At 39.5% G+C, this 72,089-nt stretch overlaps 1 protein-coding gene across 6 annotated transcripts; it reads left to right on the forward strand.

The window, feature by feature from the left end:
- Positions 1-11,116: 11,116 nt before the first annotated feature.
- On the forward strand, positions 11,117-49,405 carry NDUFAF6 (NADH:ubiquinone oxidoreductase complex assembly factor 6). 6 transcript variants are annotated; one of them, XR_014017719.1, is made up of 9 exons: positions 11,117-11,323; positions 17,233-17,332; positions 29,085-29,207; positions 33,989-34,045; positions 38,405-38,507; positions 40,304-40,437; positions 41,029-41,080; positions 41,491-41,592; positions 43,984-44,040. XR_014017719.1 is itself a non-coding variant. In XM_081258114.1 (9 exons), exons 1-9 carry the CDS (start codon positions 11,127-11,129, stop codon positions 48,459-48,461), a joined length of 1,002 nt encoding a protein of 333 aa, XP_081114240.1. In that variant the 5' UTR covers positions 11,117-11,126; the 3' UTR covers positions 48,462-49,405. The 6 variants fall into 6 exon arrangements, 5 of the variants coding, with proteins under 5 accessions (XP_081114240.1, XP_081114241.1, XP_081114243.1 ...); XM_081258114.1 differs by lacking the exon at positions 41,029-41,080 and adding an exon at positions 48,333-49,405; XM_081258116.1 differs by lacking the exon at positions 41,029-41,080 and adding an exon at positions 48,333-49,405 and having other exon boundaries at positions 11,274-11,323; positions 17,233-17,336.
- The last annotated feature ends 22,684 nt before the right edge of the window (positions 49,406-72,089 follow it).

A 72,089-nucleotide genomic window follows, 5' to 3' on the forward strand; every position in this document is an offset into this window, starting at 1 on the left:
ACCTGTTTGTGGAGTTCAAGGCAGACTAGAAGCTTCGCTGGGCACTGTTCTGTACAATAGCAACACCAACAATAAACCTGCTGACGCCGTTTTTACTGATCAGTTCCAGACAAGCTATTCCAGGCCACACACTCATAAACCAAGTTCTCCTTTGATGATCCTAATGTTGAAATAAAAGATGGCGGTGAGTTATACAGCACCAGCTCTCAGGAACTGCCTGAGGGCCCTCACTGCAATAATCTGATAACCGCAGAAAGCACTGAGGAGTGCCTCTCAGCCTGTGTTGTGATCCTCTGGTGCCCAAAACACTCCTTCTGAAGCTCCCACTGACTGGGGAATAGAAAACGTTAGCCCACGTCAGTACCTAGAAAGAAGTCATCAGAGAGAATGCGTGACAAACTCAAGAACACTTTGTAAACATAAAAAGAAGATTCCTACAAAGTAGGCAGGCACAGTAAAACATGGCAGGTCCAAGAGGGCAGCCACAGAGAGTTGAGGGGTGTGTCAGTCCATATTTAAGGATGCTGCTAAAGGGGATCACATGTTGACGAATATCGTTGGGAAAGTATCATATACCAAAATACCCTTAATCACCCCATAAAGACTTCACGTTCTTTAGCTCAGGAATGTGAAAAAGTACTCCCATTCCACCAGTTGCTTATGCCAAAAATCTAGGCCATCATTTATTTCTCTCTTTTCTTCATTACCTTCTCCCATTGATCAGTCTGTAAGTCAACCTCCAAATTACATATTGATCTGTCCACCTCTTTTTATCTCTGTGCCACAATCCCAGTCCAAGCCACAATAATCTCATGCCCAGACAACCTCAGGAGCCCACCTACTGGTTTCTCCATAGTCGCTTTTCCTCCCCTCCACCTCTGACTTCTGTATGGGAATGTCTTTCTAAGTATAAACAAATGGTTCTGTATTATTTAATTTATTCAGTGAATATATGCAACTTTTTTTTTTTTCGCTGTGCCACGCGGCATGTGGGATCTTAGTTCCCTGACCAGGGATCGACCCCACACCCCCTGCATTGGAAGAGTGGAGTCTTAACCACTGGAGCGCCAGGGAAGTCCTATACAACTTTTAAAATTAAAAAATTACATACAATAAAATATGCTGTAGACAGCTAAAAGTAAACAAACTGGAAAAGTATTTGACAAAAATATGATAAATACTTAAAATAGGTTTGATAGACATAATATATATAAGCTTATACACTTGAAAAGAAAAACATTAAGACCTTCAGCATTAAAATGCATAAGGAAAGTTGTACTTGGAAATAAACTTTGATTTTTAACGAAAAAATGGGTAATGATGTTAATATTAAATCACTGAAAATTAAATACAAATAGGTAGCAAACAAAAAATTTTCTATCTCACTAATTATCAGATAAGTGAAAATTAAAAGTGAGATACCACTTTTTGCCTATGAGAGTAGCAAGACTTTTTAAAAAATTTAATAAATCTATCATTTTCATCCACACTTTGTAGGAGTATATAATTTCTTTGGTAAGAATTTTGGCAATGACAGATATCTCAAAAGCTCACATTTTATTTCTAGGAATTTATCATAAGGCAATAATCACAGCTATGGGAAAAGATTCAACTAAATATAATGGCTTATCTAAGAATGATTTATAAAAACAAAAATTGGAGAAAATATAAGTTAGCTACAAATTTAACATAATTCCAATAAATATACCTTCAGAATTTTTTTAGTAGAAAAAACTGATCCAAAAAGTCAAATGAAAAAATAAACAAGAATGGCCAGGAAAACTCTGGGAAGGGATAAGAGCAATGAGGACTAATAGTACCAGATATATATGGGAACATATTTTAAGCCATCAATGGTTAAAAGAGTGTGGCACTAGAATGTTAATAGAGAGACAAATGGAAGAGTATAGACAAAAAACACATACATGACTTTACTTTGTGAAAAAGGAAGCATCTCAAATCAAAGGAGGATAAGGTGGGCTACTGAATAAATGATGGTAAGACAACTAGATAGATATAAAGAAAAAAGTTGGATCCATGCCTTTGTAACATTACTCCCTCCAAAATAAATACAGATACATACACACACACACACACACACACACACACACATATAAATTGGACCTGTAGAAGCCCTATAGAAGGAACCAAAGTACTAGAAGAAAACAAGGGAGAAAAATTATTTAAAAAAATTTAAAATCAGGAAGGCCTTTCTAATGATGACATAAAAGAAGCCATAAAAGTAAATATTGATAAGTTTGACTATATAAAAATATATTACAAAATTTCTACATGGCAAGATTCCACAAGAAAAACCAAAACCAAAATCAAACTGGGAAAAAGCTGTGATCTACCATCTTAACCATTTTTAAGCATACAGTTCTGTAGCATTAAGTATATTGACATTGTTGTGCAACCTTCGCCACCATCCGTCTCCAGAATTCTTTTCATTTTGCAAAATAAACTCTGTACCCATTAAACAGTAATGCTCCATTCCTCCCTCTGCATTCTACTTCCTACCTCTATGAATTTGACTACTCCAGGTACCTTATATAAGAGGAGTCATGTAGTATGTGTCCTTTTGTGACTGACTTATTTTACTTAACATAATGTCCTCAAGATTCATCCATGTTGTAGCATGTGTCAGAATTTCCTTCCTTCCTTTTTGAGGCTGAATAACATTCCATCGTATGTGTATACCACGTTTTTAATCCATTCATCAGTCAGTGAACATGTGGGTTGCTTGGCAATTTTGAAAAATGCTGCTCTGACTATGGATGTACAAATATCTCTTCAAGTCCTTACTTGTATATATATATATATTTTATAGGAATGCAGATGTTGGTCCTCAAGAGAGAAGTAATTTGTCTCTCTCTCTTTTTTTAAATTAATTTATTTTATTTTTGGCTGCGTTGGGTCTTTGCTGCTGTGCGCAGGCTTTCTCTAGTTGCGGCGAGCAGGGGCTACTCTGCCTTGTGGTGCGCGGGCTTTTCATAGCCGTGGCTTCTCTTGTTGTGGAGTACGGGGTCTAGGCGTGCGGGCTTCAGTAGTTGTGGCTCAGCTTTAGAGCGCAGGCTCAGTAGTTGTGGCGCACGGGCTTAGTTGCTCCGCAGCATGTGGGATCTTCTCAGACCAGGGCTCAAACCTGTGTCCCCTGCATTGGCAGACGGATGCTTAACCACTGCGCCACCAGGGAAGCCCACTTGTATATTTTTATTTTTTATTTTTATTTTTATTTTTTTGTGGTACACGGGCCTCTCACTGTTGTGGCCTCTCCCGTTGCGGAGCACAGGCTCCGGACGCGCAGGCTCAGTGGCCATGGCTCACGGGCCCAGCCGCTCCGCAGCATGTGGGATCCTCCCGGACCGGGGCACGAACCCGTGTCCCCTGCATCGGCAGGCGGACTCTCAACCACTGCGCCACCAGGGAAGCCCCCTATTTTTATATTTAAAATATTTTACACCATGGAAATTGCATTAGTACTCAACTGCGCTATAACAAACCACCCCAAAACGGGATGACTTATAACAACAGCGATTTATTAATTCTCCTGGTTCTGTGGGTTGGCTGGGTTGTCCTTCTGCTTGTTTACCTGGCCTCAGTCATGTGGTGGAATTCGACTGGGAGATCTGGTGGGCACAAAGGTCCAAATGGACTTCATTCATATGTCTGGCAGTTGGTCTTGGCTCTTGCCTGGTTTTCTTCCACGTGACCTCTTCTCCTCTAGTAGGTTAAATCAGTTTCCTTAACGGAAGACTCAGAGAAGTGTTCAAGAGGGGAAAGCAGAGGCTGCAAGGTTTCTGAAGTGCACTCACAGCGTCACTTCTGTTATCTTCCATTGGTCAAAGCAAATGTCAAAGACAGCTCATATTCTAGGGGTGGGAAACAGACTCTACCTCTTGATGAGAGTAGCTGAAAAAAATCTGTGGTCATGTTTAATCTCCCACAGGAATATATTACCTATTAAAACATGTTAAATAAAAATATTTATAAATAAATCTTAATGATATTGGAAAATTCATGTTATTATATATATATATATATATATATATATATATATTTTTTTTTTTTTTTTTTTTTTTTTTTGCGGTACACGGGCCTCTCACTGTTGTGGCCTCTCCTGTTGCAGAGCACAGGCTCTGGACGTGCAGGCTCAGCAGCCATGGCTCACGGGCCCAGCTGCTCTGCGGCATGTGGGATCTTCCCGGACTGGGGCATGAACCCGTGTCCCCTGCATCGGCAGGCGGACTCTCAACCACTGCGCCACCAGGGAAGCCCCATGTTATAATATTTTAAAAAACAGAGGGCAAACTTGTATGTGAATTAACAATTTATGTCTGTAACACCACTGTCTCCTGGCTTCCCTGCTGCCTTCTTGACTACTCTATTTTCAGTCTTTTTTTCCTGTCTCCACTAGAGATAATGGCTCAACTCAGAATGGCCTAAATAGTAAGAAATGTGGATTATTTCACGGAACAAAAAGTTCTGAGGAAGGGCAGCTCTGGTGGTTGAAAATGCATCTACTCACTAATGTCAGCAGGGATCCAGAGCCACGTCAGCATTTCAGCTTGGTCCTCAGACTAATCTTGCTCATGGCTGCAGGATGGTTGCTTCAGTCACAGGTGTCTCATTCAGAAATCCAGAGGAAGAAGAGGTATTATTTGGAAAAACTGTAAACATTTTGAAAAGTTGAGAGTGGTGCAATGACTACCCATACACCCTCCACTTAGATTCAGCAACTGATATCATTTTGCCACATGCCACAATTGCTTAATCTCTCTTCTTCCCTCTGTGATTGACATGTGTATACATATTTATATTTTGTTTCCTGTATCATTTGAAAATAAGTTGCAGATATCACAACATTCTACCCCTACATAATTCAGCCTCTATTTCCTGTAGATGTCTCCTGTAGGACCACACTATCACACTGAGGAACAATTAGTAATCCCCTGACATCTACTTAATGTCCAGTCCCAAGTTTAAATTTCCTCAGTTATCCCTAAAATGTGCTTTATAGCTTATCTTTTTCAAGCCAGAATCCAATCAAGTTTCAAACATTGCACTTGTTTATATTTCTTTGGTCCTTTTTAATTTAGAACATTCTCCCAGTTTGTTTTCTCACTGAGTTTTTCTTTTGAATTATTCTGATATGTTTCCCCACAGTATCATTTATCTTGTTCCTCTTGTATTCCTTATAAACTTCAAAATTAGATTTAGAAGCTGAATTAGATTTATGTTAAATCTTTTTGGCAAGAGTGTTTCATAAGTAGTGTATTGTACCTTATGTCTCCTTTTAGTAGTGAGGCTTTTTTCTCAGAAACCCCATAGTGGACTTTTCCATAAGTGTCCTTGGCCAGAGCGGGGAAACATGCACAGTCCTGGACCAGTCACTGGTGATGCAAGTCAAAACACTATGCTTAGGTTCATTAGCTCATTGGATGTTCCTCTGTGGACTGAGGATGGTACCCGGCTCCTCCGATAAACGCACAAAGAGGGTTCTGCCAGGTGGAAGAAGCAGGCAGTATCTTTTTCCTGACACCTTCTGTGTTCTGTTGGTGCCATCTTCACCACATGTCTGATATCCACCCACTTTTCTCCATCTCCACTACTACACCTGTGCAAGTCACCAACAGCTCTGGCCCAGTTTGCAGCCATGAACTCCTAACCCACCTCCCTACTTCAAATCTCTTCTCCAAATAGTCATCAGAGTTGTCTTTTAAAATCTAAGTCCCATTATGTCAATCCCCTGCTTTAATTCCTTAAGTGGCTTCCCAGGGCACTTAAAATAAAATCCTCCAATCTCAATCTAGCTTACAAAACGTCACATCACCATCTGAGACCTCTCCGGTCTCAGATGGTCCACCCTCCTGCACACTCAGTAAGTGCCAGCTACGCAGGCTTTCACTCTGTTCTTTGAGTGTGCTGAACCCTTTACTGATTCAGGACTTCTGTACATGCAGCTCCCTCTTGTGAGACACTACCCCACCCTCACCCGCTTTGCCTGGCAGTATTATACAGCAGTTGTTACAGGCTCAATTATGTCCCCCTGCAAATTCATATGTTGAAGTCCTAACTTCCAGTACCTCAGAATATGACTGTTATTTAGAGAGAGTATCTTGAACGAGGTAATTCAAGGTAAAATGAGATCACTAGGGTGTGTCCTAATCTGACTGGCATACTCATAAAAGATGAGATGAGGGCACAGACACACCCAGAGGGAAGACCATGTGAAGATAGAGGAAGAAGGCGGCCATCTACAAGCCGAGGAGAGAGGCCTCAGAAGAAATCAACTCTGCTAACACTGTGATCTTGGACCAGAATTGTGAGAAAATAAATTTCTGTTGTTTAAGCCACCCATTTGTGGTATTTTACTAGGCAGCCCTAGCAAACTAACACAGTAGTTAAGCAGGTGAGCTCTGGAGCAGGCTTCCTAGGTGTAAATCCTGTCTCTGTCAATTACTAGCAAATTATTTAAACTTTTCACGCCTTAGTTTCCTTTTCTGTAAAATGGGGATGATAACAATGGTACCAGTAGAGTGACAACCATCTAGTTTGCCCCAGACCAAGGGGTTTCCTAGGATGCAGGACTTTCAGTGCTAAAACCAGAACAGTCACCCTAAACTGAATATGGCTGTTGTGAGACTGAATGAATATCTACAAGAATGCCTAGTACATGGTAAGCACCCAATAAGTAACAGGTATTGTTACTATTACTATGAATTTTATTTCAGATCTCAGCTTAACTGTCACTTTCTCAGAGATACTTTTCCTGACCCCATAATCTGGATTAGGACTCCCTGTTAAATTCTTTCATAGTATCTGGTTCTTTTTTGTTAGTGGTTCCCCAGTATTCATTCCTCTCATTTTCAATAATAACAGGGCCCTTGATTTCTAACTGGGCACATGGTGGCCTGGAATAAAGACTATTTCCAGCTTCCACCGTAGTAAACTAAATTCTGACCAATGGGATATGAGCAGATGTGGTACGTGCAAATTCAGGGTTGTGCCCTTGAAGCAGAGGGTTCTTAACTCAAGGAAGCTGTGGACAGAATTCACAGGGGTCTGTGACCTTGAATAGGAAAAAAAAAAACAAACTACATCTGTTTTTACTAACTGCTAACTAAAATTTAGCATTGGCTTCAATTATGAATATAGGCAACAAAGCACAAAAGTATTGGGAGTAACTGTGATCTTGTCACCAAATGAAATCACAAATAGTTTTTCAATATTGTTTATGTTCATCACCACTATGAAACTTGAAATTAGACTCACTGCTAAATCTTATTATTTAACGCTTAAAGAAGCACATATATGCCACGGCACAAAAGTGGTTAAGGAACTCCTGTCTGAAAGAGAAGGGCATCTTGCCCCTTCCCCTTTCACTCTCGCTGCTGGCTGGCATGTGGAACTAGCAATGGGCCATCTTGGACATGCAGGTGAGAATTACACCTCTTCAGGTGATAGAACAACCAGACTGGAAGAGCCTATGTCTCTGGGACCCTGGAATCTCCATGCAACCCCAGATTGCTTACACCCAAAATGCTACTTCAAAGAATAATGTCTACTTTGTTTATAGAAGTGTTATTTTGTGTCTTTATTTGAGCAGCTGAACCTATTTCCTTACTAATACAACAGGAGTTATCATATTTTGTAATTATATATTGATTTGTGATGATTTGTGTTTGTTTAAATGTCTTTACCACTAAAGAATAAGTTCTTTGAGGACATGGAGCATAGGTATTTGTTCACTCTGGAATCCTGGCAACTGGTACAGTGTCGGCACAGAGTAGATTCTTAATAAATGTTTCAAAATGAATGAAATAATAGCATAAGAAAATGTGTATGAGCACGTTAGTCTAATCAAATGACATTGTACAGGCAGTATGTAAAAACAAGCAAAAAGCCTATGCATAGAAAAAAGGTTGGAAGAAAATACAAAATGTGAATAGTAACTGTTTGAATTATAGGTTTTAGCATGATGTTTTCCTACTTTTGCCTATATTTTCCAAATTTCCTTTAATGAGATTGAAGAAAAAGAAAACATTTATATAATAAAAAACATATAACAAAACAAAATGGACCGAGGAGAAGTTAGTTGATCCCTGAGGGCCATGGAGAAGTTGGAGGAGGTGTGTGGAGTATTCTTGTCTGGGGAGATTTAACCAGCTGTGGTCTGGTGCAGACCCTCTCAGACCCTTTAGGTACTCAAGGTGTCATATAAAAGCCAACAGGCCAGCCTGACTCTTAACATAAAGAATGAAACTCACTTCTTAACAGAGGCCATGGAAAAAAAAAAGAGGTGGAGCAATATTCTGGAACAATAACGCATAGCTCTTTACAATGTAGCAACAACCATAGGACAATCTTTATTGGGCTAAAGCTTGGAAATAGATTTTATTATACTTCATTCACAATTACACAGATGAATCAGTTATAGTCACCATGAAGAGAGTCATAAACTCAAAGATGACAGAGTAAGCAACTGCCACAGCTAAAGGCCAAGTTAACAGATTGTGCTTCTGTGGGCATTTATCTCTTAATGTTAATTTTTTGGTTAAGCACTGAGCTTCTGCCTTGATTATAACCTTGATTGAAGAAAAGTGCACGCATAATTCAAATATACTGATTTTAATACCAAGAGATTACACTAAGGAAATATTTTCATGTATTCATAATTCTAAAAAAATTAACTTCAAGATTGGCAAATAATAGATATTCAATAAATGTTAGTTGGTGACAGTGTGTTATCCATAGAATAATTTTAAAGTTTCTTAATTTTTCCTCTATTGCCATTAATGGAAATTCTGCCTTCAAGTTTAAATATCTAAAGGCTCATAACATCTTTAGTATGCATTTATGATTATGTGAATTATTAGAAATGGCTATATTTTTTGATATAGGTTGACTGGCCTGGAGACAAGAAAACAAATGAAACAGGTCCATCAGAAAGATGTGAAATTGGGTACGGGAAATAAAACAAAAGAGAAGTTAATAATAGCCAATGATAAATGTTAAGAAATACTTTTTAACAAAACTGTATAGTCATTATCTCATACAGATATAAAGTCAACACATGTTAAAAATTTCATTTAACTTGTTAATTAGTGGGGGAACCAGTAAGATTTTGCAACCAATTCAAAGAAGGATTAAAAAAAAAGTATTCAAACTGCTAGACATCTATAGGCAGTCAGGAATGCTTAAGTAAATCTGCTTAATAGATATGAAACTGGCAAAAATAGATAATATCCATAGAACAATAATCAACTGAATCTCCTACGGATATAATTTGCATAAGTTATGGACAAGAATTATTTGCATTATTGTCAATATTCTGCAACTTACAGAATTGTAAAATAGTTCAAAGACATTGAAAGGCACAAAACCCCCATAAAATCAGATAAACTGGACAATGTCTAACTTTCCATTAAGACACCCAACAATCTTTTTGGTCCCTTTATTTATTTATTTTTTTGCGGTACGCGGGCCTCTCCCTGTTGTGGCCTCTCCCGTTGCGGAGCACAGGCTCTGGACGCGCAGGCCCAGTGGCCATGGCTCACGGGCCCAGCTGCTCCACGGCATGTGGGACCCTCCCGGACCAGGGCACGAACCCGTGTCCCCTAGCATCGGTAGGCGGACTCCCAACCACTGAGCCACCAGGGAAGCCCTCGTTTTGGTCCCTTTAAACAGCCTTTCTTCATGTTTTCCCTACACAGATGACTTGTTTTGAGTGCTATTTATGGGCCAGGCATTGCCCTAGATGCCTTGAAGATATTAACTCATTTAATTCTCACAAGAACTTTATGAGGCAGGTTCTATTACTATTACCATTTCATAGGGGAGGGATCTGAAGCACAAGAAAAGGTAAGTCTGTCACCCGAGGTCACAGTGATAGTAGGAGGTAGAACCAGGATCTGAATCCAGGTAGTTTTGCACAAGTTATGCTGCCATGGATGTGAGTATATGAAGAAAAACGAATTGACAGGACCTGACAAGTTAGATAACACTAGATACAGAAGCAGGAAGAGGTAATGGTGACTCCAAAGTGTTTCCCCTGGTTGTGAGAAGGGGGACACTGTCCAGATAAAAAGACTAAGAAGAGGAGTTAGTTTAATTTGGTTTTTAGACATATACTTTGAAGTAATGGCAATATGTGGAGATGGAAAAGTCCAGCTAGGCAGGAGACCAGAACTAGAGATGTAGATAAATGACTTTTTTAAATTGAGCAGGTTTATTAAACTTTGGTATCAGAAACACTAGTGTGTGTCTGTCAGAACTAAAGGACAGAAGCCCAGAGAGAAAAGAGAATATTATGCAGGAGGGACTGAGGTCCTGCATAGGCTGAAGAGGGCCAGTGTCAGGGAGTAAAACCAAAGCAGGGTGAATTGGCTGGAGTTCTTAGGTTCAGACAACAGAGTACTCTCCCATAGGTTTAAGGAGAAACATTAAAATGGAGTCACAAATGCAGATAGCTAGGGTTGAGGCTGAAAGGTAAAAAGAGGCTACTATCGTGTTGAAGCTTTATCCAATACGCAGTAAAACTGGTCAAGCAGGGAGGGGCCATGATCAGAGGCACCCTTTGGAAAGAACAAGTGTGGCTGCAGCGCGAAAAATCTGGTCAAATCTGGAGGCAGGAGGTGTTACTGGGATCCAGATGTAGGCAGCTGCTGGCTTGGACCAAGTCAGGTCGTGGCAACTAGACCCAACTATAATATTTGAGGGGCCTGATGGTAAGAGTGCCAAAGGAGGCTCATATACCATGTGAATAAAGGTTTAAAAGTTATAAATCAACCTAGTAAACTGTCAAATTATTCTCTTTCCTACTGCCTCGATAAGTATCAATACATCTTCAGAAGGACCTGGAAGGAAGGGGGAGAGCCCGGGCGAGATCCCTCGAATTTAGGCGGGGCCTTTCTGGAACCTATAAGGCCGAGGAGCGCGGCGGCGGCGCAGATGCAGGGGACCACAGCGACACCTGTCTCATCTCCGACTGGCGCCCAGCGGCCTCCTTCCCGCCGCTAAGAGGTGCGCAGGCAGAGCTGCCGGGGGCGTGGCGGGGCGTGGCGAGGCGAGGCGTGTCCGCGCGTTAACAGCGCGGGGTCGAAGGGCACGGCTGCGTCCCTGTCATGGCGGCCTCCACGCTGGTGTCGTCGTGGGCCCCGCTACGGCCCGGCGTCCCCGGGCTGTGCCGCTGCCGGCCGCCCAGGGGCCTGTGGGCGCACGCATGGCGGCTCCCGGAGCCCGCGGGGTCCGGGCGGAGCGTGGCCGCGGTCAGCGGACCTGGCGCCTCGGGCACTGACCGCTACTGCTTGGAGCTGCTACGGTGAGCGAGCCGGACTGCCCCCGGCCGGGAGGTTGGGGAGCAGGCCGAAAGGGACCCTGGTGGGCGCGGCGGGCCTCGGGGCGGACCTGCACCCTCCCTGTGTCCCTCAGCGTGTGAGCTCGGGTGTATGGGGGAGTGAGGCAACAGGAGCTTTCACACTGGTCACAAATTTGTGGCAAAATTCCTCCGTCTCGGGCTTCCCTGGTGGCGCAGTGGTTGAGAGTCTGCCTGCTAATGCAGGGGACACGGGTTCGAGCCCTGGTCTAGGGGGATTCCACATGCCGCGGAGCAACTAGGCCCGTGAGCCACAACTACTGAGCTTGCGCGTCTGGAGCCTGTGCTCCACAACCAGAGAGGCCGCGATAGTGAGAGGCCCGCGCACCGCGATGAGGAGTGGCGCCCGCTTGCCACAGCTAGAGAAAGCCCTCGCACAGAAATGAAGATCCAACACAGCCCTAAATTAAAAAAAAAAACAAAAAAACAAAAAAAACAAACTCCTTCGTCTGTCACCTTGCCTGAGCCTTAACTTTTACCTAATTAAACGCTTTGCATGAATAGCTTTTTAAAATTTGAAAGATGGCTAGTAACTAATTTTAATTAAGCAGTAGTTAACTTTGAGTTCTTCCTATGTGTCAGGCAGTATGCAAAGTAGTTTACAAGTAAATTATCTAATTTTCGTTACAAAGTATGAGGGAACAGTTGTAGACCTACCACTTACAGTTATGTGGATTAGAGCATTTAGAACAATGCCTGGCACAAAGCAGGGGTACAGTGAGTACGGTATACACTTTATTATCTCATCTAGCAGACATGGAAATGAAGGTTTAGAGAGATTCTGGAATTCACCTGAGTTCAGTGGAATCTAAGCCTCATAAAGTCAGTTATTCTGGTAACACGCGAAAGGTATAGCACATAGGAGTCGCTGTTAATCATTTGTGGGATAAATTGGATGAATTAGGTTACCTGGTACATGTGGGCAGGGGCCTGACTTGGAATCTAGGCCTGACTTAAGGAGTGAATGGCTTACCACCACCATCCCCGGCCCCGCCCCCGCTGCCCTTTTGCTGCTCTTAATTCGTAACAGTGGCAAAAAGTCTCAAAGTACCTGGTCTCAAGGACTTCTGAGAAGTGCTAGAATAGTTAAACTATCTTGAATTTGATTGGGCTAGTATATCCAATTTTTTTGAATTCCATTGTAGCAAAATGTAGCATAACGACAACATTCCCATGCATTTCAGTATTTTGTTTCGTTTTTAATCACTTTTAAAAATAGTGTTCCTACCCCACCTTATTTACTTGTTGATTGCTTATAGGAGAAACAAGGTAGCATTAGTGGAAATCAGGTCATTAAGAATTGTAAAAGCCAAAAAGATTATATTCATATAGAGTGTGTGTGTGTGTGTGTGTGTGTACGTGTACGTGTGTACAGGCTCCGGACGCGCAGGCTCAGCGGCCATGGCTCACGAGCCCAGCTGCCCCCCGGCATGTGGGATCTTCCCAGACGGGGGCACGAAACCGTGTCCCCTGCATCAGCAGGCGGACTCTCAACCACTGCGCCACCAGGGAAGCCCCGTCTTATATATTTTTAAGTTATCATTTTTTGATGATAAGACATTTAAGTTACCAAAACGTATACCATCCATATCCACTTGTTCAGTGCAATTTTCCTTTGACGCCAGTGGTGTCCTAACTTTCCTATCCAGGGTTGAATCACTCTTACTAATTTCTTATATATTCTTCTAGAAATAGTCTGTGGATATCACATAACAGCTTTTCTCAAATATATATTTATAAATGGCCAGACACTTAATCTGTCCATATTGGTATTTAAGTGGAATGGAGGCTGTTGACTCTAGTGATTTATCGAAAAGCAGGCAGCAGGCAGACCTTATCTGAGTTTATTAATCCTAGCCCTGTCACTTGGGAAAGTTAATTACTTTAAGATTCAGCTATTTCATCATTTGTAGATTTCTACTTCTACTTTATAACATGGTTTTGAGGATTAAATTACATGGTGTATATAAAAATGCTGGTACATAACAAATGCTCAATAAATAGTTTAAAATAAAAACAAAATGAACTTGAAAGGAAGATTAGAACTTTTAGCTTCTAATTGTCCATTAATCTTTGCAAGATTTGGCCTCCGAAATTGTGTGTGCAAGGTTGTTTTGGACATGTATCTTATGCAAGGCCTCCAAATATCAGACAGGATACTAGGCTACAATTTGATTAGCCAGCCGAGGATCTTCTAGGAATCAAGGTTCCTGGGAAAATCTCAAGCCTAACTTACATAGGCTTCTTGGGGTTTGGTTTGAGGAGCACCGCCTCAGGCCTTGGGATTAGTGTTATAATAAGATGAGGAGGTGGCAGTGGTGATATCTGGAAGTGCAGTTCTCCAGCCTCACTGAGGAACCACTTCTTTTGTGCTTCAGTGGCACAGGTCCGTGGAATTAGCATAGCAGTCCTAGCAGTAGATATGCTTACTTCTCATATGTCTGTCTCTCCCTGCTAGACTGAAGTCTATACCTATCTTCAGTGTCTAGCGCAGTGCCTGGCACGTGCTAGGCACTGAATAAATGTTTGAATGAATGAATGAATGAAAGGTTATTGACCCGGCTGCTGTATAAAGCCATCTTAGCATAGCATTTCGCATTATCTGGAACAGTTCTTAGGTAACTGGACCTTGGTTAGCTGCGTATAGGTTATCCTTGTATACCAGTAATCAACGTTGATAACAATGATCCTGATTGATGAAGAAATGGTTATATAGTATATCCTATTTAATGTAAAGAAGTGGGTAATATTGTTTAGAAAAATTTCCAAAGTATCTTAAAAATTGTTAACAGGGTAAACCATTAGCTGTGTAGAATATCTTATTTCCCAAAGACTGTTACCGTTCTGTTATGTCTTCATTTTTCATTTTCGTGTAAGAAACTTGAAGTACTTCACATGTTATTATTATTTTTTTTATTTTTTATTTTATTTATTTTTTATTTTTAATTTTTTTATTAGTTTCTGCTTTATAACAAAGTGAATCAGTCATACATATACATCTGTTCCCGCATCCCTTCCCTCATGCATCTCCCTCCCTCCCACCCTCCCCATCCCACCCCTCCAGGCGGTCACAAAGCACCGAGCTGATCTCCCTGTGTTCTGCGGCTGCTTCCCACTATCTATCTACCTTACGTTTGGTAGTGTATATATGTCCATGCCTCTCTTTCGCTTTGTCACAGCTTACCCTTCCCCCTCCCCTCACATGTTATTTTTAAGGAGATATGAAACAGAATATCAAGCCTCATTTTTCAAGTTTCTGTCAATAACTAGTTGAATAATGGAAATTAAGATTGTAGTTTGATTCCTATTCAGTGTTTTCTTACTGTCTCATATTAACTTTCACGTGTTTTAAACACTTTTGAAGTTTAGAGACTGTTTATAATAAAATAAAATTTAGAAATGTTTATATCTGTATATATTTAGCTTATACTTATAAGCTATAAAGCTTTGTCTGAACTCTCCATATTGTAGCTGAAACCGCATATGGTGAGATTTTTTAGTAGAGCTGTCTTGTGATAACAAGGTTACTGCTATCTGTTCATGATTTCTTCCGTTTGTTTATGTGGAAGTTGGGGGAATTGTGAAGGTTTAAGTTCTCTGTTAGCCACACGACGAAGTGTGAACCAATTGAAAAGTGGGAGTAGTCTGAATTTCAAACCTAAACTCCATGGAATGAGGTTGGACCCATTTTATACTGAGTACTGTTTTATAGGAAATACTGTTAAATTAAGGTTCCAGTGTATTACAGTGAAAGTAGCCTTGTCAATAGGCAGTCTGGTAAGCACTTCATATTTATTTATGTAGGTATGTATGTATGGCTGCGCTGGGTCTTCGTTGCTGCGCACAGGCTTTTCTCTAGTTGTGGTGAGCGGGGGCTCCTCTTCGTTGTGGTGCGCAGGCATCTCATTGCAGTGGTCTCTCTTGTTGCGGAGCACGGGCTGGAGGCACACGGGCTTCAGTAGTTGTGCCACATGGGCTTTAGTAGCTGTGGCTCATGGGCTCCAGAGCGCAGGCTCAGTAGTGGTGGCGCACGGGCTTAGTTGCTCCACGGCATGTGGGATCTTCCCGGACCAGGGCCCGAGCCCGTGTCCCCTGCATTGGCAGGCAGATTATTAACCACGGTGCCACCAGGGAAGCCCTGGTAAGCACTTTATACTTAAGTCATCCTAGAATGAATATAGTAAGGATTATATTTTTTTAACTTTTCATTTTAAAGTAATTTCAAATTCACATAAAAGCTACAGAAATAGTACACAGAGCTCCAATGTACTCTTCACCCAGATTCCCTCACTGTTAACGTTTTGAACCACTTGAGAATAAGATGTAGATGCCCCATTACCCCCCTTATTATTTTGGTGTGTGTTTTTAATACACAAAGATTCTCTCCCATATAACCATAGTATAACCATCAAAATCAGGATATTAAAATTGATCCACTATTACCATCTAATCCACAGACTCCATTGACATTTTGCTAATTAGTCTGTTATGTCTTCTGTATATCCAGGATCACATGCTACATTTAGTTGTCACGTGTCTTTAGTCTTCTCCAATCTGGAACAGTTTCTCAGTCTTTCCTTATCTTTCATGAACTTGACTTTTTTTTTTTTTTAAGAGAACAGGACAGGCTACTTTGTAGACTTTCAGTTTGGGTTTATTTAATGTTTACTCATGATTTACACAATTTTTGCAGGAATATTACAGAAGTTATGCTGTGCTTTTCTCAGTATCATGTCAGAAAGCACATGGTGTTGATTTATCCTATTACTGTGGAGTGAACTTTTTGTTACTTGGTTCTCAAGTGTCTTTCAGGTTTCTCCCTTGTAAATTAATAAGAATGTTAGCAAATAATTGTGAGGAGATACTTTAATACTATGTAAATATTCTTTTTCTATCAAACTTTCACCTGTTTAACATTTTCAGACATTTATTGATATTTGCTTCAATCAGTTTTTACTTTGATAGTTATCAGGTGGTGATTGTAAAAATTCACTCATGTCTTCTAGGTTTATCAGTTGGCATTGTACTGGTTGTCAAATTTTTCCTTCTCTTTGCATTTATTCATTCATTTATATTGGTATGAGCTGATGGGGTCCTGTTACAATCTTACTGTCATTATTTTTTTGATGCTCAAATTGTCCCAGACTTGGCCAATAGAACTTCATCAAGCCAATTTCTTTGTCCTTTTAACAAGTCACTCCATTCTTTGAACATTTGTTTACTTTCTGCTCAAGAAGATGTTTCAGGCTTATTTGGTATTTTCCTTCCACCAGCCCTGGAGACAGTCACTCCTTCAAGGAGCCTTAGTTTCTTTCAGTGGAGAAATCAAGGTGTGTTCACTGATACTGCGGGTATGGGGGCGGATATCATTGTTTCTAGGCTTTGTCAGCAGATGCTGTAGGGAAATAGAAGTAACTGTGAGTGTGTGCGCATACACACAGGCGCACCCTCCCACCCCACCCCCCATATTGTTCTCTCTCTGTCTTATGTATATATTTATCTATGCATTCAAAACCATGAGTTCATACCAATACTTGCTGGCACTGTTTTCTTGATTTCTACATCTGTAACTCATTTGAATTCTTACTAAAACCAAAGTGATTCTGAAACAGTTAAAATTATATATATATATTATATAAGTCAAAATAAATTAATAGAGATTGATTATTCATTTTAACTGGTCTGGGATTGGAAGCAGATAAATTTTTTATAATTGTAGAGAAACATATAAAATATAGGGAACTTGGGGGCTATTTTGAGTTGAAGCCTTGTTTTCGGTTCATTTTGGTCAGTATTTTTTTGTGTGCAGTTTGGAAAGTGAAAAGTAATTATCTTTTTTTGCTTATTTATTATAGGAAACGAGATTATGAAGGCTATTTATGCTCCCTGCTACTCCCTGCAGAATCCAGAAGCTCTGCTTTTGCACTGAGAGCTTTCAATGTGGAACTGGCTCAGGCTGGTATTAAAATACCTTAAAAATTATTTGTAAAAATAGTGATGTAATATGTTTAATGCTGAACAATAAATAAATATAGTAGTAATTTATATGTTAGATGTGTTTAAGGTTTCTGCTGGTGATTTCTTTCTCCTGCTTAACAGTTCAATTCCAAGAATAAAACTAGCTAATGAACTTAATGTTTTTGGAAAGACCATCCTGGAATTTGTTTTTTTAAGGATATTATAAAACTATGCAATTAACATTGCACATTTGTCTGTTAATTGAATAGGTTAATCAGAGTATTACTGCTTATTCTTTACATTTGCATAATTTACATGTATATAGCAGTTCCTCAAAGCACTTTTTAAATTGAGTTTTTAGCTTTAAAGTGAAATGGAAATTGAAGCAATTATAGCAAACCCAGACCTTATATCATACTAACTCACTTTTTTCTAAAGAATTACAAACAAGGGAGCGACTCTTCTTTTTCTTATACTGGAAAGAATGTGTGCTGATATAAGATAAATTGAAATGGAGAATGTAAATGAGGGAGTTGAGATAGAATTGCGTTGATCTTCTCAGTAAATGAAATGGAGAGGTTAGTTATTGAGAGTGAGGAAGCACGGGAGGGTTTGGAGTCTTCAAGAGTATAAGTTTTGACACAGCCTCTCTGGTGAATATGATAGGACGTGAAGTAGGAACACATGAAAGGATGTGAGTATAGTACTGAGGCATAATTGTGGTTAAACACTATAAATCTGCAGAGAGTAATAGAGTCTGGCTGTTTGTCCTCGGTGTATTTCTAGAAGTCATGGGTCTATATTTTTTTACTTCATCCTTTTTCAGGTATAAACTATACTTCAGCATCTTAAGTCAGTCATAATTTAACAATAAATAGTACCCAATGTGATCTTCCATTATAACTTTAAAATAATTAAAATTCCATTTTTAATAAATAAATCTTCCATATTTTCCCTGATTCTCTGTCACCTTATAGGAATGTCTTGCCTTTTTTTTTTTAATTTAAATAAATTCAACTGTGCAGGTAGCCTCGCACCTGTGTGCCGCTCCAGGCAGTGTCCACCTGGCTGCCTCTTGGTCCCACTGCCCTGCACAAGATGCCACTTCCATCTCCCGATGGCTGTCTGTCTTACTGCTTTTTTGTACACACAGTCTTGTTCATTCATTCATTCAACAAGTATTGTCCAAAATATGCTAGGCACTATTTTAGGTACTGGGTTATAGCATTGAATAAAACATACAAAGTCCCTGTATTCAAGGAACAAGTAAATACTGTACAGAAAAATTAAGGAGGTTAGGGAAGGCTAGGTATAGCAGGGGTTCCTGTTTTAAGTAGGGTGATCAGGAAAAACCTCACTGAGACGGTGGCATTTTAGCAAAGATTTGAAGGAGGCAAGGGAGTGAGATACGTGGCTGAAGAGTCTTCTAGACAGAAGGAGCAGCAAGTGCAAAGGCCCTGAGATGTAAGTGTGCCTGACGTGTTCAAAGACAAGAAGGCCAGTGTGGCACAACAGAGAAAGGAGGGAGAGTGTGGGAGGAGATTAGGTTAGAGGTATCTGGGCCAGAAAAGTAAGGTCTTGGAGACCACTTCAATCACTTTGGCATTTACTCTGAGTGAGATGGAAAACCATTGGAAGGTTCTGAGCAGAGAAAGACATCACATCTTTGTCATGTTTCTAAAGGATTACCCTTAAAAAAATTTTTTTTATTAAAGTATAGTTGATTTACAATATTAGTTTAATGTGTACAACCATGGTTCAATATTTTTGAGAGATTATACTCCATTTAAAGTTATTACAAAGTATTGGTTGTATTCCCTGTGCTGTACAATATATCCTTGTATCTTATTTATTTTATACATAGTAGTTTGTACTTCTTAATTCCTTATCCCTGTCTTGTCTCTCCCCTCATCCCTCTTCCCACTGGTAGCCACTACTTTGTTCTCTATATCTGTGAGTCTGCTTCTCTTTTTTTGTTGTTGTTATGTTTATTCATTTGTGTTATTTTTTAGATTCTACATACAAGTGATAATGTACATTATTTTTGATTAATTTGGATATATATCCAGGATTGGAGTTGCTGAATCATTTGGTAGTTCAATTTTTAGTTTTTTGAGGAACTTCCATACTGCTTTCACAGTGGGTACACCAATTTACATTCCCACCAACAGTGTACTAGAACTCCCTTTTCTCCACATCCATGCCAACATTTCTTAATTTGTGGTCTTTTCCATGACAGCTATTCTGACAGATGTGAGGTAATATCTCATTGTGGTTTTGATGTGCATTTCCCTGATGCTTAGTGCTGTTCAGCATTTTTGCATGTACCTCTTGGCCATCTGTATATCTTCTTTGGAAAAGTGTCTATTCAGGTCATCTGCCCATTTTTTAATTGCACTGTTTGTTTTTTTGATATTGAGTTGTATGAGCTGTTTATATATTTTGGATATTAACCCCTCAACAGACATACCATTTGCAAATATTTGCAAATATTTTCTCCCATTCAGTAGGTAGTCTTTCCACTTTGTTGATGGTTTCTTTTGCTGTGCAAAAGCTTTTAAGTTTAATTAGGCCCCGTTTGTTTATTTTTGCCTTTGTTTCTTTGCCTGAGGAGAAAGATCCAAAAAAATATTGCTATGACATAGGTCAGAGGGTGATCTGCCTATTTTTTAGGAGTTTTATGGTGTCCAGTCTTACATTTAGGTCTTTAATCCATTTTGAGTTTATTTTCATATATAGTATGAGAAAATGTTCTAATTTCATTCTTTTACATGTAGCTGTCCAGTTTTCTCAGCACCACTTACTGAAGAGATTGTCTTTCCCCATTGTATATTTTTGCCTCTTTTGTCAAAGATTAATTGACCATAAATGCATGGGTTTATTTCTGGGCTCTGTATTCTGTTCCACTGATCTATGTGTCTGTTTTAATGCCAGTACCATACTGTCTTGATCACTATACCTTTGTAGTATAGTCTGAAATCAAGGAGTGTGGTATCTCCAGCTTTATGCTTTTTTATCAAGATTGCTTCAGCTGTTCAGGGTCTTTTGTGGTTCCATATAAATTTTAGGATTATGTGTTCTAGTTCTGTGAAAAATGTCATGGGTATTTTTATAGGAATTACATTAAATCTGTAGATTGCTTTGGGTAGTATTGACATTTTAACAATATTAATTCTTCCAATTCATGGACATAGGATATCTCTCCATTTCTTTGTATTATCTTCAGTTTTCTTCATCAGTGTTTTTTAGTTTTCAGAGTATAGGTCTCTCACCTCCTTGGTTAAATTTATTCCTAGGATTTTATTCTTTCTGATGTGATTTTAAACGGGATTTTTTTTGGCTTTTTCTTTCCTGTAGTTCATTATTGGTGTATTAAAAAGGCAAAAAATTTCTGTATATTAATTTTATATCCTGTAACTTTATTGACTTCATTTCTTAGTTCTAATAGTTTTTTGGTGGAGACTTTAGGGTTTTCTTTATATAGTATCATGTCATCTGCAAATAGTGACAGTTTTACTTCTTACCTTCCAATTTAAATGCCTTTTATTTCTTTTTCTTGTCTAATTGCTGTGGCTAGGACTTTCAATACCATATTAAATAGAAGTGGCGAGAGTGGTTATCCTTGTCTTGTTCCTGATTTTAGAGAAGAAACTTCTCACCATTGAGTATGATGTTAGCTATGGGGTTGTCATAATTGGCCTTTATTATGTTGAGATGTTTCCTCTATACCAACTTTGATGAGAGTTTTTATCATGAATGCATGAATGTTGAATTTTGTCAGATGTTTTTTTCTGTGTCTATTGAGATAATCATGTGATTTTTATCCTTTGTTTTATTAATATGGTGTATCACATTAATTGATTTGTGGATATTGAACCATCCTTTCATCATTTTAGTAAATCCCACTTGGCCATGGTGTATGATCCTTTTTACATATTGTTGAATTTGGTTTGCTAATATTTTGTTGAAGATTTTTACATCTACATTCAATAGAGATATTGACCTATAATTTTCTTTTTCTGTGGTGTCTTTGTCTAGTTTTGGTTTCAGGGTAATGGTGGCCTCATAACTGGGAATCTTCCCTCCTCTTCAGTACTTTGGAGTAGTTTGAGAAGGATAGGTATTAGTTCCTCTTTGTGTATTTGGTTGAATTCCCCTGTGAAGCTGTCCAGTCCTGGACTTTGGTTTGCTGGGAGTTTTTTGGTTACTGATTCAATTTCATTACTAGTGATCTGTCTGTTCAGATTATCTATTTCTTTTGGTCTAGTTTCAGAAGATTGTAGTTTCTAGGAATTTATCCATTTCTTCTAGATTGTCCAATTTATTGGCATGTAACTGTTCATAGTTTTCCCTTTTGATTTTTTTGTATCTGTGATATCAGTTGTAATTTCTTCTCTTTTATTTCTTACTTTGTTTATTTGGGTTCTCTCTCTTTTTCTTAATGAGCTTGGCTAAGGGCTTATCAATTTTGTTTATCTTTTCAAAAAACCAGCTCTTGGTTTCATTGAACTTTTTTCTTTTTTTTTTTTCTTGGTCTCTATTTTATTTGTTTCTGCTCTGATCTTTATTATTTCTTTCCTTCTGCTGACTTTGGGCTTTGTTCTTCTTTTTCTAATTCCTTTAGATGGTAGGTTAGGTTGTTTATTTGAGATTTTTCTTGTTTCTTGAGATGGGGCTGTATCACTATAAACTTTCCTTTTAGAACTTCTTTGCTGTGTGTCCTATAGATTTTGGAAAGTTGTGCTTTTATTTTCATTTGTCCTGAGGTATTTTCTGATTTCCTCTTTGATTTCTTCATTGACCCATTGGTTTTTTAGTCTCCATGTGTTAGTGTTTTTCCCATTTTTCTTCCTGTGATAGATCTCTAGTTTCATACTATTGTGGTCAGAAAAGATGCTTGATATAATTTCTATCCTCTTAAATTTTTTCCGACTTGTTTTGTGGCCTAGCATGTGATCTGTTCTAGAGAATGTTCCATGTGCACTTGAAAAGAATTTGTATTCTGTTTTTGTATGGAATGTCCTGTAGATATCTATTAATTCTAACTGGTCTGATGTGTCATTTAAGGCCATTGTTTACTCATTGATTTTCTTTCTGGATTGTCTGTCCTTTGATGTAAGTGGGGTGTTAAAGTCTTCTACTATTACTGTGTTTTTGTCAGCTTCTCACTTTATGTCTGTTGATATTTGCTTTATGTATTTAGATGTTCCTATATTACGTGCATATATGATAATGAATGTTATATCCTCTTGCTGTATTGGTTCCTTTATCATTATACAATGCTCTTCTTTTTCTTTTATTATAGCCTTTGTTTTAAAGTCTATTTTGTCTGATATGCGTATTGCTACTCCTGATTTCTTGTCATTTCTGTTTGCATGAAATATCTTTTTCCATTCCCTCACTTTCACTCTGTGTGTGTCTTTATCCCTGAAGTGAGTCTGTTGTAGGCAGCATGTTGAAGGGTCTTGTTTTTTTATCCAGTCAGCCACCCTGTGTCTTTTGACATTTAAAGTAATTGTAGTCCACTGACATTTAAAGTAATTATTGATAGGTATGTACTTATTGCCATTTTATTACTTGTTTTCCAATTGTTTTTGTAGTTCTTCTCTGTTAATTTCTTCTTCATTTTGTTTCTTCCATTGTGGTTATATGATTTTCTTTTGTAGTATGCTTGCGTTCGTTTCTTACTGGTTTTCGTGTATCTATTGTAGGTTTTTGATTTGTGGTTACCATGGGGTTCATATACATTGACCAATAATTATATCTACGTGACTTAAACTGATAGTCTTTTAAGTTAAAATGCATTCTAAAAGATCTACGTTTTTTTACTCCCCTCCCTCATACTTTGTGTTTTTTATGTCATATTTTACATCTTCATGTCTGTCTCTTTACTGTTTATTGTAGTTATGGTTGCTTTTACAGTTTTTTTTTTGCTTTATAATCTGCATACTGGCTTTAATATTTAAGTGGTTGATCCACAGCCTTTACTATATGATTTGTCTTTACTAGTGGGATTTTTTTTTTCCCTATAAATTCTTACTTCTTGTAGCCTTTTCTTTTCCACTTAAAGAAGACCATTTAATACTTCTTGTAAGGTTGGTTTACTAATGATAAACTTTTAGTTTTTTCCTTATCTGAGAAGTTCTTTATCTCTCTTTCAGTTCTGAAAGATAACCTTCCTGGGCAGAGTATCCTAGGTTGTAGGTTTTTTCCTTTCAGCTGTTTAAGTATATCATGCCACTCACTCCCTTATGGCGTGCAAAGCTTCTGCAGAAAAATCAGCTGATAGCCTTAGGGGGATTCCCTTGTATGTTTTTCTGCTGTTCTCTCTTTCTCTCTCTTTTTTTTTTTTTCTCTTGCTGCCTCTAAGATTCTCTTTAACTTTTGCCATTTTAATTATGATGTGTCCTGGTGTGGGTCTCTTTGTGTTCATCTTGCTTGGGACTCTCTGTGCTTCCTGTACCTGGAAATCTGTTTCCTTCTTCAGCTTCAAGAAGTTTTCAGCCATAATTTCATCAAATACATTTTCTACCCCTTTCTCACTCTTCTTCTGGAATCCTTATAATGTGAATGTTAGTACACTTGATGTTGGCTCAGAGGTCCCTTAAACTATCCTCATTTTTAAAAATTTGTTTTTCTTTTTGCTGTTCTGATTGGGTGATTTCCATTATTCTTTCTTCCAGATCACTTATGTGTTCTTCTCTATCACCTAGTCTGCTGTTCATTCCTTCTAGTGCATTTTTCATTTCATTTATTGTATTTTTCATCTCTGACTGGTTCTTTTTAATATTTTCTAGTTCCTTGTTAAAATTCTCAGTGTGTTCATTTATTCTTTTCTCAAATTTAGTTAGCATTCTTTTTACTATTGCTTTGAATACTTTATGTGGTAAATTATTTATGTCTGTTTCATTAGGGTTTTTTTCAGGGTTTTTTCTTGTTCTTCCAATTGAAACATATTCCTTTGTCTTTTCATATTGTTTAACTTTCTCTGTCTCTATGAGTTAGGTGATAAGATTGGTTACCTGTCCCAATCTTGAAGGGGTGTCCTTGGGTGGGACTGCCCCTATGCAGTCTGCTTGTGCCCAGTCTCTTTGGTGGGAGAGCTGGATCTGAAGTGAGCATAGGTCATGTCTTCTCCTGGGTTGTGCTGGCAGCTACCACTTTGGTGGGAGGTAGGGCTATAGATGAAGGGGCTATAGCCAGAGCCAGGTGTGAGCTGGGGCTTTTCCTTTGCTCTTCCAGTGGTAGTCACCATCCTGTCTGGGTAGGGTCTGGCGCCCAAGGTGCTGGAGCACAAGCCCTGAGGATTGATCTGAGCTGGTTCCCATCCTTCTAAGCATGTGCACTTCTCTAGCAATGGCACCTCAGTCCTAGTCGAGAGCAAGAGGGGCTGGAACAGGCGCCTGGTGTAGGCTGGGGTGCATGCTGGAATGGTCTGGGAAGCCAGTCAGAGCCCCAGGCAGTTTTCAGCCTGCAGCCTGATGTGCATGCTGTTAATGGCTGCCTTCACCCTAGTCAGGCAGAGTCAGGTCCAAGCTGGCTTCCTTTTCTTTAAGTGTGTGCACTCCCCTTAGCAATGACAGCCTTCACCCTAGTGGAGAGCAGTGCTGGAGCAGGAGAGGCTGGAGCAGGCAGCTGGTCAGAGCCGCAGGCAGTTTTCAGTCCGCAGCCTCCATGCTATTCCCGGGAATAAGTAAGTGTGTGCACACTTTTCACAAGCAGAGTCTTGGTTTCTTACAGCCCTCTAGTAAGTCCCACTGGTTTTCAAACCAGCTAAGGGTAATTGTGTTACCAGTGTCAGACCCTTGGGCTGGGGTGCCTGATGTGTGGCTCAAACCCCTTGCCTCCCAGGGTGGTTCCCTGAGCCTGTGTGTGATATCCCCCTCCTCTTCTGTGTCCCCTGCTAAGGGCCTGGGTCCCAACCTAACTGGTTCTCCTCCCTTCCTCCCTGACTCCATGTGCGTCTTTCTTGACAGCCTTGGTTGTAGAAGAGCCTTTTTGCCAGTTTCCAGGTTGATTTCAGCGATGTAGATGTATTTTTGATGTGTTCATGGGGGCAGGTGGGCTCAGTGTCCTCCTACTCTGCCTTCTTGATCTCCCTCCTAAAAGGATTAACTCTTTTTAAAAAATGTATTTATTTATTTTTTCTTTTCCATTATGGTTTATTACAAGATACTGAATATAGTTCCCTGTGCTATACAGTAGGACCTTGTTGTTTATCCATTCTGTATATAATAGTTTGCATCTGCTAATCCCAAACTCCCAATCCATCCCTCCCTCTTGGTAACCACCAGTCTGTTCTCTATGTCTGTGAGTTTGTTTCTGTTTCATAGATAAGTTCATTTGTATCATATTTTAGATTCCACAAATAAATGATATCACTTTGGTAAGTAGTAGTTGTCTTTTTTCTGACTTACTTTATTTAGTATGATAATCTCTAGGTCCATCTGTATAGCTGCAAATGGCATTGTTTCATTCTTTTTTATGGCTGAGTAATATTCCATTGTGTGTGTATATATATGTATATATATGTGTGTAGATATATATATATATATATATATATATATATATATATGCCACATCTTCTTTAAAGGATTATTCTTGATGCTGTATTGAGAATAGACCATATGCCATGGGATCTGAACACTAAGCATTGCTAAGAGACCCACCCAGCACCAAGACCATTAAAAAAAAAAAAACAACTTTTTATTTGGAAATAATTTCACACACACCAAAGTAAGAGTAGTACAAATACCCATATACCCTTTTGTTAATATTTTGCCCTATTTGCTTTATCATATTGTGCCCCTCTCCCCTTCTCCCTCTCTCTCTGTCTCTGTGTATACACACACACACAAATATGCACACACGTACATGCACTGTTTTTCTTATGAATCATTTTACAGTAACTTGACTACACCATGGCCCTTATCCCTGTAAACTTGAGCTGCATTTCATTACCATAAGAATATTCTCTTACATAACAGTTATCAGTTTGAGTAAATTTGAGATTGATACAGTTCACTTATTTAATCTACCTTCTGGTTTCCAGTTTTGTCAGATGATTTCAATGATGTCCTTTATGGCATTTTTTTAACCCTTCTGTACAGGATGCAATCTAGGATAATGTACTGCATTTAGTTTTCATGTCTCTTTGGCCTCCTTTAATCTGGAACATTTCCACAGCCTTTCTTTGTCTTCTATTACATTGACATTTTAAAAACAATATTGTTCCTTTTCAAAAATTGAATATTTCTCATTTGGAGTTTATTTTTTGTCATGATTATATTTATATATATCTAGTCTAATGCTTAACTACCTAAATGGTATATGTCCTTCTCAGGGAATCACAAGGAGGCATTACATGTCTGTATGCCTCTTATTGGCGATACCAATTTTGGTCACTAGTCAAGATGTTAACATTTTTTTCCTTGTTAAATATGAGGAGACATTTTAAGACCATGGTCCTCATCAAAATTTACTTCATATATGGCAAATAGGTATATGAAAAAATGTGCTCAACATCACTAATATCAGAGAAGTGCAAATCAGAACCACAGTGACATATCCCCTCACACCTATTAGGATAGCTGTTATCAAAGAGACAAGAAATAACAAGTGCTGTAGAGTGTGTGGAGAAAAGGGAGCCCTTGTGCACTGTTGGTGGGAGTGTAAATAGGTGCAGCCATTGTGGAAAATAGCATGGAGGTGCCTCAAAAAACTAAAACTAGAACTACCATATAATCCAGTAATTTCATTTCTGGGTATTTATCCAAAGGAAATGAAAATATTAACTTGAAAAGATACATGCACCCCCTTGTTCATTGCAACATTATTTACAATAACCAAGACATGGAAGCCACCTAAGTGTCCATTGGTGGATGACTGGATAAAGATATGGTATTATCTACACAATGTAATATTACTTAGACATAAAAAAGAAGGAAATCTTGCCATTTGTGACAACACAGATGGACCTTGAGGGCTTTATGCTAAGTGAAATAAGTTAGAGAAAGGCAAATACCATATGATCTCACGTATATGTGGAATCTAAAACAAAAACAAAAGCAAAACAACCCCCCCCCCAAACTCATAGATACAGAGAACAGATTGCTGGTTGTCAGAGGCAGTGGGTGGGAGATGGGTGAAATGGGTGAGCGTGGTCAAAAGGTAGAAACTTCCAGTTATAAGTAAATAAGTCATGGGAATGTAATGTACAGCTAATACTGTATTATGTGTTTGAAAGTTGCTAATAGAGTAGATCTTGAAAGTTCTCAACATACACAAATTCCTAATTATGTGTGGTGATAGATATTAACTAGACCTATGGTGATCATTTCACTATATACATACATATACAAATCATGTTGTACACTTGAAACTAAGATACTGTTATATGTCAGCTATAGCTCAATTAAAAATAAAAAATTTACCTCCTAGATTTAGCATGCATTGGTGATTCTTGCTTGACCCAGCGCCATTCTTAATCAGTAGTAAGTGAGGGAGAGAGTCTAATAATCTTCTTTTAAAAAGTTACTTAGTGAATAAATGAGTTTATTTAAATGTACCACAATAAATTTCACTTTTTGTGGTGTACAGTCCTATAGGTTTTGAGAACTGCTTAGAGTCATGTATTTACCACCAGAGTCGTGATACAGAGCAATTCCATCAGCCCTTATGTGTCCCTTTGTAGTCAACTCCTCCCCTCTCCCACAATCTTTTACATATCCTTCTGGTTCCATTATAAGAGCTGTGAGTATGCAGAGCATGGGATAAACTTCTACCTTTTTGAGCCATAATTTCTGTGTTTGTAAAATGGGCGTATTCGTAAGGACCCTGTGAGTTTGTTGTGAGGATTGTGATCAGATAACCTCTGCTACAGTACCTGGTACTTGTTGACATTTGATAAATAAATATTAGTTCCTTCTCTGCTTCCTCTAAAAAGCCTCTGGTTCTATTTCCTAGGTTTATCTTCAGACTCAAAAATATTTTTGCTATCACTAACCCAGTGAGGATTGTTTTTCTTCTTTTCCACTTATTATTGAAAAACTTTGTTTTGGAAAACTTCAGTCTTATACAGCATGAAGTATATTCATATGTAGAGAGAGAAGCATAATGAACCCCCATATACCTCATCACCCACCTCCAACTGTTACTAATTCATGGCCAATCTTGTTTTCTCATCTTTACTCCCCACCCCCCTCATCCCCACCTCCAGGTTATTTTGAAGTAAGTCTCAAATTTTTCCATCTGCAGATATTTCAGTTTGCATCAAAAGAACTCACTTAAAAAAATAACCACAATACCATTATTATATATTAAAAATTTAACAATAATTTCTTAATATCATTAAACATCTGGTGTTCAGATTTTCCTAGTTGTCTCTGTCTCTTTAAATTAGGATTCAAATAGGTCTACATGTGACTGGTTGATCTCTTTCTTAAATTTCTTTTAAACGAAATGATCCCCCTCCCTCTCTTTGTTTTTTCTTGCAATTTTTTTTCTAGAAGAATTGCTCCTATTTTTGAATGCAGACCTTGAAAATATTTTTGAATAAGCACCGAATAATTTGTAGCTTTTACTTAGGAAACTTATAATGATGATAATTTAAATGATACATAACTTCAAGGAAAAATTAAATGTAGAGAAACTTAATTTTTGGCTGAATTATATGATTATGCAGTTACAAATGCTGGTTTTTGAGACTGTGAACAGTGCATTTATTAAAGTTTTTAAACACTATTTACAGGTTAAGGACTCTGTCTCTGAGAAAACAATTGGACTGATGAGAATGCAGTTTTGGAAAAAAACTGTGGATGATATATACTGTGACAGTCCACCACGTCAGCCTGTGGCCATTGAACTATGGAAGGTAAAAAAAAACAACCCCCCAAAAAGACCCCTACTTTTCATTTGTAAGAATGTTATTTGAGCATACTTTTTGTTACATACAATTTGGATAGTGTCAATGGGGAATCTATCCTGAAAATAATTTTAGGCTCATGTAACGTTCAGATATATGTTAGATTTGACAGAATTTAAAATCATCCACGAATCATTTGCACACATCTTCAGTGTATTTCTTTATTAAAGGAAGGAGGAGAAATCTGGTCTCTTTATGTTATAAGTTATTTTCCACATATTTGATTGCAGAATTTAAATCCTACAAATTTTGAAGCAGTGGCAGGTACATTTTCTGTCTGACTGCCCAGCAGCTCCTTATTCCAGTGCTTTAATCCGTACTCTGGGCAGTAGAAAATCACTCATTGATCTTTTGTGACAGGAGATGTGCTCTCATCGTTGTCCAGACACAAATCTAAAATTGCCTTGTCCAGTTTGATAGAATTGCATATTTGTTGATGAATTTTAGGTGTCCGATAATGGAAACCTATGGGCTAGGGTATTATTTGTAAACTAGATGTATTTAGTAATTAGTTTTACGTTAAAGCTGTATGGATTCCTCATTCACAAACAGCCATGCACAGTTTAGAAATATGCTGAACTATGAACAGAGAAAGGGAATTAGGTACCTTTCATCACTGATCTGTGTCCCCATTGTAATATGATGAATGCCAAAAGATAGTTTCCGTCACAGGAGCCACTGACAGACCTGACGGTGGTACGCCTCTTCTCAGGTCTGCGCCCCAGCAGAGGCAGGCCCCATTTGTGGGCCCCAGATTGACTTCACAGAGCCTCAGTGAGGATGGAAAGCCAGGCCCCTCCACTGGGGACTGAGAAGAAAGAGTTGATGGGAAGCTTGTGAGTATTAGATTAGTTGTTTACCTTTATTCATCCCACTTCAAGAATCTCATCCTGGGTGACTCAGTTTAGAAAAAAGTTTCTCTAAAAATCCAGAAACTCTTATTTATTTTATATACAAACCTGACTGCATTAGAGATTTATGCTAAGACTTGCACTGAAGATTCTGACCTTTGTCAGGAAATAATGTGAAAGGTCAGAGATTTCTTTAACACAAATTTATCTTGCCTTCGCTTCTCTTAAAAAAATTCTGGAAAACATATCTGAATTACACAATGTTTATGTGTATGCCAATTTGTCCAGTTTTAATAGCTGTTTAAATTCTGTTGATTAATGTTGACCAGCTTTCTTTTTTTTTTAATTTATTAATTTATTTTTGGCTGCATTGGGTCTCTGTTGCTGTGCACGGGCTTCCTCTAGTTGTGGTGAGCGGGGGCTACTTTTTGTTGCGGTGCGTGGGCTTTTCATTGCAGTGGCTTCTCTTGTTGCGGAGCACAGGCTCTAGGTGCATGGGCTCAGTAGTTGTGGCTCGCGGGCTCTAGAGCACAGGCTCAGTAGTTGTGGCACATGGGCTTAGTTGCTCTGCAGTATGTGGGATTTTCCTGGACCAGGGATTGAATCCATCTCCCTTGCATTGGTAGGCGGATTCTTAACCACTGTGCCACTGGCTGGAAGTCCCTGACCAGCTTTCTGATATGACAGGTATTGAAGGTTAATATGAGTTTTTGAAAGAAGCAGGTAGTGTTCAGACCAGTTGTCCTGATTGCATATTCCCTACCCCTCCCCATTCTGTTAGAACATACCCTTATTGCACCACTGTCCAGTCAAACTTTCAGTTGATTCTTTGCAGAGTTTCAGGTTCTTTAGAAGATTAAATAGGGAAACAGTGACATGTTGTCCAAAGAGTACATTCTTGCCACGCTGTTTCATTGGTGCCTTTAGGGTACAAAATAGTTGAATATCTATAATTTCTAATATTTATAGCCAAGGTTTTTGTTCTATTTGGCTTCTATTTCAAAGTTTTCATAGTTTTGTTCAGCAGGTTTTCAGCTTCTTATAAATATTTATTTTTTATCTTGATCTCCGATTTCCTTCAGAATCAGACAAGAGAGCTATATTTTGTGGTCAAGGAACTGCAGCTGTTATAGCGTCAGTCTTGAGTAAATAGGAGTCTGACTTTTCAGTGGTTAAGTATTCATTGAGTACATTTCTGTGCCAGGAATGGTGCTTGATGATGTGGTTACAAAGATCAAACAAGTCCTGCCCTACTCAGACATGTGCCAAATAAAACAAGAGCAGGACTCTAATGACTGAGGTATCCCAGGCTGATTCCTGGGACTGGGGAGAGAGGCCTGTAGAGAGTCCTGCTATGTAATTGTAATAATGCTGAGAGCACTTGGAAACCAACTCCATGTAGCCCTTTTAGCTTCTGTTAAGTTCCTGTAGGGCAAAGTGGACTCCGTTCTCCCCAGATCCACCCTTTGTCACATAAATGTGTACGGATGAGCATGTCAGCCTTTACATTTTAGTATCAGTGACATCTTAGAGTCTCAGTTGAAGCGTAGGATATATTCCTAAGACTTTGTTTCACTACTATATTTATTTATTGTGAAAATATACTTAGTGTTGACTTGGTAAGAAAACAATGTTTTAAAAACTTATTTGGAAATAACTTCAAAATTCCAGGAAGGTTACAAAATTAAAAATAGTATAAGAACATTTCTACATCCTTTACCTAGATTTACCTGTTGTTAACGTTTCATCCCATTTGTTAATCATTCTGCGTGCTCACTCAAGTGTATGTGTGCTAGCATGCTCTCTCTGTATATATTTTCACACTCATAAGTGTTTTAAATCATTTGAGTATAAGTTACATACATCATGTCCCTTTGTCCCTAAATACTTTAGTATTTCCTAATAGACACATTCTCTTATATAACCAGAATAGTTACTGACTTTAGTTAATTTAACTTTGATATAACACTTTTCATCTAATTTTCCATTCATATTTCAATTTTTTTTTTTTTGGCGGTACGCGGGCCTCTCACTGTTGTGGCCTCTCCCGTTGCGGAGCACAGGCTCCGGATGCGCAGGCTCAGCAGCCATGGCTCACGGGCCCAGCCGCTCCGCGGCATGTGGGATCTTTCCGGACCGGGACACAAACCCGTGTCCCCTGCATCGGCAGGCGGTCTCTCAACCACTGCGCCACCAGGGAAGCCCTCATATTCCAATTTTGTCACTTGACCCAATAATATCCACTAATGTATTTTTCCCCTGCAGTGTAGGATCCAGTCAGGTATTTTTTTTGTTATGTCTTTTTAGCTTACTTTAATCTGGAACATTTCCATAGCTTTTCTTTGTTTTCTATGACATTGATATTTTTGAAGAATGTAGTCCCTTCTTTCTTTCTTTTTTTTTTTTGGTAGTAGAACATTCCTCATTTTGGATTTGTCTGATGTGTTCTCATGATTAAATGATTCAGGTTATGCATTCTTGGCCAGAGTACTGCATAGGTGATGTATTCTCAGGGTATCACATCCAGAGACACATTTTGTCCATCTGTCCTTTATTGGCATTGTTCATTTTCGTTAACAGTCAAGATGTTGCCTGGTTTCCCCAATGTGTAATCTACTGTATAATTATAGTTCCCCTTGTAACTAATCAACTTTAAGACAATGCAAACACACTGTTCCTCATCAACTTCTTGTGAAATTTCTTGCATTCATTGATGGTTCTTGTCTTATCCAGTCTTTACTATTACGATTGCAGAATGATAATTTCGCAACTCTGATGCTCTGTTCACATTTACCACTTGACACTCTACTATAAGCAAATGCTCTCGCTCTCCTATGTTATTTATTTGTTTATTAATTATTGTATAAACTCATGAATTCCTGTTTTTTTTCAGTAGTTTATAACTTATTACTATACTTAATTATTTTGGTGTTCAAACAGTCCCAGATTTGGACAGTGGGAGTCCCTTCAAACTGGCCTCTGTGTCCTGACATGCCTCCCATTGTTTTTTTCAGCACTTTCTATTTTCTGGCACAATAAAATAGTCTAGAATCATCTTGAATCTCCCTTGCTCCAGCTCTGGAATCACCCATTTTCTAGACTCTTGTTTCCTTTGTGGGGAGTGGTTTTAGAGGCCAAGATCTGAGCACTAGGTGTTCTCTTTCCTACTAGAGTGTCTTTACTTGTAAGATAACACTGTACCCTGCAGATGGTTTTCTTTGGAGCTTTATTACTGTTTTCTTTTTGGAAAGTGTTTATTTACATTAAATAGAGTCTTCATTTTTATGGAAAAAAGTTTGTGTGTAATAAGTAAGCATAGAAGTTGGGACATATCACATAGCAGAGAAGCTCCGCTCTGCTTAATTCTTGTTTCGTTTTTGTTTTGAAAGTGGAATCACTGAATTACCAATAATATAAGAAAATAAGGACAAATTAGTGGAAAAGTTTTGGATATATTATCCTTACTTGGAAATGTTTTGAAATGTTTTCCAGGGACATTCTCTTTTTTTCCTAGTTCTTTAACATAGCTATCTATCTGGTGATGCGTTATTACAAATGCTCCCTTACCTAGTTTTTTTTGGGGTTTTTTTTGCGGTACGCGGGCCTCTCACCATTGTGGCCTCTCCTGTTGCAGAGCACAGGCTCTGGACGCGCAGGCTCAGCGGCCATGGCTCATGGGCCTAGCTGCTCCATGGCATGTGGGATCTTCCCGGACCGGGGCACGAACCCGTGTCCCCTGCATGGGCAGGCGGACTCTCAACCACTGTGCCACCAGGGGAGCCCCCTTACCTAGTTTTGTATTTGGTTTGTTTATGTTATTCAGGTCTACAGAAGTCATTTCCAGTACTTTCTAAAACTTACAACTCTTGTTTTTTTTAGGCTGTCAAAAGACATAATCTGACTAAAAGATGGCTTATGAAAATCATTGATGAAAGAGTAAGTTGAAATTGCTCAAGTCTTAAGTTTTCTCTTCCTTTTTAATCCTTAAGCTAATCTTCAGGGAGGAAATGTTTTAGTATGTGTATTAATATTTGGAGGAAGGAAACTTTTAGAGAACTGTACTAAACATTTTATCCATTCTCTATCACTGCACGCCACCCACCTCAGCCGCCCACCCCCGTACCTAGAGACAGGCAAAGACAGGCACCCGGGCAGAGGCATGCATGTGCACACCACACTCTACTAGTTTGTTTTTTTAAAACAGAAAGTTTTTAAAACAGAAATTTTCAGGCTTATATAAAAGTAGAGAGAATAGTGTAATATACTTCCATGTGTCTGTCACCCAGCTTTATTTATTTATTTATTTATTTATTTATTTTTTAAAAATTATACTCCCTTGATTACTATAGCTTTATAATTGGGTTTTATTTATTTATTAATTTATTATTTATTTTTTAAATTTTATTTCTTTATTTTTGCTGTGTTGGGTCTTCGTTTCTGTGCGAGGGCTTTCTCTAGTTGTGGCGAGCGGGGGCCACTCTTCATCGCGGTGTGCGGGCCTCTCACTATCGTGGCCTCTCTTGTTGCGGAGCACAGGCTCCAGACACGCAGGCTCAGTAGTTGTGGCTCACGGGCCTAGTTGCTCCGTGGCATGTGGGATCCTCCCAGACCAGGGCTCGAACCCGTGTCCCCTGCATTAGCAGGCAGACTCTCAACCACTGCGCCACCAGGGAAGCCCCTACCCAGCTTTAATAGTTATAAATACATGTCCAATGTTATTTCATCTATATTCTACCAACTTCCCTCCCTAAACCCTATTAGATTATTTTAAAGTAAACCCCAGACATGTTATTATTTGATCTGTACGTATACATGTATCTTGAAAGGATAAAAACTTATATAAAACAGATAATCAGCAAGAACCTACAGTATAGCACAGGAAACTCTACTCAATATTCTGTAATAACCTAAAGTGGGAAAACTGTCTGAAAATAGATGTATGTATATGTATAACTGAATCACTTTGCTGTATGCCTGAAACTAAACACAACATTGTAAATCAACTATACTCCAATATAAAATAAAAATTTTAAAAAAGAGAAAAAAACTTGTATAAAACATAACTATAATATGATTTAAAAAGTATGGATAATTCCTTAATATCATCAAAACTTGAGTAGTTGTACACATATCATTATGCATAGCCAGTGCTTGGATCTCTGTCCAAATAGAGGGAATAAGGAAAGTTCAACAGTTCTAGCAAATGGAATCTTATACTGAGTTCTTAGAACTAAGTTCTAGTTCTAACCAAGCATGCGAATTGCTTGATGACCTGGGCTGATTTGTGTACTCTTTCTGACACATTGTTGGCTGAGTGTCCTTGTTGGCCTGATATCTATCACATATTGTTGTCCTGAAAATGTAAGTTTACTTAGTTTATTTGGATACAGTCTATTAATAACCATAGGCTATAGTAGTAATAATATGAGCAAAAATGAGATAATGACTTTAACATGTAAAAAATTGCTCAGTTGGCCTATAGAATTAATTAGTACTAAGAAAATGTATTTTTAGGTGTCTTCAGTTTTCATGAGGTAAAGAAAATTTGAGAACTCAAGACAGAGATAATGGAAAATCTCTCTTTTTTTCTTAATGAAAAAATAGCAGTTTTTCCATTGTTTAATGGAAAATAACATTTGGCTTTTGTATGGAGGGATATTTAAAAGTAAAGGACTGGGATCAATCTCCCTGCATTGATCTAAAAATTCAGTATAATCCTTATAAAAATTCCAGCTGCCTTTTTTGGAGAAATTGACAAGCTGATCCTAAAATTCATATGAAAATGCAAGGGACCCAGAATTATCAAAAGAATCTTGAAAAAGAAGAACAAAGTTGGAGGACTCACATTTCGCAATTTTGAGACTTAACTACAAAGTTACAGTAATCAAACTGTGTAGTATTGACCTGCCATAGACGTATAGATCAATATATACTGATCATATAGATCCTATATATTGGCATGGAATAGAATTGAGAGTCCAGAAGTAAACCTATATATTGATAGTCAGCTGATTTTTGACAAGGGCATGAAGATAATTCAGTGGGGGAAAGAATAACCTTTTCAACAAGCAATGCTGGGACAACTGGATATCCACATGCAAAAGAATGAATTTGAACTCCTACCTCATACCATGTACAAAAACTAACTCAAAATGGATCAAAGACCTAAATGTAAGAGTTAAAGCTGTAAAAGTCTTAGGAGAAAACCTAGGCATAAATCTTTTTAACTTTCTCTTGGGCAGTGACTTCTTAGATATGAGACCAAAAGCACAAGCAATAAAAAAAAAAATAGATAATTGGACTTCATCAAAAGTAAAAACTTCAAGAAAGCAAAAAGACAATCCACAGAATGGGAGAAAATATTTACCAGTTATATATATGATAAGGGACTAGTATCTAGAATATATAAAGAACTCTTATAATTCAACAGTAAAAAGACAAATAACCCAACTTAAACATGGGCAAAGGATCTGAGTAAACATTTCTCCAAGGAAGATATACAGATGAGTAATAAGCACCTTAAAAGATGCTCAACATCTTTTCATGAGGGAAATGGAAATCAAAACCACAATGAGATACCACTTCATACCAATTAGGATGGCTATAATAAAAAGAATGAACAATAATGAGTGTTGGTGAGGATGTGGAGAAATTGGAACCCTTCATACAATGCTGATGGAAATGTAAAATGGTGCAGCTGCTTTGGAAAAACTGTTTGGCAGTTCTTCAGAAAGTTAAACATAGAGTTATCATAGACCTAGCAATTTCACTCCTAGGTTGGTATGAGAAATGAAAACGTATCCACACAAAACTTGTGCACAAATGTTCATTCACAATAGTCCAAAAGTGGGAACAACTCATAGTTGAATGAATAAACAAAATGTGTGTATCCATACGATGGAATATTATTCATATTTTCTTCAATTAAAAGGAATGAGATACTAAAAGATGTGCCAACATGGATGAACCTTGAAAACATGCTAATTGAAAGAAGCCAGATAGAAAAAGCCACTTATTGTATCATTGCATTTTTATAAAATGTTTACAGCAGACAAATCCATGGAGACAAAAGGTTAGAGGTTTGTCAGGAGATAAGGAAAGGGAGAACTGGGAAGTGACTGCTTAATAGATACAGGATTCTTTCTGAGGTGATGCAGAGAAAACATTCTGGAATTAGTGGTGATAGTTGCACAACTTTGTGAATATACTACAACCACTGAATTGTATACTTCAAAAGGGTAAATGTTATGGTATATGAATTATGTCCCAATTTGTTTTTAAATGTAATGGAGCTGGAGCATATTTTTTCCCCTGGGATTCATTGCTGGTGCCAGTTTCTCCTGACTGTAAAAAAGGAGAAAGGGGTGGAGGAATAATATTACCTTGGCCATCACGTCTTTGTAAATGTATTATTATAGAAGTTGCTAGACGTTCTAAGATTTACATTTTTCTGTTTCTTGAATATAGTGTGTTCTGGTAATCAACCGTTAGTTTATTGAGCATAGTTTCTTTTGTGGGGAATGAGCTGCAGGGCCTGGTTGTGATCACCTTTTTTTTTTTTTTTTTTTTTTTTTTTTGCGGTACGCGGGCATCTCACCGTTGTGGCCTCTCCCGCTGCGGAGCACAGGCTCCGGACGCGCAGGCTCAGCGGCCATGGCTCACGGGCCCAGCCGCTCCGCGGCACGCGGGATCCTCCCGGACCGGGGCACGAACCCGCGCCCCCTGCACCGGCAGGCGGACTCCCAACCACTGCGCCACCAGGGAAGCCCCTGTGATCGCCTTTTTTTTCCTAGGCACCTTTTTCTTATTAAGAGCATGGGCTTAATGGTCAAAATATGTGGGTTTGAATCTTTTCCCCACCACTAATTCGCTGTGCAACCTTGGGCGTATTCCTTAACTTGTTGGTAACTCAGTTTCTTCATCTGTGAAATGAAAAAAGTATTAATTTCTTTTGGGAGTTGTTAGGATTAAGGAGATAATGTTTGAAGTACTTAAGTAGGACCTCAGTTGTCAGTTTCTCATGATATCTCAGGCTTTAGAAGGAAGTAAAAATTAAGCCAACCCCATGTCCGTGATGATTTGTGCATTGAGATTATTCCTGAGGTATTATTTTGAGGGGTGATTTGTAAGTACTGAACATGTAGGACTTTAATATTTTAATCTTATTTTATTGTGTAATAATTTATACGAAAAGTTTTTATTCTTTATTACTCAGTTCTTGAGGGCAAAAAAATTGTGCCTTTTAAAAATAAAATATTGACAATTCGTCAAGCAAATAAAGCATTTTGTTTGTAGGAAAAAAATTTGGATGACAAAGCATATCGTAACATCCAGGAACTGGAAAATTATGCTGAAAACACACAGAGCTCTCTTCTTTATCTAACACTAGAAATACTGGGTAAGTTTTTTTTTTATTTTACACTTCTCTTTTTTAAAGAAAACACCTTTTTCTGTTTAAAATTGAAGTGTAGTTGGTTTACAATATTGTGTTACTTACAGGTGTACAGGAAAGTGTCAATTTGTGTTAATTTCAGGTGTACGGGAAAGTGATTCAGTTATACGTATATATATGTATTTCAGATTCTTTTCCATTATAGTTATTAGAAGATAATATAGTTCCCTGTGCTACACAGTAAATCCTTGTTGTTTATCTATTTTACGTGTAGTGGTGTGTTATCTGTTAATCCCGTTCTCCTAATTTATCCCCCACCCCTTCTTTCCCCTTTGGTAACCATAAGTTTGTTTTCTAAGTCTGTGAGTCTGTTTCTGTTTTGTAAATAAGTTCATTTGTATTATTTTTTAGATTCCACATATAAGTGATATTATATAATATTTGTCTTTATCTGATTTACTTCACTCAGAATGATAATCTCTAGGTCCATCCACGTTCCTGCAGATGGTAATATTTCATTCTTTTTTATGGCTGAGTCATATTCCATTGTGTGTATGTGTGTGTATACACACACACACACACACACACACACATGCTCCATATTTTCTTTATTGACTCTTCTATTGAGGGACACTTAGGTTGCTTCCATGTCTTGGCTATTGTAAATAGCACTACTGTGAACATTGGAGTGCATGTATCTTTTCGAATTAGTTTTCATCTTTTCCAGATATATATGCCCAGGAGTGGGATTGCTGGATCATGTGGTAACTCTATTTTTGGTTTTTTAAGGAACCTGCATACTGTTAAGAAAACACCTTTTAGACTTCACTCTTTCATAATTTGACAGTCTAACCAGTTTAACACTGAAGTTTTTCTTTGCACCATCTAGAAAGGAATAGCTTTTTTGTTGTTGTTTTTTTGAGTAAGAAGGGGAATATAATATATACCTTTCTCTGGAATGGAATGTAGACTAATCACAATACCCAGGCTCTCATAAAAGGACTTTAGCTACCTCATGAGAATGCTGTAATTAATAATGTGGTAATTGCAGATGATTCTATTTTTTTATGCATCTCCTACAATTTGGAAGGCCTGTGGCCTGACTCCTTCCTTCTCTGACAATAATACTTCCCCATGTTTAAAAACAAAAGGTAGAAGAAATAAAACTGTGTATCTAAAAGTTTTTATGAGATTTGTCTTAAAAAAAAAAACAATGCCATTTAGATGGTATTTTTCCTACTTTGATTTTGTTCTGAGTTGGTGAGGTCTTATTGTAATGAGGAAATTATTTGGGACAAGGACAATATCATGCATTTGAAGAAGGTAATATGTCTTTATGTCACCCTAAAAGAATAACCCAGGTCCCTACCAAATTTCCTGGGCCTGTTCTGCCTGCACATTCAGTGACATGTTTGCCAACACAATGAAAGGAGGGAGCAAAGAGCAGAATGTTTGTTAAACATATACTTGAAATGAGGTCATATGGAAATTGCACTGAGGAGAAGAAATGCAAGACTTGCAGTGTTTTTCCACGATAGCTAATTAACATTCCAAATGTGCTCTTGGTGTGCTGTACTCTGAGGAAAACTCTTTTATTTAAAAGTTGAAGTTCAGAAACCTGTTTATGGTAAATGGTCAGCTTGTCTTTGTGCCCAGTTTTGCTCTCAGAAATCCTGTTTTTCAGATATAAAACATGGGAGAAACACCTTTTACATGTTTAGGTCATTTCACTATGCTGCTTCTGTTGACATGTTATGCATTTAAAGAGAAAAGAGCAGCCCAGTTGATTTCTAAAATCATAGGTGTAAAGGATCTTCATGCAGATCATGCCGCAAGTCACATTGGAAAAGCACAAGGCATTGTAACTTGCTTGAGAGCAACGCCGTATCATGGTAGTAGAAGAAGAGTATTCCTTCCCATGGATATTTGTATGCTGGTAAGGCCGTTGTTTGTACCCTCTAATTATTTACCTCAAGAATATGGGGAGGGACGTCCTGTCTTTGTTCTTTGCTTAGTCTATTCAAGTGACCGTTTTGAAACACATGCTTATTGCTTTTTTGCTCCAGAGTTATCAAGTCAGAATTTTATCAGTCAGGCATTTTAGGTCTGTGGTGGAGCTATAAGTAAGAAGGTTCAGAGAACCTCACTTGGTGTACTTACATGTTGATGCCTTACTCCCTTTCAAGCAATTACAGTAAATATTCCTAGTGGTCACCTTAGCCTGTTCTTTATTTTATTTTAAAGGAGGAACTAATCCATTAAAAAGAATACTGTTTATGAGAACTTTTGTTTTCTGGAGGAGGTTCATTATTATCTTTTCTATTAAAGCTTCTTATCTGTTTGTTTCTTGCTTTATTTTGTTTCACCTACAACTGTCATTATTTAGCATCTTGTTGCATATTCTTCCAGGAGAGAGAGTGTCTGTGTGTGTGTCTATATATGCACTCACATACATATAGATATATTTTAAAAAACAAAGTAGGGGACTTCCCTCGTCCAGTGGTTAAGAATCCGCCTTCCAATGCAGGGGACGCGGGTTCGATCCCTCGTTGGAGAACTAAGATCCCACATGCCACGGGGTAACTAAGCCTGCATGCTCTAGGGCCCAAGCGCTGTACCTACTGAGCCTGTGTGTTCTGGAGCCCCTGCGCCGCAACTAGAAAGCTCTCACGCTGCAACTGCTGAGCCTGTGCACCGCAACTAGAGAGAAGCACGCACACTGCAATGAAAGAGCCTGCATGCCACATATGCCGCAACTAAGACCCGGTGCAGCCAAACAAAGAAACAAACAAATAAATAAATAAATATTAAAAAAAAAAAAAGAAAAGAAAACTGACATCGTGCAAGCTGCACGGTGTGGCCAAAAAATACAAAAACCAAGAAAACAAAATAGGCATTTTACTGTGTATACTGTTCTATCACCAGTTTTCTTGAGCTAGTTTTAATTGTGCTTTTTGAATCCTGATGTAGTGTACATTTTCCCACACAGCATGGTGTTTCACAAGAGGATTTTCTACGGAAGAGCCAAGATAAAAATGTGAGAGATGTGGTATATGACATGGCCAGCCAGGCACACTTGCATCTAAAGCATGTAAGTAGCCTCTGTTTGCCAAATCATTTAGGAAACTATCATTTCTAGCTGTGGCTACTCCTAGAGCATGGTTGTAGTGTTCTCTCTCTGGCAGTCCATATCCATCGGTCACTGAAATCCCAGTAGATTTATCTCAGGGATTATTATAAACTTTTTCTACTTTTAAAAAATCTCCTTCTCCCTCTCAGCTGCCTCAGTTAGGCTCCTCTCTGATCCGTCCACTCACTATTTCTCTCTCAGGGGACAGTGTGCCTTTCTGCCTTGTCAAGGCTGATGCCTCTTCTACTCTTCCAGGACCTTGCATCGTCAGCAGTTCCCAGCTGGTATTTTCAGTTGGCCTTTCTGATAACTTGCCCCTTTTATCTTCTGGTTTGTTGCTACTGCCTTCTGAAGTTACAGGCAGCCCACTGGACCCTTCTGTTTCTTATTTTCCCCTCCCAATTAACCTTTTTTGCATAAGTGTTGTACATTCATTTTACCTCAAGGCCCTCACCACCATGGCACCATTCACCATACTATAATTTGGCTTTCATCCTGTTTACTCTAATAATAATCTCTAGTATATAATCTCCTTACTGCCACATTTAAAGAAGTGTCTGATTTGTTGCATGCTTAAACCTTCTTAGTAGCTTTACTCTAAATGCTTCCAAGATATGAGCGAAGGTAACTTACCTAGGTTGCTCAGTCAAAATAGTTTCTGAAACTAAAATTTACATGTAAGTTATTAAAGCCCAGAAAGTACAAACAAGTGATTATCATATTTAATATAACTTAAATATATTAAATATAAAATATATATAAAGCTATAATATTAAAACTTAAAACTAAGCTATAATAAGTCATTAAAATATAGAGTGATTTAGAGAGGGTAGATGTTTTCCATGTATATGTATGTATGTGAATGTCTATATATATATACATATATACACACATATAACAGAGGAAGAATCAACTAGACTTGATAACTGATTGGACTGTAGCAGAATCAGGAAGCAGGAAAGTCGAAGGCTGCATGGAGTTCAAATATAGATGGTGATGGTGCCAGTCAGAGACTACAATAAAAATGCAATGGTGTGCTGGGTGCTGATCGGTAGCTGCTGGACATCATTGAATGTAAGGGGATTAGAGGGCATTTAGGGAGGTGGGCTAAAATGCAGACTGTAGGATTGTGACTTTAAGAGGAGGTCAGAACTGGAGATACAGACTGGGGAGTCATCCAGGTGGAAGGCTTATGTTTAAAGCTCTGAGCGTGGCTTTGCTGTTGTCCAAGGAGAATATACACTTAAACAATAAGACCAAAGGCAGAGCCTTGAGCCCACCTCCATTTCTCAGGTAGGAGGAGGAAGGGCCATTTAATAGGAAGAAGGAGAAGGAAAGGATGATCAAAAGAAGTGGAAGGTCTTCCCTGGTGGCGCAGTGGTTGAGAGTCCGCCTGCCGATGCAGGGCACGCGGGTTCGTGCCCCGGTCCGGGAGGATCCCACATGCCGCGGAGCGGCTGGGCCCGTGAGCCATGGCCGCTGAGCCTGCGCATCCAGAGCCTGTGCTCCACAACGGGAGAGGCCACGGCAGTGAGAGGCCTGCATGCCGCAAAAAAAAAAAAAAAAAAAAAGAAAAGAAGTGGGAGAACTCAGAGTCAGTGTCTTGGAAACCTAGGGAGGAGCAAGTTCCAAGAATGGGGAATACTGAAGTTTTGCATTTCTTGGAGAGATTGAGAGAAAAGATAGGTATGATGATTAGTAAATTGTGGATGATGTTGAAGAGAGCAATTGTAGTAGATGGGGTAAGTGAGTCAGGAATAAGAAGCAGTATCTGACAATATAAACAAAGACCTTTAGACAGAAGTGGGCTTGGTGAGGGCTGGATGATCAGCCTGAGTGGATCAGGGCTCTGTAGTCCAGAGTAGTAGGGTGTTAGGTTGGATAGATGAGGTTAGATCCAAGATGAATAGTTGGGACATGATCCATCAGGGAGTTAAGTTAAAGGTGGATTCAACCAACCAAGGATCGTGTAGTGCTGTAGTATTTACTGTTGAAAACAATCTGCGTGTAAGTGAACCCATGTTATTCTAGGGTCACCTGTATGTCTTCATTTACCCCTTACCACAGAGCTGGGGGGGTCAAAGTTATAAGGCAGTTAGAAATGCCAAAACCAAATGTAAGAAAGAAGAGAGAATTCTTAATATAGTACCTTTTCCTGATTCCTTTAGGTTTGGTAAATTAATCTCAACCGGCAGGAGATGAGAACTGTTTTCTTGCTTTCGAGAGCGTTCCTAGCAGTGCTGATTTAAACTGCTGGTGTTGCTTTGTGTTCACTTTCAGAGGGAGAGTGTTTATTTCCAGAAATATTTATATTTCAAACCAGTTTCCTTTTGTCTTCCTTTTTTAAAAAAGGCTAGGTCCTTCCACAGAAGTGTTCCTGTGAAAGCATTTCCTGCTTTCCTTCAAACAGTAAGTAGATTAACAGAGAAGGTTGTTTAATTAATGAAACAGATGTGTATAATTTTTTTTCTATTTTATAAGGTTCCCAGTGCAGTTCTTTAGTTTGGAGTCTTTGTTTTGTTTTCCTCCCTATGGTATGTTTTGTTAGTTACATTCTGCTTTTGGTGAAGGTCATGCCTCTGTTCCCCAGAGGCAGGTGAGTGGAATTGTCATTAGCACTGGCTGCAGCCAGACTGCATCGGTTTGAATCTGCTTTGCCACTTACTAGCTGTGGAACAAGTTCCTTAATCACTATGTACCTCAGTTTATTTATAGGTAAGATGGGAATCATAGGAGAAACCACCTCATAGGAGTGTTAGGCTACTTATAGCCACATAAGTATGACTTAATAGTCTTATTATTTTTTTTGTCCTTAGTGACCATATTGTAGCACTGGTTCCCGAAAGTGGTTCACAGACCAGTGCTGAGCTGGCTGCATCAGAATAATCTGGAAGCCTTCTTCAAAAATACAGATTCCTGGGGTCTTCTTACTAAACAAGACTCTTGAGGTTGGGGAGGGGAGCATTTCTAAGAGGATCTGTGATTTTTAAAAATTCCCCAGGTGATTCTGATGTGTAGCCTGGTTCAGGAACCACTGTGGTAAAATACATAAAGAAATGAGAATAGCTTCCGGTTAGTAGCACCTACTGTGGGACGGGTTCTGAGCTAGGTCACTGCGTACATTATTCCTAGGTGTGGTTTACTTCATTTTATAGATAGCAACCAAGGTTCAAAGATTTGTGATGTTTGAAAGTGGGAAATTCACGCATGTTCTCCAGTACCAAACATACCTTCTACAGTTTCCCCGAAAATATATTTTCATTTCTATCCTTTCACATCTTCTTTCCTGGGTCTCAGATCTGAGTGTTTGAAATCATTTTCTTTCTTTCCTGGGTTTGCTTATTATAAAGGTAGCACGTTAATGTTTTACATGTTCACATAAGGGGAGGCAAAAGAAATTAGAGTGCTCGCACAGTTCTGTCCTTTCCAGAGATCATGTCTGTTCATCTTTCTGGACTTGTTCTGTTCATGTACCTGTAGATGTAGTTTTTGTGTCAGTGAGGTGTCGAGCACCTCTTTCTGTGTCACCACCATTTTTAATGGTTATTTATTTGGTTTTTCGGTGATGTACTATCATCTCTTTTGTCTCTTTTTTTTCTTCTATTTTTTTCTTTTCTTTTCTTTTCTTTTCTTTTTTTTTGTGGCTGCACCATACAGCACGCAGGACCCTAGTTCCCCAACCAGGGATCAAATCCACACCCCATGCCGTGGAAGTGTGGAGTCCCAACCACTGGACCTCTGGGAAGTACCCCATCACCTGTCTTGACTTACAAGCTCTAAGAAAGTTCAAGACTTTGTCTGTTTTGTTCACTTTTGTGAAATAGGTTGTTCTCAGCTCTGCTTGTCCATTAGAATCACTTGGGGAACTTTTAAAGCAAAACAAAGCAATATTGGGCCCGTCCCCAAACCAGTTAAATCATATCAAAGAGGTTGGATCTAGCACTGGTACTTCTTAAAAGTTCCCCCAGTAATCATGAAGTGCAGCTAGGCCTAAGAACCCCTATCTTAGGCTAGTGGTGTGGACCCCGGGCCAGCAATATATGCCTCAGATATTGTTAGAAATGTAGATCTTGGGATCCACCACAGACCTAATGGATCAGAAACTCTAGGGGCTGGAGCCCAGCTCTGTTTCCGTCCTGTGCCAGGAGAAAGTGGAGGGACTACATGGCAGTTTCCGAGGAGCTGCTTCTACCCTACACCCTCAGTCCAGCTGGGGCACATCTCTTCTCATTTGTTTTATATATGGCGCATCTGTTAATTATTTTGTTCAAAGAAGGTTTTGCTGTTTAAAAATGATTTGAAAATGACTAGTCTAGGGTAGAGTATGTTGTGCTCTATAGATGAGGTTTTAAGAAGCTATATTCAGAAATAGTAACATCTTTGAGAATTTCACGATGAATTTGTTACTTTGAACAATTTATTTACCATTAACCATGAACCAAATCCTAATTTGTGAATGCCCAGTTGAGCTCTAATTTTCAGGTCATGTTTCATCTGTATTTTAATGGAATTTTCTCCTAATTATAAAAGCATTACATTCTCATAATAGAGATTTGGACAATATAAAAAGAATATTAGAAGAAAATAACAATCACCTACAATTCCCAGACCCAGAGATAAATGCTGTTTACACTGTTCTTTCTTTTAATTGAAGTTCTGTGTATATTTAAAGTTACACTTTATATGGCAGTGTCCTATTTATCAAACATTTAACCACATCATTAGAAATATTTATTAATAATATTTGATGGCTGTATAATACTCCCTCATGTGCTTGTATCTTAATTTCATTAACTATTCTTTATAATTGGATATTATAAAACTATTAAAATGAACATAATAAAGTTCTTAGAGATGGAAAGTTAATAACAGCATATGAATTGATTTTAAAAGAAAGCAGCTTACAGAACATTATAACATGAGCCCTTTTTTCCAAAAATAAAAGAGAACATGTGAAAGTACACTAAAATATCTTCAGAGTTTTTTCTCTTAACGTGTTTTTTATTTGATATCTACAAATGAATATATATGTATGCATGTATTATAAAGCATAACATAATGAACACCCATGAACTCACCACTTAATCCAGGAACTAGAATGTCACCATTAAATTGCACTCATGTGTTTTCCCAATCTCATCCCCTTGCCTCTCCTCTGCCTTCCCCCTCCAAGTAGCTATCCTGAATTTTGTATTTATTATTATCTTGCTTTTATTCTAGAAAAGCGTTTCCCTATTTTATGTATTCCTAACCAAAATGTTGCTTTTTTTTTTGGACTGCATTGGGTCTTCGTTGCTGCGCGTGGGCTTTCCCTAGTTGCGTAGAGCAGGGGCTACTCTTTGTTGCGGTGCACGGGCTTCTCATTGCGGTGGCTTCTCTTGTTGCGGAGCACGGGCTCTAGGCATGCGAGCTTCAGTAGTTGTGGCACGTGGACTCAGTAGTTGTGGCTTGCGGGCTCTAGAGCACAGGCTCAGTAGTGACACATGGGCTTAGTTGACCTGTGGCATGTGGGATCTTCCCACACCAGGGATCGAACTGTGTCCCCTGCATTGGCAGGCGGATTCTTAACCACTGCGCCACCAGGGAAGTTCCTTAGGTTTTTTTTTTTTTTTTTTGAGCTGTATAAAAATTGATCATTTTCTGTTTATGTCTTCTGGGTTACACACACACACAGTGTTTCTAAGATTTATCCATATTATTGCATCTAACTACATTTATTTCATGGCAGCTTAATATTTCATTGTGTGAACATTAATTTTTTTGTCAAAGAACTTCTGGATTGTTTCCAGTTTTTTTGCATCTGTGTACATTAATGCACATGTTTGTTGCTGTACATATATATAAGTGCAGGGTTTCAAAAGTAGAGAATGAATTTGTTTGTATGTACACTCATTCGTTTATAGTGTATAGAAGTCTGGGAGAACACACAATCCTTTGGACAAACATGCTCTCTGTGGGTCACACAGGTTGCGCCGCAGAACTCTAGGGGGAGCTGTGTACGTGGGCTGAGAAGGCGGTGGGGCCGCTTCACACTGTGCAGGGCAAAAGTAGGTGGCTTCTCTGTTTAATAAAAATTTACAAATTAATAAGATTGAAAAGCATAAGGAGCACTGCCCATCATCAGTGTTTTCCCTCCTGGCCCCCGGTCCCAGAGAAATCTTTGTCAAGTTTTGTGTGATGGGGGGAGCATGGTGTGACGTTCATAGGGACCTGTGATTGTTCTCCCTGGTTGCAAATTGTTTTCCAGCAAGAACATGGACACCCTTTAAACTTTTTCACAAAATAATTTTTTCAAGAAACAACTTGAGCTCCCCCTCATGGCACTGTGTGTTTCTGTGTGTGTAGCGGGGGGTGGGTTCATTTTCCTCAAATGCAACGCCCCTTTTTATTCTACAGAATCTAGTAATAAGGCCTGGCAAATAATTTCTCTTTCACATTTTGACCAGAACACTAAATTATGATCAGAATTGGCTTGATGTTTCTAGTACTAGATCTGTGACATAGTTTTACTGGCTTCATAGAAAACTTCGTAGAAGATGTCTTTATTCTCTCTCTCTTTTAAAATTTGCATTTACATTCTTAGTATGTAGAAGACCATCTCAGGAAAACTAAAATAGCCTTAATACCTGCTGGGTTTGTTTTTGTTTCTTTTAGAGACTTAATCATTCTGTGATCTAGTGACCATTATTCTCTTTTTTCAGGTTGCTCTGGAGGACTATTTAAAGAAAATTCAACAAGTGGATTTTGATATATTCCACCCATCTTTACAGCAGAAGAATACTTTACTTCCATTATCTTTGTATATTCAGTCATGGAGAAAAAGATATTAAAATAATTTCATGGCACTGATATTTACTTTTATTAGTTTTACCAAAGTGTACTAGTTTAGGGTTCTTGTTTACAAACAACAGGAACTGTTTACATAAGGAGAAAATTCACTTATTGGATGAGTGTGTAGGTCACAGAATTAATGAGAAGTTGCTGTGGGGCCGTGATTCCCAGATTCTGCTGCAGGCACCGCCCTTGTCACAGCAGCCCAGACAGTGTCTGCTGTGCCATCCCTTCAGAGTCCGAGCCCCTGGAGGGAGTATCGTTTTAGCTATGCTTAGGCTGCAGGCCATGCTTCAGCCACCAGAGGGCAGGGGGAAGCACGTCTCCTCCCATCCTCACCCTTAGGGAAGAATGGGGAAGGGGCTCAGGAAGTACTAGGTAGGTTTATTCCTAGATATTTTATTCTTTTTGTTGCAATGGTAAATGGGAGTGTTTTCTTGATTTCACTTTCAGATTTTTCATCATTAGTGTATAGGAATGCCAGAGATTTCTGTGCATTAATTTTGTATCCTGCTACTTTACCAAATTCATCGATTAGCTCTAGTAGTTTTCTGGTAGCATCTTTAGGATTCTCTATGTATAGTATCATGTCATCTGCAAACAGTGACAGCTTTACTTCTTCTTTTCTGATTTGGATTCCTTTTATTTCCTTTTCTTCTCTGATTGCTGTCGCTAAAACTTCCAAAACTATGTTGAATAAGAGTGGTGAGAGTGGGCAACCTTGTTTTTTTCCTGATCTTAGTGGAAATGGTTTCAGTTTTTCACCACTGAGGACGATGTTGGCTGTGGGTTTGTCATATATGGCCTTTATTATGTTGAGGAAAGTTCCCTCTATGCCTACTTTCTGCAGGATTTTTATCATAAATGGGTGTTGAATTTTGTCGAAAGCTTTCTCTGCATCTATTGAGATGATCATATGGTTTTTCTCCTTCAATTTGTTAATATGGTGTATCACGTTGATTGATTTGTGTATATTGAAGAATCCTTGCATTCCTGGAATAAACCCCACTTGATCATGGTGTATGATCCTTTTAATGGGCTGTTGGATTCTGTTTGCTAGTATTTTGTTGAGGATTTTTGCATATATGTTCATCAAACAATAAATGCTGGAGAGGGTGTGGAGGAAAGGGAACACTCTTGCACTGCGGGTGGGAATGTGAATTGGTACAGCCACTATGGAGAACAGTATGGAGGTTCCTTAAAAAACTACAAATAGAACTACCATATGACCCAGCAATCCCACTACTGGGCATATACCCTGAGAAAACCATAATTCAAAAGAGTCATGTACCAAAATGTTCACTGCAGCTCTATTTACAATAGCCAGGACATGGAAGCAACCTAAGTGTCCATCATCGGATGAATGGATAAAGAAGATGTGGCACATATATACAATGGAATATTACTCAGCCATAAAAAGAAACGAAATTGAGCTATTTGTAATGAGGTGGATAGACCTAGAGTCTGTCACACGGAGTGAAGTAAGTCACAAAGAGAAAGACAAATACCGTGTGCTAACACATATATATGGAATATAAGAAAAAAAAATGTCATGAAGAACCTAGGGGTAAGACAGGAATAAAGACACAGACCTACTAGAGAATGGACTTGAGGATATGAGGAGCGGGAAGGGTAAGCTGTGACAAAGCGAGAGAGAGGCATGGACATATATACATTACCAAAGGTAAGGTAGATTTCTAGTGGGAAGCAGCAGCATAGCACAGGGAGATCAGCTTGGTGCCTTGTGATGGCCTGGAGGGGTGGGATAGGGAGGGTGGGAGGGAGGGAGACACAAGAGGGAAGAGATATGGGAACATATATATATGTATAACTGATTCACTTTGTTGTGGAGCAGAAACTAACACACCATTGTAAAGCAATTATACTCTAATAGAGATGTTAAAAAAAAAAAGTAGGTTTGCATGCTGAGCAGCCAAAACCCAGGCGTCCAAGACAGCTGGGAAATGCATTTATTTAGGGATCATGAAGAGTGAAGTTTAATATTTGAGGAGTGTCAGTAGCTATGTTGAGGGCCTTATATCTCTAACATTTATTCTTTACCACCCTGTGAAAATTTGTCCATGATGATAAAATAACTTCTTTCAAGAGCTCGAACCCTAATTTGACTTTAGATGTGGCTGATTTGAAGGCTCTTACTTTTTTGTTTAGCCTTTTGCTTCACTCTCTATTACTGAGCATTATCATCATGAACAAAACTGTATTAACAAAATGTGTATTAATGTAGGGCTTCCCTGGTGGCGCAGTGGTTGAGAGTCCGTCTGCCGATGCAGGGGACACGGGTTCGTGCCCTGGTCCGGGAAGATCCCACGTGCCGCGGAGCGGCTGGGCCCGTGAGCCATGGCCACTGAGTCTGCGCGTCTGGAGCCTGTGCTCCGCAACAGGAGAGGCCACAGCAGTGAGAGGCCCGCGTCCGCAAAAAAAAAAAAAAAAAAAAAAAAAAAAAAATGTATTAATGTAAATTAAATTAACAAAATTGTATTGAACATTCATTAAGGGGATGCTACATTTCTTTAAAAAACTACTATACTAGTCGAGCTTCCCACTAAAAAGCTCTGTGCTGTATGTATACTTTCCAGTGTCCTCATCTGATCTTCAAAACTGAAACAAGGAACATTTTTGGTAATTAAAAAATTTTTGATTGTAACATACGTACTAATTGCAAAAACCAAAATTGTTTACATTGCTGGTAGTTGGCAGATCTGGACTCTGAATGAGGCTCTGACTCCTAAAACCAGAAGTATGCCCTAGTTTCCTTTTCCTTTCTTTTTAGTGGTCATGTTTCCTGCCCACTCCCACCTCTGTTGTACCATTTCTCTGTGCCATCTCAGGCCTTTGGTTTCAGCTATGAATTAGTGCCTACTTCAATTGTGAATTAATGATGGCTTAAAGTATTACAGTTTTGCAAATAAAATTCAAATGGAGAGCTGCTTGAGGGCAAGAATACATTGTTTTATTCATCTTGGGATTCCCCCAGCACCTCGTATGGCTTCTGATTTAGAGCAAATGGAGATTAATAAATGTATAAATGAATGAACATACAATGCTGTTGTTTATGTTAGTGTACTTTTGGTTTATACTGATGCTGAAAGAATATCCTCTTATTTAATCCTGTGGCTTTAGAGAGCTTAAAGCTTATCTAAAAGAGGAAAATACAGGGAAGTGGGACACATTTCCTCTTGGGATTCTGAATGGTCCAGAGATGAAAAGTTCCTTAGAGATAGTCTTCATTAGTAAGAATTGTCTGTGGGTCTTACCAGGTTAAATCTGGCAGCAATCAATCACTAAGCATCTTAGTTCCTATCTAAGAAGGGTTAAAAAGAGGGGTTTAAACACTCAGCTGGATTACTGGATTTTTTACTGGCTCGGAAGCCAATTTACTTTAAATAATTTCAAAATACTTTCTAAGCCATTTGAAATTTGATGCTTAGAGAGTTGGATGAACTGACGTTTCCAGTCTCCTAGAGATTAAGATAGGGTCTTATTCGGTGACATTTACTGTACTATTAATTTCCTGGCATAAAAGATACTCCCGTAGATGGTGCCAACATTGTTTTTCATTTTTCAGATCTCTTTTTTAGAGCATTTAAAGGAGTCACATACATTTTCAAACCATTTAAGATGTATTTTGATATTGAATAGGTAGCAACAGATAACAAATGTTAAGTATTCATCTCAATGTAGGTAAAGTTGCTTATCATAAAGTGCATTTGAGTAGTTCCAGATCAGCTGGCATTATTTTTTCTATTCTTGTGGTTAAACCTCTCCTTTTGATGAAATTAAATTACTCTTGAGAAATACAACAGCAGTTAACAGCACAAACTTGGACAGGTGATGTGCTCTTGTGCTCCTAAGCTTTAATATTCACAGAGCAGTAGGTCTTTATTTTCCAAAGGATAAAACTGCCTCAGTTCAAGGTCACACAGCCATTAGAACTAGAGCTGGATGCCAAACCCACATTAGTTCAATGCCAAAGCCCACAACCCATATATTTTTACTATTCTTGAGATTGTAAAATAAACAGCCAAGTTTAAAAGCTCAAGGGCACAACTTTTTTCCAGAAATAAGTGTTAACTGCATAAATTTCAGGTACAAATTAGGTTAAGAAGTATAATTACTACATAAGTTCCAACTACAAATTAGAGAAATAAGTAGACAACTGAAATAGATATTAAGTGTTGGTCACTGGGTATATATAGGAAGGACACGTAACCACTTCGGAGGTCAAAGTTTTCTCAGAGGAGGGGGCGTGTGAGGAGTTTCAGGAAGGTCGGGTAGGGAGCAGGGTTTGGGAAGGGGGTGCAGGTGTTGTGGGGAGGTCCTGGCTGAGGAAGCAGTAGGAACAAAGGCCAGGAGGCCGAACCAATAGCCTCTCTAAGACTTCATTTTTTGGCTTCAACTTACCTAAGTAAAAATATAATGTAACGTCCAGAGTTCTTAGGAAAGTTTGTGAATCAAATGTGGCTACATCCCCTGGTCTAGTGAAACATTTTGACTTAAGATCACAGACTTGGGAGTTTATATTTTGCCTGTTTCACCAAATGCCTAGGTGTCCGTGGATTTGTTTTAGCTCATATAAATAGGACTTCCTTGAAGACATGGCCTGATCCATTGCCTTGTCCAGAAGGATCCACAGAGTTGTAAACATTATGCTGACAATTATTGAAAACAAAACAAAACATTGTCCTACTGTTTGGAGGATTAATAATCCACATACACCCAGAATTAGGAAGGATGTCAGAGGTAGACTGGAGGGAACGGAGAGGAGATGGGGAGTCATCGTGAAAATACCTTAAATAACACTGAACTCTACCTGCTTTCTCCTATAATGAACATGTATTTCTTGGAGTATAACTGCAAAGTTCTTTCTAAAGAATTAGGATCTTCAAATGAGAAAGATGGTGGTAAGCAAGAAATGTAATGAAATTTATGGAAAGGTGAACAGATAGATGGTCAAATTTTTACATCATGTCTGTTTATACCAATCAAAAAAGTTTGATCAACAACAAAAAAGGAATAATATTTGGCACATTTTAAAATATGTAAATCATTTTGTAGTTTAAGCTGAATAAAGGAATTTTGAAAGTTTAGATACAGAGCAGTATAGTGCTATGAAGTACTTCTTTTAAGAGTGTGGGCTGTGAAGGAGCCTGACTGGGTTCAGTTCCCAGTTTCACCACCCTAATAGATGTGTGACCTCAGCAAGTTATGAGAACCCTCCCGTGCCTAAGTTGTGCCTTTGTAAAATGGGCAAAATCATAACATCAACCTACACAGTTTCTGTGAGGAGTAAGTTAATACTTGCAAAGTGCCTAGAAGAGGGACCTACACGTAGTAAACATTAAACGACATTGTTAATCTTAGTATACAGAGCTCACAAACCGGCAGCCTGAACCAAATCAGGCCTGCAGGCATATTCTGTTATTCGGGCATGGCATTTGAAAAAGTGAGTAATTGAATGCCTTTAGATAGGACCAGGTACTCTCCATTTGGCTACAGGTCTCAGCATGAGCTATTATCTCACACCCAACCTGATTCATAAATTCGTGTTACCTGCTTACTCTGTAAGCACTCGAGTTTGCAAGCAGTAGTTTAGGAGAATTTGTGGATGATGGATTAATAAGTGATCACCAACTGGAGGCTGGTTTCACTAAGCATAGCTATGCTTTCTCCCTGCAAGCCAACTGTATTTTAACTATTGTTTACACATCTGTCCCTCACTCAGCCAAAGTTCTTTTGAGTGCAAGATAATGTTCTATTCATCTTTGTGTCCCCAGAACCTATCATAGATCCTCATGCTACTCCATAAACCTTTATGGTCTGAATGAACATACCAGAGTATAAGGTGGGGTAGTGGGATCCGAGGAAATGGGTTGGGGCTGATATGTTCAGGACAAACTGGAAGTTCATGTCAAAGATGTGGTGGGCAGGGCTTCCCTGGTGGCACAGTGGTTAAGAATCCGCCTGCCAATGCAGGGGACAAGGGTTTGAGCCCTCGTCCGGGAAGATCCCACATGCCATGGAGCAACTAAGCCCGTGCGCCACAACTACTGAGCCTATGTGCCACAACTACTGAAGCCCGTGCCCCTAGAGCCCACGCTCTGCAACAAAGAGAAGCCACTGCAATGAGAAGCACATGCACCGCAACAAAGAGTAGCCCCCATTTGTCGCAACTACAGAAAGCCCGTGAGCAGCAGCGAAGACCCAGTGCAACCAAAAAAAAAAAAAAAAATGAGTAGACAGTGTATATGGTGTTCAAGCAACTATTATCAGGTACAGTTGGAAAGCAGGGCGTGAGGAAAGAAAAGTAAGGCTGGAAAGTAAATCATAGACATATTAAGGTGTTTGGATTTGAAGCATGGCATGAGATTTGGAAATAAATCACAGATGGTCCATAATACATATATTTTGTGTATATGCTTATGAATATTGTTTATGTTATTTCTAGTGTAATCATATCTTTGATAAGCGTACCTTTTGAATCAGATATGAGATAGAATATTTTTATTCTTATTTGATAAGTCTGTGGGTTGACTTTTTATTACCCTGTACAAATACTGTTTTCCTTTGAGTTACCCTTCTCTCATTAAACAAATCCTGCCTTGGTGTTCTGTGTGTTTTCCTTTTTAGTTTTAATCACGATTAATCTTCCCAGCTGCTTAGTTATATAATAATAACCTGTGTGTTTAAACACAGGCCTACAGATTGAATTTCTCGGAGAGCAAGTTTTAGAGCTTTTTAAAACCACAAGATCTCTTTTACGGGTCCTACAAAGATTTTTTAGGACTCAACGTTAATGATTTGAGAAGCTATTTTACTATATCTTACATTTGTTTCTTGCTGCAGTGGTTTTATCCTATGTTAATCTTCTAAGTGGACTAATAAGCTGAGAAAGTTCTCAGGCAATGTAAAGACACCTCCTCCGCTCCTTTCTTATAAGCTATTCCATGTGGTCGTTAGAATTAGATCTGTTTGAGTCTTGGTTAGGGAGAGTGTATAATTCTCTCTTTACTAAGAGATCATTTTCTAAAATGTATTTATTTTCTTTTTACACAAGTAACTTACATGTGCTCATTGCAGAAATCTTGGGGAAAAAATAAACACAAAAGCATAAAGGAAAACCTTTTTAAAATCAACTATAATTTTACCAGGTAAGAAATAACCACCATTAACGTTTTAGTCTATGTCCTTCCAATTTTTTCCTTGGCACACATATAATACACAAAATTGGTATATTTTGTGTAGTTTTTTTAGTCTGCATTTTAGCTTAATAATACAATTTGAAAAAGATCATATTGGGAAAATATTCTTAATTTTTATTCTAAGAACATTAATTTGTGGGAATATGTTATCTTTCTTATTTTGCAATTGTAATCCAAATATAGCTAAGGCCTCCAGCCTTCTGAATTCAAACCTTCCTTTAATAACTAAATAAAGTCATTTAAGCCACCATTCCATGTAATGTTCTGTGAAAAGCCAGCATAATAGCCTTTGTCAATATTTATAAGGATTTCCTGGGTAGAATGGAACACACGATTTATGTACTTACATCACTTCTCAGAATAGTTTACTTTGTCTTTGTCTTATTATGGATGAATCTTTTCATATATGTAAAAGCCATTTGATTATCCTTTGATTTAATTCTTTATATTCTTTGCCTACTTGAAGATTATAAAAAAATCTTTTCTCCCATGATTTCTTTTAGTATTTTTTGTGTTTTGATTTCTTACATGGAATGAATTTGAAGCAAGATGTGAGGTATAGATCCACGTGAACCAGTATCATCAGCCATCTTAGGCATATATTCAATTTCCATCTGTATTTGAATCTGAAGTGTATTTTAAATACATTAGAGGAGGTCACTTCTTGAAGAAATGTTCTCATAACTCCCTTTTATTAAAAATAAAAGACTCTTTGAGAAGTGAGTGGTCACACTTGATCATTTTTCATAAATCTTTTTTTTTAAATTGCCGTGTGTCCAAAATGGCATATTCTGGAGCATCAATCAAACTTCAGTCCACCCCATCAGCTTTCTCTTTCACTGTCTTGGTTTCCTTTTTTTTCCCCTCCTCAAACAGTGAAGAGGCAACAGAAGAGAGGAGGAGAATAAACTAGAAGCCTGTAAACCACACTGCAAGTTAGCATGCCTCTGAACAAAAACTTGAAATAGAGTTCTAAATCATCTTGACACTTTTCTTTTTAAATTTTTTTTCTCTTGGCTTTGGACAGATATGAAGTAAAACAAGATTTCCATTTTGTTTTCTGATTGGTTAGCTCAGATGTCAACCATAATAAACAAGAGAAGTGGGCACTTGTACTCGACCAAGGAATATGAGGCAGACTAATAATTTAGCCCGTCCAAACTCATATTCATTTCAATAAATTTTCGAGATTAATTTAGTGTGGATGGTGCTGGTGAGGACTATTTTCCCGACTTTTTCTGTGGACGTGGGACAAATTCACATCTACTGGTTATGTGAGGAATTGCTTGTGGGACCTGAGTTAATGGAAACGCATTTCTGAGTTATTCTAGTGATGTCCTATATGCACTGATGCCCCACACAGCTGCTCAGCTCACCTTGTAAACTTGCTGTGGGGAGCTAGTTCTTATTCTCTCTGACTTTTTCATGTCTGTGCCTGTAAGTGAGAGTGAGAGAGGATGGATGAGCAATAGAGGAATTTATGCTGTGTTGCCTGAACATCAGAGGGAAAATTAAGCCACTGTGTGCCTTGGAGTATGGGCTCTGACGGACCAATCCAGCTGGGTCCTGGTGAAAAACTGGAGGTCAAAGATACCTATTTTGCTCCCACCAGAAAAGATTTACTGCAACTAATTTACTGCAAGATTTATTGCAACTAATCCCCCCCCCCCAGTGCAGCTGCACTGGTCCAGGCTCATAGAATGTTCCTAGAAAATGCATCGAGCTGGATGGAGAAACAGGAGGGAAAAGGAAATTGGGGCAGGCGTGGCTCTGAGGGATGGCTGCTTTGCTGAAAGTCCACTCTCCTGTCTTATCCACAGAGCAGTCCATAGGCCACTGGGAGGCCTGAGCTTGGTTCTGCAGTTGCCCAGAGCTCCTAGATGTGGAGAACTTATTATCTGGGGCAAAGGGCATCTCTTGTCCGTGGTAAATTTTCTCCCACTATTAAAGAAAAAAAAAATCACTTGGCTCTTCCTTCATCTTTTTCCCTCTTTGTTCAAGGGGGAAAGGGGAAGGGTCCTTTTTGCTTTGTGTGTGTGTGTGTGTGTGTGTCTTGAGTTTTAAATTTTTTAATCTTGATGCAGACTCCCTAGATGGGAACTTTTTTCAATGACATTTCTGTGATGTAACTGCTTAGATATTTAGTAGTGATTTAAATCACTATTGAGGTTGACATGATACTTTCTGTTTGGAGTTTTATCTCTCCTGAACGAAGGAAACCACACTAGGGAGTAGAGAATGCAATTAAATGCTAAGTGTGACCCTAGCCTGGGGCAGGCCTTTTCATTCTTCCTGGGTGAACATCAGCGATTTCTTTTGCTACTGTAGTCACTACTTCATGCACATTAGTGAGCACATTGATGGTTCCAACTACTCATTGTCTACACCTGGAATGAGTTGTGCAATGGGTTTTGTTTAAAAAAAAATCATCGGCAGTCATTCAGCAAACTAGCTGCCCTGTTAGGGTGGGAAAGCAAAGATGTCTGTGATGCCAGGGTCCAGTAGAGAGCTGTAAACAAATAAGCAAAATAAAGCATCACCGGATCCATGATAGAGGTAAATACATAGACGGTATATAGGGATCCGAAGAACAGTGTTAAACTCTATTGTAAGGAGAAGATACTAGAAAAGAATTTCTTAGAGGAAATGATGCTTAAATGGAACGTTTGTAGTAAACTAGGTATTCACCAGGGGGATTAGGGTTTGAAGAGGTGTTTGTGGCGGATGGAACCGTGTGACTATAGCGTATATCCACCATCTGCTGTCTTATGAACCAGCATCTCTCATTTCCTGAAATTATTTAAGCTGGAGCTGGGGAAACAGACACACAGATGGCAAGAGATGTGAGTCTCAAGAACCACTGGTGGCCATGTTTTCAGCCACGTGGAAATCTGAGAAATGAAATTCCTATTTAGAAAGAAGTAGAAATAAAGGAAAGAGTGGAAGAGAAAGTCCTAAAGACATCTAATTCATGGTTCCATTGTACCTGATTTCCACTGGCACCTCTTGTCCTGCCAACAGTTGAGTTTTATGGGCCTTCCAGGAAGTTCCTCCCTTTCACTTAAGCAAGTTTGATTTGAATTTCTGTCACTCATAACCAGAGCAGTCTGGTCAGTTGAGGGGCTGAGAGCTTGAAGAAATGAAATGTATGTGCATATATCCTTTGCTGAATAACAGGCTCAAATTTCATCTTGCTGCTCTGTGACAATAGTGATCAAATGTGTGCTTATGAGTTTATGTTTGTGTGCCCAGAGAAGGTAAATGACAAACTTTCATCAGAGCCACTGTACATGTGCTTTAACGTAGGAAACTGCCTATAGAAGTGGAATGTAAACAGTACTATTCAGTTAGAAGAGAGAATTTAGGCTAAAATTGGGGAGCTTCCAATAAAACAATATTTTGGCCAACCTTTTGCGAAAACATCTGGGAATGTGAAAGTATCTTCTCTGTAAATCCAGATTTTCATAACTTTTGTTTATTTAAAGTGAGTGCCTCCCCTGCCTTAATTTACTGTGCCCCATCTGGGCAAGAAAGAAAGAAGTTAGTGGTGATGGCAGATGCAGTCAACATCATTCCCAATGAACATGAAAGAAATTTCATTTGAAATCTTTGCTTTTGATAAAATAACTCCAAAAAACCCCAGTATTTATATCTAGATATTTAAAGTATCAATAGATCTGATTAGTGGATTTTTTAAAGTGTGAAATTTGGATATAATCCTATCTTTGCATATTTTCTATGAGCAATTGAAAAGAATATGTATTCTGCTCTTGTTAGGTGAAGTGTTTTATAAATGTCAGTTAGATCCTGTTGCTTGATGATCTGTATTCTTGCTGACTCTATGTCTAGTTGTTCTATCAATAGTTGAGAGAGGGATGTTGAATTCTCCAACTATAATTGTGTATTTGTCTATTTCTTCTTTTAATTCTATCAGGTTTTGCTTCATGTGGTTTGTAACTCTTAATCGTTTGGTGCCTCCATCATATTTAATATTGATATGTCTCCTTGGTGGATTAATCCTTCTGTCATTATGTCATGTCCCTCTGAATCTCTGGTAAATTTCTTTGCTCTAAAGTGTTCTTTATTGATATTATTATAGCCACTCTGGCTTTCTTTTGATTAATATTTGGATGATATGTCTTTTTCTATCCTTTTACTTTCAACCTACATATATAGTCATATTTAAGTGAGTTTCTTGTAGACAACATTCGATTGGGTCATATTTTCTAATCCATTTTGCCAATTTCTGTCTTTTAGTTGGTATATTTATTTTTTATTTTATTTTATTTTTTAAAATGTTTATTTATTTATTTGGTTGTACTGGGTCTTAGTTGTGGCAGGAGGGCTCCTTAGTTGCAGCTCGAGGGCTCCTTAGTTGTGGCTCCCTGGCTCCTTAGTTGTGGCATGTGAACTCTTAGTTGTGGCATGCATGTGGGATCTAGTTCCCTGACCAGGGATTGAACCCAGGCCCCCTGCATTGGAAGCGTGGAGTCTTAATCACTGTGCCACCAGGGAAGTCTCTCAGTTGGTACATTTGGATCATTTATGTTTAATGTAATTATTGATATTAGAATTTAAATCTGCCATTTTATTTTCTGTTTGTTCTATTTCTTATTTTTCTGTTTTATTTTTCTTGCTTTTTTATGGATTACTTGAACTTTTTTTGAATTATGTTTTATTTATCTATACTGTTTTAATTTTAATTTCATAATTACATTAATCTGTACATTTTCCTATGGCTATAGTGTTTTTGAGTGTATCTCTTTGTAGCTTTTTTAGTAGTTGCTCCAGGTATTACTTTACATATGCATAATTTATTACAATCTAATGGTGTCAATATGTTATCAGTTCAAGTCAAGTGTAGAAACCTTATCTCCCTTTACATTTCTTTGCCTTCCCCTGCTTCTAATTGTCTTAAATATTTCCTCTACATAGAAGAACATCATACGGTGTTTTAATTTTTGTTTCAATGTTCGAACATAATTCAGAAAACCTAGGAGGAGGAGAAAATGTATTTACTCATATTTTTTACTCTTTTTGTGCTATCTTCCTTTTTTATATTCCAAGATTTCTTCCTTTTCCATTTCCTTTCTGTTTAGAGAACTTCCTTTAGCCATTTTCTTAAGATAAGTCTGTTGCTGATGAACTTCCTTAGTTTTTCTTCAGCTGATGTCTTGATTTCCCCTTCATTCTTTTTTTTTGTGTGTGTGGTATGCGGGCCTCTCACTGTTGTGGCCTCTCCCGTTGCAGAGCACAGGCTCCGGACGCACAGGCTCAGCGGCCATGGCTCACGGGCCAGCCGCTCCGTGGCATGTGGGATCTTCCCGGACCGGGGCACGAACATGTATCCCCTGCATCGGCAGGCGGACTATCAACCACTGCGCCACCAGGGAAACCCTCCCCTTCATTCTTGAAGGATAGTTTCACTAGATATAGAATTCTGGGTTGACAGTTCTTTTATTTCAGCACTTCAAAAATGTTATGCCATTTCCTTCTGGCTTCCATGGTTTCAGATGAGAAATCTACTATTATTCAAGTTGTTTTTCTTCTTTATGTAAGGTATTGTTTCTCTTAGCTTTCAAGGTTTTTTTGTCTTTAGGGGTTTTTGTTGTTGTTGTTGAAATTTTATTACTATATTCAGTGGCATAAAATTACATTTAAATAAATATAAGAAGAAATACTGTGTTTAGTTTTGAAAAGTTTAGCTTGGTATGGGGTTTCTTTGGGTTTATCCTGTTCGTGATTTACTTACATCTTAAAACTGTAGGTTTATGTCTTTTGCCAAATTTGGAAAGTTTTCAGCCATTATTTCTTCAAGTGATTTTTCAGCCTTGCTCTCTTTCTTCTCTCCTACTGGGATTTGGACAACATCACTGTTAGATTTTTGTTATGGGCCCATAGGTCCCTGAGCCTCTGTTCATTTTTTTTTTCCCCCAGTCTATTTCCTCTGTATTGTTCACACTGGGCAATTACTATTGCTCTATATTCCAGTTCACAGAGTTTTTCCCCCTCTGACCCCTCCATTCTGCTGTTGAGCCCATTCACTGACTTTTTAACTTAGTTATATTTTTCAGTTCTTAAATTTCCACTTTGTTCTTCTTTACATTTTCTATTGCTGTGCTGAGACGTTACATTTCTTTGCTCAGACTTGCTATTTTTTCATGTTTTAAGCACGTTCATAATTGCTTGTTAAAGCATTGTTGAGATGGCTGCTCTAGAATCTTTGTCAGATAATTGTAATATCTCTGTCATTTTAGTGTTGGCACCTATTGATGATCTTTTCTCTTTCAAGTTTAAATTTTCCTGATTCTTGGTGTGATGAGTAATTTTTAGTTGAAAACTGGACATTTTGGATATTACGTTATGAGGCTCTGGATCTTACTTAAACTTTCTGTTTTAACTGGCTCTTCTGATTCCTGGCAGAGGAAGGGAGGGGCACTGCCTTGTTGCTTCCAGGTTGGGGTAGAAGTCCAGATTCACAGCTTGATCTCTGTTGACACTGGAGAGGAAAGGGGCTCCTACTTACTGCTGGGCAGGGGTGGGAGGTTTGGATCCCACGAGGCATCCACCAATATATATTACCCTGGCTGGGAGAGGTAGGACTGCCTTGTTATTGTTCCCCATGTGGCCACTACTGACACCATAGAAAGGTGGCCTCCTTATCTCTGGGCAGCAGTGAAAGTCCTGACTCTCCACTCAGCCGCCTTGGACACCACCCCAGCAGGGATGGAGAGGGGTGCCTTGTTACTGCTGCTGTGGGTGGAATTCAGATGCCCCACGTGGTCTCTACTGACATCATAGGGGCACGACCCATTACTGTCAGGTGGGGATGAAAGTCTGACTCCCTATGGGCTTCTCTTATACCATTTCAATGTGCGTGTGTTGGGGGGGTTGCAGTTGGGGTCCTTTGATATACCCTGCTGGACAGGAAGTCTAGGCTCCCACTCCCCCTTTGCTGGTGTGGGTGGGAGTGGAGCTACCATTTTTTCTGTGGCTTTTGGCTGGGGTAAGTTGTTACAGTTTAAAGTTTTTATTCTTGTTAAGTTGCCCCTTTCCTGGTCTTTTGACTTTTATTGGGGACTTTTTGTTTGTTTGTTTGTTTTTACAACTTTATTGGAGTATAATTGCTTCACAATAGTGTATTAGTTTCTGCTTTATAACAAAGTGAATCAGTTATACATATACATCTGTTCCCATATCCCTTCCCTCTTGCGTCTCCCTCCCTCCCACCCTCCCTATCCCACTTTTTGTTTGTTTGCTCCTTTTGACATTTCTAGGGGATGCCAGCTTCTTCAGCTCCAAATCTGGGAACCACGAAGCTAAAAGAAAACCCGGGGAACTCATCACCAGGTTGTGTCTCAGATCCCAAAGTCCCTAGCCTGTCTGTCTCTTTCTCTCCACCTTTCAGAGTCTTCTCATGTCTTATATACAATGTCCAGGGTTTTAAGTTTTACTTAGCAACAGGGAAAAGTATATCTACTCCATCTTCCTGGAAACAGAAGTCAAGATATAATTTTAAAACATTAGTTAGCTTCATGTTTTTGGAATAGTACAGAGATCTATTTATCGCCGGTGTGTTAACTCCCTCACCAGAACTGTGTCTGGCACATGGTAGGAACTTAATAATATTCAGTGACTGAATCTCTGCTTTACCAATGAGAAAACGTAGGGACTCAAGTAATTTCTTCTTCTTCAACTGATAATAGGAAGAACTAGGATCTGAACCTGGACAGTCTGATTCCAAAGCCTGAGCTCTCAGAAGCATCACTGGGGCACTCATGAAATTCAAGGCCCCTTTTGTTCTTTTAGGACAAAGGACAAGTGAGAGGGGGCCCCCACTTGAGACGGTGACAAAGTGGCAACATGACACTTTTCTACTGAATGACAACGTCCTTGCATTCTGCAAGCAAATGCCCAGTGCTGCCAACTCTCTTTCCCTCTAGTCACTGCCAAGCTTCCTGCCTAGTGTCCTACTTATTCCTTAATTCCCGTGCACATGGGGTTCCACTCCAATTTCTCTTCTGCAGCTGCCTTTTTTTCAGCCCCAAAGACCAAATGCAGCAGTGCCTTCCCTTTATCACCCTTTAAAATGTTTCTGCAGTGTTTCCTAATGCTGTTCACCACTTCCCAAACTTCTCCCAACTCTTGACTTTCATGATCCTTCACTTTCATGCTTTGCTCTCCATCCCACTCATTACTTTCTGACTCCAGTTTTTACTCCCATCCTCTAAATGGCAGAATTCCTCAAGATTCTTCCTTTCTTGTCATTGTCCACAGACTCACAGAGCTTATCCAAGCTCACAGCCTCAACAAGGCTGGTAAATACACTCATTCGTTCATACATTCATTTATTGAGCACTTGCTATGTACCAGGCATTGTTCTATAGCAGGGAACAAGGTAAACAAGGTCTTTATTCTCATGGAGTTTATATTCTAGTGGAAGACACAGAAAGCAAACAAACAACAACAGCAAATCAGTTAGTTATGGAGCCATATGACATTTCAACAATGTTAATCAAACTTGTAAACTTTCATGTACATTATCTCAATTATCTATTAATTCTAAAATTACTGAGGGTAAAAATTGTGTTACTTCTATAAAACGAATGCTACCACCTTATTTTTATGTATGTGGTTCACATTAAAGATGTGCTTTAACATAGTTGGTGATTTAAAAAAATCTGTTGATTTTAAAATATTGCTGATGATTACATATTAATTTTTTCTAAGGACTTTACAAATATCTAAAAGCAGTTTAATATGTTCTTGATGTTACACAATGACTTTGAAACCTGTGTAGCCACGTACCACCCCCACAGGCAACCTGTGCAGCCACGTACCACCCACATGGGCTGGGGCAAGTTCCTCAGCATCTCTGCACCTTCATTATTCTTGCCTCCAGGAGCCCCTCAGCTCATGAACCTCATATCCAGACAAGGACTCAGCTCAGGAGTTCAAGGCAGCTCCCCTGAGGGACCACTGTGTCCTAAGGGAAGCTCTTTTTAGTTTTGAAAGTCATAGCATATGGGACAAGAATGTGGCTCTGGCACCAGGCAGCTTGAATTTATGTGCTGGCTCCCTACTTCCTAGAGTGTGACCCTTAGCAAGTTATCTAACCTCTCTGTGCCTCCATGTTTTCATCCTTAAAATGAAGTAATGATAGTGCCTAGTCTGTAGAATCTTTATGATGATGAAATGAGTCAATACCTATGAAGTACTTAGAACAGTGCCTAGGACTTAATAAGTGCTACATGAGTGTTTGCTATTTTAATCTATTTATATACATACTTCTGTCACTTTAAGAGAAAACCAGGTCACTGGACTTCATCTGTTGGAATCTCACTACCATTAAGGTTTGAATCTTGGACTTTTACGTTTTGGATGCTTTAATAAATTCAGGTTATCAAACAAATAAACTTAAGAGAAGAAATACATTTTTATCTCTTCAACTTTAGAGAATGAGCGTCTAAAAATGAATGCTGGGTTTCTTTTCACTTTGAATTTTGAGAAAAAAAAAGATTTATATAAACAAAACAAAAGGCACATAAAAATCCATTAATTCAGAGGTATGTTTAAAAGAAATAGGCCAGATGGCAGATAATTAATATGCATTAAAACTGTTAATGTCACACATAAGAATTAAAATGTATCAACAACCAGAAGCTGGGCAGAGAATTTCTGGTGTCATAATTCACTTCTATAGCACTGTTCTGTGCAGTTCAACTGCAATTAAAAACAGAAAAACCCTCTCTCCCTCACTTCCCCTTTTCCTCAGGTTTGTGGTTTTGAAGCATATCTCCCATGATTCCCCCCCCCCTTTTTTTCCCCTCTAATCACCTTCCCTATGTTATTTGTCTAAGTCAGAGGGAGAAAATAACTTTAGAAAAGCAACAAGCAGTAAAAAGTAACTTCTCTAACAGGGAAACAACATTGGTGATAATACAGATCACTTAGAATTTAAATATACCCTCCTTGCCCAGTCAAACCAACTAGCTTTGCATCTGTTAGTACCATATGGCTGGTTGTCTGAAAGCCTAAGGCTGACTTCATTAGCACAGGGCCCCTAGCCAGCCAGGCTTGCAGGCTTGCATAGCACCCAGGGCTGTCCTGGGGGCTCCTGGGCCTATAGAGGGTTTAAGACATTGGCCATTTACCAGGCCTGACCCAGTGACCTTTGCAGCTTCTTTGTGAAGGCTTCAGGGAACCTGCATCCTGTTCAGTGGGCACAGGGAGGTTGGTTCATGTGCTGGAAATACCTAGATTGGCTCCATTTGCTGGTAAGTAGTTCCTGGCAGAATTCCTGCAGAGATGAGTTTGGACGTGAGACACGTCCTTCCTTCTTTAAGAGGTGGGGACTGAGGGGCCTGCGGGAATCTCGAGAGCATGGGGCTGAAGTCATCCCTGAGCCACGGCTCAGCTCCAGCCGTGCCCCAGGGCACCTCCGAAGCAGCTGCGTCAACAGTGCCAGCCCTACGCCCCGTGCCTTGTTTGAGGCTGAGATCCTATTTAAGGGGCTTTTGCTGAGGAAATGAGCTGTGTTGGCAGGGGGTTCAGTGCCAGGCAGAGGGGTTTCCTGCTGCTGGCATCCACTTTCTTTCAAGACCTCTTTCACTCTGCACAGATTGGCTTTATTTTATCGGGAGAGGAGTAACAAAAAATGCCTGTTTTCACCTGCATAGTTTTTAACTCTCCTTCCCAGAAGTTAGTCTTTGCATGGATCTCAGCACCAGCATAATGCCTGTCTCGGTGTTCCGTAAAATGACAGTTTCCTTTCCTTCCACATCTCCTGCCTCCCCCATCCTGGCCGTTTACTAAGAGCCAGGGCCTTCGTGTTAGGGTAGCCCCATCTGCAGACACACCCAGATCCGTGCAGGGCTGCTCCGCCTGCCAGAACCCTATCTGCCCCCATCCATTTCCTGGAAGTCTTGATATTCATGGTTAAGGCAATCAAATCTTTATACAAATCTACACTGGGGGTTAATGAGTGCTATCAGGCATCTGTTGGTATCAAGTTAACCTTGTCACAGAGGCGGCCTTAGATGCCAAGCAAAGCAGTGACTGACGCTGAGATTTTGGGATGCCTGGGCAGTTAGAGAAGGGAAGCTGATTGACAGCGCCGGTCCGCTCACAGGCTTCCTATTAGGGCTCAGAAGCCCTGTCTAGCATTTTCCTCTGAAGAGAGACCTTTGTGGTAGGCCCAGCCTCTTTCCAGGGCTTTCCAAAGCAGAGAAGGACTTGTTGCTCCTGGCTCTCCAGCGAGGCTGGACCAGACAAATGGGCATTGCTGGGGCACAGGTGGCCAAGTTGGTCTGATCCACTGACCCGAGACCAGGTGTCTGTGTGGTGGTGCAACCCACTGATTTTGTAAGAGTCCAAAAGTTTTATCATTGAAAGCTTAGCACAAAGGTGACTTATAAATACTGCCATAGGCAGCAAGAAAGTGGTACACGGCAGTGAGGATACTGAGTAGTGGACACCTTGAAGAAGAGCAGGGTCCCTGAGTAGTGAGGGAAAGCAGGCCAATCGCTAGGATCTCTCTAGCACCTGAAGGAGAAGCCTGGCACCAGCTGGAGAAGCAGGAGCCCTCTGCAGGGAGGCGCCAGGCCGGCCAGTGGGCGAGGGTGTAATTGCAAAGGCAGGTACAGGGACTGTTGCAAGAGATGGCCACACTGAGGGCCAGGAGGACACCGCCTGGCCTCGTCATATGGCGGGGCACCTGGCAGCGAGCCTCCTCCCCTTCCCGCGCCCTGGGTGCCGGATCAAAGCCAGGAGCTGTGCGTGTTTGGTTCTTAGCCCCGTCCCTGAGGCTCGTGTTGCCCACGCATCCGGCAGTGTTTCTGCCTGTTTTCTCTCTGGGGCCACCAGAAGCCCCTGCAGAAGAAAGGTTACTTTCTACTGCAGGTAAAGAGGGGTCAGCAGCCCCGCCACTGCCCGGGTCTGGGGTGAAGACACCTGCGTGCTCTATCACCCGGTCTGAGCCTCCAGGTCCCGCCTCAGCCTTGGCCCAGCTGCGCCTCTGCCCCTCCTTACCAGAAGTGTCCTCCTCTGCCTGCCCCTTAAAGGTCGCCCTCCCTAAGGGGCCTCAGGGGTTCTCAGAACCCTCCCGCTTTACACTATTTCCCGCTGATCGCATCTGCTGCCAGTGGCTCCCTCCAACACCTTCACTGGGCATCTTTTTGCATAACATTGGAAATTAAAGTGGGTCTGAATCTGATCAAGGCTTCCAACTTATAGGACATAGTGAGCCAGAGGAACATGCCAACATACACCAAGGGAATGCAACCAGCCAAGTCCAGAGTGTGGGAAATTCTATGGGCAAACAAATTCATTTCTTCACAAATAAGTTGGAAGGGGGGTAGGGAGTGGGGATGGGGTAAGGAATGAGGATGGGGGGAGAGAGAGAATCCATAGAGGAAAAGAGACTTAAGAGCCTATCAACCAATCCCAATCTGTAGACTAATTTGAATCCCAATTGAAATAAACTGTTTTTTAAAAAAATGAACCTTTTAACCTGACTTGGTATTTGGTAATATAACAAATCATTGTTAATTTTTAAGGCATGATAATGGTATTGTGCTTATGTTTTTTTTTAAAGAGTCCTTATCTTTTGAAATTCATACTGAAATAGTTATTGTGAAAGCTATGATGTCTAGAATTTGCTTCAAAATAATAATGCAGGGAGAAGTGAGTGAGGGTTGGGATGAAAAAGATTAACCACAATCTGATCATTATTGAAGCTGGGTGATAGGGACATGGCGGGTCATTATATTATTCCTACTTCTGTTTATTTTAAAAGCGTTCCATAATAAGAAGTTAAAAAAATAAAAGAAAGAGAAAAGGAGAGAAAAAATAGACCTATTCCAGCTGATTAATCTCAACATTTCCACGGCCACGTACAAGTATGTGAAGATCACCTGGGAATCCTTTTTGTCACTGACTTGTGTGGCCCCTCTGGTGCCCTCTGGCCCCTAATTGGGTTGGTCTTTGACCTGGTGCTGGGGTTTCCACCTCTCTGCACTTCCCCTCCTGAATATTAACGACAAGTGATGCTGGGTTTCCAACCACCTAAGATGGTTTTCTGTCTCGTCCGATCTCAGTGTGTCTAACCCTGTACAGTGCCATGCTCTCACTCCCAGCTTCTCCATTTCTATTAAAGGTTGAGCATTTCCTTTGCCTCTATCACAGATTAAAGCCATTTAGCGGTCTCTGACTCTCCCTTCCTCTTCTCTCTGGAGGTCCACTTTGTCACCAAGGTCTTTGGATTCTTCTTTCACAGTTTCTCAGACTTGTCTCTTCCTTTCCACTCTCATACCTATTGTCTAATGCCAGGTGTGGTTTTCCCCTGTGTGCATTGACTTCCTTGCCCATTTCCTGCCCTTACTATCCTCCTTCCAGCCATTCCTCCCTGCCACCAACCATTAGAGACGCCGTTAGATCAAGAGCCTTGTATTTAGTTGCAGCCTAAGAGGGGATATCATGATTTGGACTCTGCAAACCCTAAATTCCTGCCCTCACAATCTCAAGAGAGTCTCATTCAAAGAAGGTTGGAATGATGATTATCAGGCAGCCAGCAAAAAAAGCCCCACACCCCAAATAGAGTCTAATGTGGAAAACATTATTTCTCAATTGCTTAGCAAACATATCTTTCACCGATTGTTTGTAGGTCAACCACACCTACCACACCTAGACCTGGACGATCAACAGAATCTAAGGTCATGAGGATCCCATTCAAGTGGGTCAACAGACAGATGAAGAGATCAAATGACAGAAGTAAAGAAGAAAGATCATGAGATTCTTGCTGATTTTGCCAGTGTGCTCAACAGTAGAGCAACCCACCCAGTTTTTTGAAACCAAGGACACAAGATTTGACAAATGACTTTCAGACTTAGTCACTCATTCATATGAAATTGTACAAAGGTGTACACAAACAAATCATATTTAGTTATACACTTTTTTGAGAAAAAAATTACATTAAATGAAGTTGAGACGGTCTTGGAAATTTTAACCTATCAGGTCACCAGGACCAAACATGCAGGCTCAAAATGCTTGAAAATAAAAATAATTTCTTTGAGGCCCCCAAACAGACATTTATTATTTTATCAGTCTAGGTTAGTACCCCCCCCTTTTTTGAGGAGGAATTTTCTCCTCCCCAGGGCAACCATAAGCATCTTTTTGGGCAGGAGTGGGTACATGACCTAATCAGTGTTTCTCTGGAATTTTCCAGTTGGTTCTGGTGAAGAAGGGTCCTCTTTAATCTTGTTTCACCCAACCCTCACCCACTTCTCCCTGCATTATTATTTAGGAGCAAATGCCCAACGTCGTAGCTTTCACAATAAACATTTCAGTATGAATTTCAAAAGATAAGGACTCTAAAAAAAATAAGCACAATACTACCACCCTGCCTTAAAAATTAACAATGATTCCTTACATTATCAAATACCAAGTCAGGTGCAAATTTTCATTTTTTAAAACACAGTTTATTTGAATTGGGATTCAAATTAGACCACAGGCTGGGGTTGGTTGATAGACTCTTAAATTTCCCTCTGGTGAGGAAGGGAAGGAAGTTAATGATGTAGCCATTTAGGTTGTGAGTCTTATACAGCCAGCCAGCCTGAGAGAATGAAGCCAGCACAAGAGAGATTTGAAGGACCAAAGTTCCTGGTTGCAGGCATGCCTGAGGCCAGCTGCACCCCTATCTCACCAGTTACTTAAGCCTAGAAATCTTTCTGCCTTACTAGCTCCAGGGTTTTTTTGGTTAATTACCACGAAAGACTCTTTGTCAAACACAGATCAGTGGTCTTGTGAGCAGGGCAAGGTAACCATATAAAATCAAACCAATAAAAGAAGACAGAGCCACTTGCTGGGATCTCCCATAGGGCCAGTGGAATGAACCCAACCCTCTGAAAGCTCTAAACAAGGGTGGTGACCCACCCCTCTAGAAGCTGACCTGGTTATATCATAAAAAAGATCAATTTTTAAATGAGGTCTTAATGGTCCTGTTACCTAATGCTTTATTATTAGAAAAATCAATCTTTGACCAGAAAGAGGCAGGGTTTGGTTTTGTTTTTTCCTTGCACTATTCACGATTTTCTGGAATTCTTAATAAAAATTGCATGTCTCTAGGCAGAAGCTCTCCAATGCCAGATTTTCCACTAACATTCAAACGCCATTTCCCTCAAGTTCTTCCTCTGCTCATGACCTCTCAGGGCAGCTATGTTGCTCGCAGTGTAAATTCCAAGTGCCTCATCTGGGCACTGGACTTCAAGAATTGGGCCTAACCTTCAGTTTCATTTCCCATAGCTCAACAAAATGAACATTTATCTTGGTCACGCCATTCTCTGTATTGCTTCACACTGGCTGTCTCACTTTTTTTTTAAGCGGTACGTGGGCCTCTCACTGCTGCAGCCTCTCCCGTTGCGGAACACAGGCTCCGGACGTGCAGGCCCAGTGGCCATGGCCCACGGGCCCAGCCGCTCCGCGGCATGTGGGATTCTCCTGGACCGGGGCACGAACCCGTGTTCCCTGCATCGGCAGGCGGACTCTCAACCACTGTGCCACCAGGGAAGCCTCATCTCACTTTTTTCCACGCCTTGGGTTAAGCTGCCAACTCTGAACCATCCCTCCCACATGTGCTCTTTCTCTTTATCTTAGTCTCTTTTCCTGCCTTCAAAAAACTTGAGTGCACACTGTGTAGTCCTGAGGGCTGGGTATAAAATGATTTACAGCATATGGTTTTGTCCTTGAGAGATATTTTGGGCTGAATCACATTCGCCACAAATTCACATGCTGAAGTCCTAACTCCGAGTACCTCAGGATGGGTCTGTATTTGGACACAGAGCTCATATGAGCTCCAGTGAGCTCATACGGGTGGGCCTTAATCCGATAGGACTGGTGTCCTTATAAGAAGGGGAGGTTAGGACACAGACACTGCACAGAGGGAAGACCACGTGAGGATACCTGAGGATGACAGCCACGTATAAGCCAAGGAGAGAGGCCTCAGAGGAAATGCTTCCTGCCCATGCCTTGATCTTGGACGTCTAGCCTCCAAAACTGCGGGAAAATAAATGTGTGTTGTTTAAGTCACGCAGTCTGTGGTAGTTTGTTATGGCCACCCTATCAAACTAACACACTCCAGGGAGGGAGACAAATGAGAAAAGAAGCAAACATAATACAGCCTTGTGAGTGCCATGACCCCGACTGTGGGAGGTGAAGGGGAGTTACTTTGGGTTGTGAAGCTCTTGAGAAGTGCCTGCCTCGCCAAAGGAGCAAGGGCGGCCAGAGGCAGGCCCTCAGACGCAAGAGGTCTTGATGCCTGTCTCACTTTTCCTGCTCCCACCGACCTAAATGCAGTGGCTCCAGCCAGGCCATGGGTGCAGACGTGCACCCATGGGAGGGCGCTTGTGGACA

The sequence above is a fragment of the Mesoplodon bidens genome, assembly GCF_964165515.1.
Source record: "Mesoplodon bidens genome assembly, chromosome: 16".
NCBI lineage: Eukaryota > Metazoa > Chordata > Mammalia > Artiodactyla > Ziphiidae > Mesoplodon > Mesoplodon bidens.

Coding starts and splice junctions, on each gene's coding strand:
- NDUFAF6 (XM_081258114.1), top strand. CDS start 11,127: ATGGCGGCCTCCACGCTGGTGTCGTCGTGGGCCCCGCTACGGCCCGGC. Junction 17,333..29,084: donor TCAATGTGGAACTGGCTCAG/GCTGGTATTAAA, acceptor CACTATTTACAG/GTTAAGGACTCTGTCTCTGA. Junction 38,508..40,303: donor TCTAACACTAGAAATACTGG/GTAAGTTTTTTT, acceptor CTAAAATCATAG/GTGTAAAGGATCTTCATGCA.